We start from the raw sequence: 71,661 nt of genomic DNA on the forward strand, positions 1-71,661 counted from the left end.
CCATATAGGTGTCAGTAATAGAAGTAGTACAGATATATATTTAACAGTATTAGCTGTGATACTGCCATTCTGTTAATATCACAAGAATAAAGTGCATCTCAAATTGAATTGTGATTATTATATGGGTTCTGATAATGTTGCATTTATGTGAAAATGGGCTCAATATAATTTTATTCAAGTCATGATAGTTTTCATAGATAGCAGGATTAAAATATGATCATTAAACATGTATTTTCATGCAAAGGTGCACAATGAAGTTTAATTCTGTGTCTGAATAGCAAGTCTCATTATGACAAATGATGATGTTAACATTACTGTAAATCAACAACCTTTCCTGTACATTGAATAGAAAGTTTTAGCCCCCTAGAAGTGATGCATGGCCTTTACCTTGCCTGTGATATATAATGTAAATCATCTTTGAGTGAGATAGGTTGTGCTTCCAACAGTTGATTATTATCTTTACATGAAATGTTTTGTGCCAATATCATTGATATAAACAATTTCCTGTTTCATCATTTAAACCTCAATGCATACAATAAATGTTTCTTAAAATTTTCCAAATAGCAGAATGACGTAAACTATGTCCAGTATCCCAGATACTCCCATTGACATCTGAGATATGTTCCAGCCATGATGCTTCACCAGTTTTGACAATTTACATGCTTGCAAGCCACAGCTATGTAAATCAATTCCTAATATCAGAAGAAAATTAATGTTTTATGGCAGGGATGGCTAACCTTTTTTGCGATTTGTTTTTCCAGTTACCTTCCTCCCATACAGACTTGAGAGAGACAAGATATTTCCTTGTTTATGATATTACAGTTGGATCCTGCCAAAAATATATGAGTAGTGCATGAAAAAAGCTAATATCTACAAAAACATTATTTAACCCATAAAGGGCAGATGGCAGGTTTTTCTGGTCTGCCTTTTCCTCCCTAATTTTGAAGTTTGCATAAGGATTTATGGGTCAGCATGACTCCTAGGCTGCCACACAACTCCTCCATGCCATTCTCAGTGTTTCTGTGACTGTGACAATGGCAGGAAGAATTATTTTGGATCTACGTCTGATTCCACGCCCGAGTATCCACAGCCAGTGACCTCAATTCCTCATAAGCCTCCTCTTGCTCCCAAAAGAGCTCTCAGTGTGAGTGTGATTAGGAGAGAGCTGAAAGTGACTTTTCAAGTCTTGAAAGTGCTGTTGGTGGTGATGACAGCGACGGCAGAAGTGCTGAACTCCAGCCCCTTGTTTTATGAGGAAGGCTGAGCCCCATAATTGTGCAACCTCACTTTGGTTGCCATCCTATAGATCAGTCTCATTACAGTGATGATGGAAGTGATATATTGAAGAATCTGAGGATGCATCCCACCACCCATCAGGGTTATCAGATTCAGAATATGAGAGTAATGTAGGGGGTTTGTCGTGGGGTCGAGTGGGGTGAGTGTGAGGGCCCCTCACTACACCACACCATGCACAACTTGCACAGTGTTCCAAACACAGGCCTACTGCAAGGTAAAAGTTACTGCACTTCATCACATCACCACGAAAACACCACATGATGTAGAGACTTTGGGTTTAGGCAGATTGAAGAGGAAGGATGGATAAAGGAAATTTCCATAAATTTAAAGCTATTGGCTTAGGCAGAGCTGCGAAATTGATAATGGAAAGTGAGCAACTTTCGGGGAAATGTTTGAACATCCCCGCCCTTTAGGGGTTAAAGAGTTATTTGGATCTACCAACCCAGGACTTTCACATATATTTTTGTATTTGAAGCCTTCTTATCACTACTTTTTTCAGCTGAATAAAGGGAGTCATTATTAGATCAACATGAATATTTCAACCCCCCACCCCCCCCACCCACCCACTAAAGGAGTTCATGAAGTATCTAGTGTGATGATCAATAAGAGGTTGTGAGGGAGTGGGAAACCAGGGTGAGCCAACCCTTACAATCACTGGTTATAGAGGTGAGAATATCACACCATAGCAATGCAGCCAGATGTCAACCCTTCCAAACAAAGATTATGAACTAATCAATCAATCAAGACATACACCTCACTGCCCTTAGAGTAGTTCAGCATGCTCTCTAAAGACAGTTCCTCTCTCTATCCACACCACACTACATTCACACAACATATACACCTTTTCATAAAATTCAAATTTCAAAATGGCACACCTACATCATGCCTCGGAGTCCCCGCCTGGGGGGGGGGGGGACCACAAATTCCCCCAGGGAGGACTCCCCTTCTGGCTGCCGACCCGAGAGGTGTCTTGATAACTCCTCGAACCTCTTTCTTCTCAATTTCTGCAACATTTGCGGTCTTCGTTCTAATTTTCATTCTGTGGAACACCATCTCTCTTCCTCTAAACCTCACCTTCTCTTCCTCACCGAAACACAGGTTTCTGAGGCTACTGACAGCAATCTCTACTCTGTTCCCTCCTACTATCTCTATCCTAAATGTCAATCCAAAGCTGGATGTTGCGCGCGCAATGACATCACTTGCTCTCGTGCCCACAACCTTGATTCTTCAGAATTTTCCACCTTCTGGCTAAGACTTCATTGTCATTCTATTACTAAATACATCTGTGCTGTGTACCTCTCACCTAACTGTACTAACTATGTAAAATTCTTTGACTATTTGAACTCTAAAGTGGAGCACATCTTGACCCACTCTCCCTTTGCTAAAATCTCCATCCTAGGAGATTTCAATGTTCACCACCAGCTTTGGCTTTCATCCTCTTTCACTGACCAGCCTGGTGAACAACCCTACAACTTTGCTATTCTCAACAACCCACAGCAGTTGGTCCAGCACCCTACACGTATTCCCGACCGTCTTGGAGACAGGCCCAACATTCTAGACCTCTTCCTTACCTCAAACCCTTCTGCTTATTCTGTCAAACTGTCCTCTTCGTTGGGCTCCTCTGATCACAATCTTATTTCTGTATCCTGTCCTATCGCTCCTGTACACCCTCTGGACCCACCGAAGAGGTGATGCTTCTGGCATTTTGCTTCAGCTCGGTGGAACGACCTGAGGATGTACTTTTCCGATTTCCCGTGGAATGATTATTGCTTCCAGGATAGAGACCCCTCTGTGTGTGCTCAGCATATCAGAGGTGATTGTTTCTGGAATGGAGGCATACATTCCATGTACTTTCTCTACTCCTCACGCTAAAAAGCCTTGGTTTAATCATGCTTGTTCTCGTGCTGTCAATGATAGAGAGGCAGCTCACAAAAGGTACCAGAGCCTTCAAACTAATGCTAACTATGAACTATACATTTCAGCCCGGAATCATGCCAAATCTATTCTCCAACTAACCCAAAACTCTTTCATTAATAGAAAATGCCAAAACCTTGCTTTCTCTAACTCTTCCCGTGACTTCTTCATCTTTCCCTCCACTCCTCAGTCCTGACGGCAACACTGCCGTCTCATATATCTCAAAGGCTGAACTCTTCTCTCAAACTTTTTCTAAAAACTCCACTCTGGACGATTCTGGGCATATTCCTCCTACTTGTCCCCCCTCTGACTCTTTTATGCATGTTATAAAGATTCTTCAAAATGATGTTTTCTATGCCCTCTCTGGCCTCAATCCTCAGAAGGCTTATGGACCTGATGGAGTGCCTCCTGTTGTCCTTAAAAACTGTGCCTCCGTGCTGTCACCCTGCCTGGTCAAACTCTTTCGCCTCTGCCTGTCAACATCTACCTTTCCTTCCTGCTGGAAGTATGCCTTCATACAGCCTGTGCCTAAGAAGGGTGACCGCTCCAATCCCTCAAACTACCGTCATATAACTTTACTTTCTTGTCTATCTAAAGCTTTTGAATCAATCCTTAACCAAAAGATTCAAAAGCACCTTTCCACTTCTGACCTATTTGATCGCCAGTATGGGTTCCGCAAGGGGCGTTCTACTGGTGATCTCCTTGCCTTCCTAACTGACTCTTGGTCATCCTCTCTTAGCCGTTTCGGTGAAACCTTTGCTATTGCGCTGGACATATCAAAAGCTTTTGATAGGGTCTGGCACAAATCTTTGCTTTCCAAACTACCCTCCTACAGTTTCTATCCTTCTCTGTACCTTTATCTCCAGTTCCCTTTCTGACCGTTCTATTTCTGCCGTGGTAGACGGTCACTGTTCTTCCCCTAAATCTATTAACAGTGGTGTCCCACAGGGTTCTGTCCTATCTCCCACTCTCCTTCTGTTGTTCATTGATGATCTTTCCAAAACGAGGAGAGTGGTAAATATATAATATATATATATATATATATATATATATATATATATATATATATATATATATATATATATATATATATATATATATATATATATATATATATATATATATACTACAGAGTCCAAATTTCCCTCGCTCTTCTGGATTAAGCTGAAATCTATAAAATGACACATCTCTCTCTATTTTGGTTAGAACATCCAACATAACATTCCATCATTAACCGTGCTTGTGCTGCAAGTTGTGCACCAAAGTTTGCTTTGATAACTGACCACCACCACTGACCACCAAGATGGCCGTGCAGGCCTGCAAGAAACCTATATATATATATATATATATATATATATATATATATATATATATATATATATATATATATATATATATATATATATATATATATATATATATATATATATATATATATATATATATATATATATATATATATATATATATATATATATATATATATATATATATATATATATATATATATATATATATATATATATATATATATATATATATATATATATATATATATATATATATATATATATATATATATATATATATATATATATATATATATGTTTTGCAGCTGCACGGCCATCTTGGTGGTCAGTGGTGGTGGTCAGTTATCAAAGCAAACCTTGGTGGCGGCTGCACAACTTGCAGCACAAGTACTCTGTGTTCGTCATGGAATACGTATGTTGTGCGGTTGGATGTTCTAACCAACGGGAGAGATGCTGTGTCATTTTATAGATTTCCAGCGAATCCAGAAGAGCGAGGGAAGTGGATAACAGCTATGAGGAAGGAAAACTGGCGGCCGTCTGCTTCATTTGGACTCTGCAGTGCTCATTTTGTCAGAGGTAAATATAACAGGCAAGACTGATCAGATTAATACATGAGGTAACACTCATTAAGGTATTGTCCCGGGTCCCCTAGCTTATTGTGTGGCAGGGGATTACTCTGGAACGGGATTTACATGAGCTGGCGGAGGTAAACACGCATGTCGGCACTCAAGCTGGGGAAGAAAATAGGAAAGGAAATTTAGTGGAGGCAAAGTGCACAGAGGGACAGAGCTCAGTGCTGGGTGGAATATATAAGTGTACGCGGGGAAGTGACCAAGAGTGCGTAGTGTAAGGTGACTTGCCGTCACCTGCCCTCACCTGTTGTCACTTGCCCTCTCCTGTTTGCCTGCCTGTGCTGCCTACCTCGGCATCACTGGTCAGCAACAGGAGATCGGCGAGGCAGAGGGACAGCCAGTCAACCGACCAGCCAGACAGTCAGCCAACCAACCAATCAGCCAGTCAACCAGCCAGCCAGCCAACCAATCAGCCAGTCAGTCAACCACCTAGTCAGTCATCCAATCAACCAGTCAGCCATCCAGTCAGTCAGTTAGACAGACAGTCAGTTTACCAATCACCCAGCCAATCAACCCACCAGTCAAGCAGACAGCCAGCCAAAAAGCACTGATTTGTTCAATGTATCTTAGCTTCGCAGCATTCTCAAGCGATCTCGCGTAATCACTTAACACAAATGATGTTGAAGGTCCTGCCATTTGCCCGCGGGTAGTGACTTGGGGATGGGGCACATGTGGTCCGTCTGCTCACTCTACTGGGGAGGTGACCATCAGCGGGTTTGCAGACGACACACAAGGTGCAGATGATGCTATTTCATGACGTCACTGCAAAATCTCTCTCTCTCTCTCTCTCTCTCTCTCTCTCTCTCTCTCTCTCTCTCTCTCTCTCTCTCTCTCTCTCTATATATATACATTGCCTGAGGTGGACTTGCGCCGCTAGCTGCCTCGCTGGCTCCATGCTCCTGTGAGCCTCTGTGAGCCTAGTGCCGTGTCCGCTCGAGCACCTACCCCAGGCCCAAGGACGTGGTGCAGGCAGGAAACGCGGACAGGCTGGAGAAGGGGGCCGAATTCCAGCCGTCAACAGCTGTCCCTGGGCCCCGCCTGGTGTAAGCTGCCGCCGCCCGACCAGAGCGACGCAAGTGGCAGGCCTAGTGGATGGGAAGCCATGTCGCCTGACAGTGGACACTGGGGCAGAGGAAGTCTTGGGTCAGCCCGACACGGGGCACTGTGTGCAGCTCAAGGGGCCAGTGGAGGCTTGTGCCGGTGTGGACAGCACAGTGGAGCAGCTACCGGTGGACGTCGCCAGTCTGGAGGAGCCTTGCTTGCTGGGCCTCGACTACCTGACTCAGACCAAGGCTTGCGTTGGCCTTGGACGGAAGCTGGAGAGGGTGCGCGGACAGGTGCCCTTGCTTCCAGAGGTTTTTCGAGCTTGGCTGCGTGGGGGTAGTTACGGCCGAGCGAGGGCTCCTTGCCCCGAGGGTGGGGGCCAGGAGCCAGTGTCGACTGTCCAGAGCGTTGCCTAGAGCGGAAGGCATGGAAGAGCCCACTGAGGACTTGCGGCTGGTTGACGGCGTGGCTGATGGGCAGAGCCCCTTTGGGGCACAGGAGGAGCTGGTTGCAGTGTTGGTGGCTGACCTCTTTGACGAGGCCCGCGAGGTACCTGCTGGTGCCAAGCTGGGCACCTGTGAGGAGAAGACGTAAGCCCCAGCAGCAGCGAGGAGGATGCGTCAGAAGTCAACCGTGAAGCGGACGAGCACTTGGGCGGTGCGGGCGAAGCGACAGACGTCAGTGACTACCCTGAGGAGGGACTTGGGGCTGCTGACGCCCCTCTGGGTGCCACCACCTGCCTGCCACCACCTGCATCTCCCCAGCGGCGCCCTTGGCGAGAGAGGCGAAGGCCGGGAGGGGGGGGGAATAGTGTTACTCCAGGGGGGTATTTTTGTACATTAGGGGGGTATTTTTGTACATTACTGTTGTACTTTAAGGGCGCTAGTTTGGGGTGCGGAGGTATATGTGAGGTGGCTGGCGGGGGGGATGCACCGCAGCGGGGCGGGAGAGAGTGGATACAGCCGTTGCCTGAGGTGGACTTGCGCCACTAGCTGCCTCGCTGTCTCCGTGCCCCTGCTCGCCTCCGTGAGCCTAGTGCCGTGTCTCGTGCCCCTCTGAGTAAAACTCGTTTCTCTAAATGCTTTTTTATCTTTACATGAATTCCCAAGTGGTATACTGAGATTTGTGGGCATAAAAAACACATGTAAATGGAACCTGTTATAATTATGATTGGGGAAGAGAGGGATGGGGGGGGGTAGAACACCTAAGAGAAGTAGGGGAAGAAGAAGACAGGAGTGTATGGAGAGAATTGATAAATCGCCTTTGCATTACCAAACTTCTCCCTTATTCCTTTCTCCCGTTACTTCTCTCATGCCTCTAAGGAAGTGGTGGCACTGCTGTTAGCCCCCCCTCCCCCCCCACCCAAGGCTGCTGTGGTATTTGACTTGCTTGTTGAGATGAGACATCACATGGGTGGAAACAGGAAAGTGACAACACCATAAGCCATCAATTACCACGGCCTTCCCTTCTCATCTGCCAGTTTGGTGTGGTTTGCCTACAGAACTGTCATCCTGCCCACCCTGCTGCCAGGAAAGGCCTGCTCTGCTTTGGTGACTGCTGTGTTGGAGCCTTGTCACTCAAGTGGAGCACAATGTACGCCACCCCCGCCAAGGCTGTGCCCACGTCCCCCCAACCACCCCACATTCTCTAGAAAGGCGAAGGGTGCGTGGAGACATGATCGAGGTTTATAAATGGATGAAGGACTTTAATAAGGGAGACATTCATAAGGTTCTGTTGGTAAGAGAACCGGGTAGGACACGAAATAATGGGTTTAAACTGGATAAATTCAGATTCAACAGGGACATAGGCAAAAATTGGTTTACAAACAGGGTGGTGGATGAGTGGAATATTCTTAGCAGTCATGTGGTGAGTGCCAATACAATTGTCACATTCCAAAATAGATTAGATAAATTCATGGACAGCGATATTAGGTGGGGTTAGATACACGGGAGCTTAGATTCAGAGGAGCTGCCTCGTACAGGCCTACCTGCAGACTTGCAGACTCCTATGTTCTTATGTTCTCTCGTCCCGCCAGCCCAGGGTATGGCACAACAGTGTTCAGTCTGTGGCTTGAGTTACCTCCCACTGCTCTGCCTGAATCCCGCCATCAGTGCCTGACCTAAGGATGACCAGGGACTAACACCTTGCCACCATCTTGAAGAGGATGTCCTCCCCCTCCCTGGCACCACCATACTGCATCCACCCTCCCACTGATATGTTAGATCCCTGAACTCTTAACCTGTCATTTTGTACTTGTTCTTTACAATGTGTTTATAATGTGTACATTTTAAGCTTTTGTAAGATTTTATATGCCCATATAGAGTGGGAACTGAATGTGAAAAAGAATGCAAAATAATTTTGAATGGTGAAGAAATGGAGGAGGTCAATGAGTTTAAGTACCTTGGATCAGTTATGTGTAAGCATGGTGGTATGGAGGGAGAGATAAGAGAAAGGGCATTGCAAGGAAGAAGGGTAGTAGGGTCTTTGGGACGAATCATGAATGGCAGAAGTGTGAGCATGGAAGTAAAGGGGGATTTGAGAAATACAATAATAGTACCAACCCTCACATATGCAAGTGAAACGGGGGCCTGGAATGAAAGTCAGAGGTCTAGAGTGCAGGCAGTGGAGATGAGTTATTTGAGGAGTGCTTGTGGTGTGAGTAGAATGGATGGAATGAGTAATGAAAGTGTGTACGAGCATTTTGGAATGTGTCACAGGGGTGAAGGGAAGAAGTGTGGAGTGGTGGAAGAAGTGAAGCAATAGACCTTAAAGTGGTTTGGCCACATGGAGCGAATGGAGGAGAGTAAGATGACCAGAAGGGTGTATGTGAGTGAGATAGAGGGAGGGAATGCTAGAGGACGACCTCCAGTGAAATGGAGGGATAGGGTGCAAGAGTACGTTAGGGAGAGGGGGAAAGATCTTTGAGAAACTTTGAGCAGGCAAGGAGGGAGCGTCTGGAAAGAGAAAGTTGGAAGCTCTTCTGCCATGGCTATCCCCTGGTGGGAGCTCCTAGGAGCAGGCATTGATGAAATGATGATGATGATGATGATGATGATGATTTAAGCTTAGCGGCTGGAAAGACCAAATACACTATATTATTACTAGTAACACACACACTTAACCAATAAGCCCTGGCCACAACAGCCAGCCCAGCACAGTCACCAAAAAGATCAAACCTTTCACAGTACACACCAACCACATGCAGCCTAGGATGGAAAGTGAATAATAGATCATGCTGTTACAGTCACCATTTGTTCCAATACATGATGATTTTCTGTTCTCTGTGCTACACACAGCCTTATAACTCCACCACAACAAACACTTGCACTCACACACACAGCAGAAGTGAATCAGCACAGCACCTCAGGAGAAGTGGACCTTCATGTGCCTGACAATCTCACCCTTAGTCGTGAAACGTTTCCCACAAACATCGCACTTGAACCCTTTATGACCAGAGTGTCTGAAGAGGTGCCTGTCCAATGTACTCTTCAGTTTGAATCTTTTCCCACAAACTTCACACTCATGATTTCTTGCATCAGTGTGTGTAAGGGCATGTTTCTTGAGGGTACCCTTCTCACTGAAACATTTACCACAAACTTCACACTCATGATTTCTTTCACCAGTGTGTGTAAGGGCATGTTTCTTGAGGGTACCCTTCTGACTGAAACATTTTCCACAAACTTCACACTCATGATTTCTTTCACCAGTGTGTGTAAGAGTGTGTACTTTCAGGCTATTCTTCTGACTGAAACATTTCCCACAAACTTCACACTCATGATTTTTTCACCAGTGTGTGTAAGAGTGTGTAATTTGAGGGTACCCTTCTGACTGAAACATTTCCCACAAACTTCACACTCATGATTTCTTTCACCAGTGTGTGTAAGAGTGTGTAATTTGAGGTTACCCTTCTGACTGAAACATTTCCCACAAACTTCACACTCATGATTTCTTTCACCAGTGTGTGTAAGAGTGTGTAATTTGAGGTTACCCTTCTGACTGAAACATTTCCCACAAACTTCACACTCATGATTTCTTTCACCAGTGTGTGTAAGAGTGTGTAATTTGAGGTGACCCTTCCGACTGAAACATTTCCCACAAACTTCACACTCTTGATTTCTTTCACCAGTGTGTGTAAGGGCATGTTTCTTGAGGGTACCCTTCTCACTGAAACATTTCCCACAAACTTCACACTCATGATTTCTTTCACCAGTGTGTGTAAGGGCATGTTTCTTGAGGGTACCCTTCTGACTGAAACATTTCCCACAAACTTCACACTCATGATTTTTTTCACCAGTGTGTGTAAGTGTGTGTAATTTGAGGTTACCCTTCTCAGTGAAACATTTCCCACAAACTTCACACTCATGATTTCTTTCACCAGTGTGTGTAAGAGTGTGTTTCTTGAGGTTACTCTTCTGACTGAAACATTTTCCACAAACTTCACACTCATGATTTCTTTCACCAGTGTGTGTAAGAGTGTGTAATTTGAGGTTACCCTTCTCACTGAAACATTTCCCACAAACTTCACACTCATGATTTCTTTCACCAGTGTGTGTAAGGGTGTGTCTGTTGAGGGTACTCTTCTGACTGAAACATTTCCCACAAACTTCACACTCATGATTTCTTGCACCAGTGTGTGTAAGAGTGTGCAATTTGAGGTTACCCTTCTGACTGAAACATTTCCCACAAACTTCACACTCATGATTTCTTGCACCAGTGTGTGTAAGAGTGTGCAATTTGAGGTTACCCTTCTGACTGAAACATTTCCCACAAACTTCACACTCATGATTTCTTTCACCAGTGTGTGTAAGGGCATGTTTCTTGAGGGTACTCTTCTGACTGAAACATTTCCCACAAACTTCACACTCATGGTTTCTTGCACCAGTGTGTGTAAGGGTGTGATGTTTGGGGTTACTCTTATTACTAAACCTTTTGCCACACTCCTGGCTTTCATGAGGTCTTACACCAGAGTGTGTGGGTGTATTTGTTGAGGTCATCCTTGCACCTTGCAGCCTCCACTGCAGCACTACTCTGGATGTGAGGAGTTCGCTGGCCTTGAGGAACCTCGGAGTTGCCGGAGAAGGCGGCGAGGTTGCTTCAAAGCCACACTCAGTGAGCAATTGAGCAGGCAAGACGTGGGATGCACCAAGGAGTCCTGAAGTCAGCGGCACCAAGGACAGAAGAAGTACTGAGCACAGCAACTGTCTCGATGCCTCACTTCAACACTAACACCAGTGGTGGCCATTGGGACACAGACATGTGCTGAAAAAAAAAAAAGAAAGACTGGTACGGAAACTGAACTTGGAGGGAGTGATCAGGGCGGTGGTGGGTGCACATAAAGTAAGCCACAGGCCACCGGGTCAGGCAAATAGTGCGTGTTGATGATATCATCAGTCTTACATTATTTACGAGGACCACACTGTTTTTCTGATAGGTTTGTATATGTTTCAAATTATTCTGGTTATTGATTATTCTTGGGAGTGTGGGGGAAGGGGGGCAAAAAAATAACTGCAAGTGTCACATGAGCTGGCAGGGATAATCCTACAGGGAGGGACACACGGACTTGGTATCATTGCTGGGGTGATGGTACTACGCACTCATTGGCCAAGTCTTAACTTGTTCTAACATGCATGAAATTAAGTTCGTATTCCTACCTAAACCCTTTTGAGTTTCAAAGTAACAAACAGACTGTACCAATAATAAACTAATGCAATAATATATTCACTGATACATGTCTTTTGAACTAACCTAAATAAATCTGAAGCGACATTCATAACAATACCAAGACAGAAGTACACATAAACGGATAATATCCAGTGACCACAGCTGCAAGCTTGATAGTTTTAAGGCCTGTTAAGGCTAGATTTTTTTCCCCCTACTGCAAAGTGCTAGGCTACAGTCTACACGCACACACACACTCACACACACAAACACACAAAATGTGTCATTTGTTAACTCATTTATTGTAAGATTTCTTGGTATATTTTTAGTCGTGATATTAATCAGAATGTGTAATGACACTGCATAGTCACAACATAAACACTTTAAATAGCCATAGGAAGAGTGGTAGTTGGCCCAAGCCCGTCGTGGTGCAGGAAAGTGTTTATCGTGACGCCATCTATTCTTGGCTCATGCTGTGCCCGGAAGCTCATTCTTGATTTCCCTTTGACAGTTCCTCTAGAGCAGTGGTTCCCAAACTTTTTCAACTTGTTACCCAATTTAACATACCACATTAAGTGTGTTACCCCTTTCACAAAATGTTGTCAATATTGATATACAGTACCCTCTCGAGTTTCGCGCTATCCAAGTTTCACGATCCTCGAGTTTAGCGCTTAGTCCTAAATTCTTACCATCACGACTTTAGCGCATTACCGCCACGAGTTTCACGGTCCTTTGACATGTACGGGTCATGTCTACCTACCGTCAGCGTCATGCGTGCTGCCTTAAAAGGCGGTGTCCAACCATTGGGGCTATGGGTAACCGCAGTTGCCCGTATGCCCAACCGGGAGCGAGCTGTTGGTTGTCCGTATGATTGGAAAACAGTTGTGAGTAAGAGCGTGGGTTCGTGGGTACCTCACGGCTGTATGTAAACAAACAGACGACGGCAGTGGCTGAGGAGTGAGGAGCAGTGGAAGATGGCCCACCAAGAGACTCCTAAAATGGACTGGCAGAGCTGCTTTGCTTACTACTTGATTAACAAGATAAGAGAACACCCCGTGCTGGGGAACCACAGTCCAAAAAACTTTTTTCTCGAGTCTATGAAAATTGTAGCTCTCCCAGTGATATTTTCCTCTTTTTCTTTTTCTTTTGACCTGTAATGCATGGCAGCGACGGTGAAAAGTAACAGCGGAAAGTAGCAAAAGGGCATAGAAAACCAAAATCAGGGAAAGAAAAGAACAGAAAAACACCAAAGTTTAGGGTGAAGTGTATAAGTGCGCACTGTGAAGTAAATAAGGGCCACTTTCACAGTCACTGTTTGTTTTGATCATTACCAATGGCGACGATCGACGCTATAATTTTCCACGTGAAATTGGCCAATGGGGTAGTTGTGGCTGCAGAGAAAGCGACAGGTGTTGAGAGTGTGTGGTAAGGTGCGGGGCAAGGCTAACCCCGCAGCCGCTATGAGGTAAACATTGAAACATTTGAAACATTTTATTATCCCTTTATACAATTATGTATTTACAATAATTTTGTAGTGCAGGGAGCCCATTTAAAGCTGGGAGCTTTTGGGGCAGTATTGGAAACTTAGGTGCTGGATTTAATCAATAGTGCAAATATATATATATATATATATATATATATATATATATATATATATATATATATATATATATATATATATATATATATATATATATATATATATATATATATATATATATATATATATATATATATATATATATATATATATATATATATATATATATATATATATATATATATATATATATATATATATATATATATACAAACATATAATATATGACAAAAGTAAAATGATGATAATAATAATAATAATAATAATAATAATAATAATAATAATAATAATAATAATAATAATAATAATAATAACAATAATAATAATAGTTATAGTAATAATAATAATAATTAACATTGTGATAATTATAAAGTAATAGTAGTGTAAATAATAATTAAAGTGATAATATTAACACAATATCATTAGTACAAAAATTGTAATTGATTTATAAAAATAATATGGTAGTACTGTAAATGATAATGTAAGTAATAGTATTAATACAATAATAATAGTATAAGATAATAATTGATTAAGCTGAGGACACACTCTGACAGATGATACATGGACTTAATAATTATAATTGAGAAGAATATGTTATTTAAATTGTTTTTTAAAGGAGTGTATTGAATTTAGAGCTTTAATATTATTAGAAATAGAATTCCAGGTTTTAGGTCCTGAATAAGAAAGTGAGTGTTGAAAAGTGTTAAATTATGGGCAGGTGTACGTAAATTTTCATGAGTACGGGTGAAATAAGTATGTTGTGGCTGTAAGGACACGGAGGTTTCACTTTTGATCTTTTTATACATGTAAATACCAATTTGTAGCTTATTTATGTCAAAAAGTTTTAAGGAATTTGTTTCTTTAAAGAGAGGTTGTGTGTGGGCAATGTAGTCACTGTTTGTAATAATTCTTATTATTTTCTTTTGAAGTCTAAACAGAGGTAACAGGTGTGTGGGGTAGGTGTTGCACCAGATAGGTGTACAGTAATACAGGTGTGGTAATACATGTGCGATATATAACATTTTCAAAACATCAATGGGCATTAATTCTTTAATTTGATATAACAGAGATACTAGCCTGGATAATTTAAGGATTTGGTTTGTTACGTGATGCTTAAAGGTGATGGTATCATCATACGTTATTCCTAATAATGTATGATTAATAGTTCTGCTTATAATGTCATGGGAAAAAAATAGGGACGGAAGCACTGATGGTGACTTATTAGTAAATAGCATATAAAATGTTTTGTTTAAGAACATAAGAACGCAGGAGTCTGCAAGAGGCCGGTAGGCCTGTACGAGGCAGCTCCTTTTACCGTTAATCTATTACTCAGACACCATTTATGGTGTAATGTGTATATTATAATGTACATGTGTATGTATGACTGTTCGTGTGGCGACACCCGGTCGGTGTCGCACAACAGGATGTCTAACAACACGTCGTGCTTTTGGCCGTGGGAAGCTGTGATGAACTGACACTAGGATCAGCAAATGATGACTTTCATCAACAGTCATCAACCGGAAGCCCCACCCTTCCGGACGAACTACAAGCAAATAAAACAGGCGAACAACGCAGAGAAGAGGAGAGAAGACGGGTGACGGGCAGGCGAGCGGTGCTTCGCCCAGCGCCTGCAGCGGTGTGGCTGTCTCTGATTTCGTGCGTCTCGCTCACGTAAACTGTAAACCTTATGTAGTACAACTGTTAATATAGTTAAAATACATTTGGTATTTGTATCAATCTGAGAGAGAGAGCTAAAGTGAACTAAAGTGAACTTATAACGGCTACCGCTCGGCCACACATCACTTAACTAAAAGGCTATTGTGTTGTCTCAACCACTTCAATCAACTGGAGAACGCAGGCAACGGTACACCAGACCTGATGTGAGATAACAGTTCGCGCCTTAATCAAAAACACAAAAAAACAGCTAACAAAAAGGCTAACAATGGAAGGTTTGTAAGTCAATGTTTGCTGTATGTATCATGTAAGTAGGATTTTCACCAGTAATATTTAAGGTTGAGTCATCTGCGAAAAGGATTGTTTTAAGGTTTGTAAATATGTAAGTAATATCATTTATATATAAGAGAAACAGGATTGGACCTAAGACACTGCCCTGTGGAACACCGTATTGAATAGGTAGAGATGCAGATAGACAAGTGTGGAATTTGGTTGATTGAGTTCTGTGGGATAAGTAATCCTGAAACCAGTCATGAATACCTCTAATTCCATAGTAATACAACTTACGTAATAATATATCGTATCTGACTGTATCAAAAGCTTTGGTGAAGTCAACAAAGATGCTTAATAATGACTGTTTATTATCTAAAGTGTTATAGATTTCTTCTGAATAAGTTCTCAAGGCATCGAAAGTGTTTAGACCACGACGAAAACCAAACTGACTTGGATTAAGTATGTTTTTAGTTTCAAGAAAATTTATGAGGAATTTTTTCATTACTTTTTCAAAGATCTTAGAAAAAACATTTAGTAAGGATATTGATCTATAATTACTTAGTTCATCTTTGGGGCCTTTCTTATAGATGGGGACAACAGTTGCATGTTTTAGGAGTTGAGGAAATTTACCATTATTGATAGAATTATTAAAGAGTATGGACAAGGATATTGCAAGTTGGTTTTTGCTGGTTTTTAATACAGATACTGGAATTTCATGCACATTGCACTTTTTGTTTTTAAGGGAATTAATTACAGTAATTACATCTTGGGGGATAATTATAGGAATTGTCATTGAATGAGGAAAGTCACCTTGAAGAAAGCTGAGAGGGTCTGTGGTGCAAGGTGGTAGAGTGTGATCTAGTTTAGGTGCAACATTTGTGTAAAATTCATTAAAAGCTTGTGCAATTTGTAAAGGTTCAGAGAGTTTTTTACCATTACAGATTATGTTATTTGTGGAACTCTTCTTATGGTCATGATTAGAAAGTTGGTGGATTGTTCGCCATATTTTACAGGTGTTATTTTTAAAATTAGTGAATTGAGCCATATAGTAAGATTTTTTAGCTTGTCTTATAGTATTATTTAGGATGTTACGGTATTGTTTGTATTGAGCTTCAGTGACAGCAACAATTTTATAGTCCTTAACCCTTTCAATACGATGACGCCTACGTAGGCATCATGAAGCCCCAGTAGCATATACGATGACGCCTACGTAGGCGTCATATTTCTATTCTGTTTCTTCTTCTATTGAGTTGTCCCGTACTTTGTGTTGGTTACTAAGTAAAGACGCCGTATGCTGTCCTTGAAATCCTATTGCTCCTCCCACCATCCTTGTTCCCACCAATCACAAAAAATGAGCTACAGTATGCACCGCCTTCTTCCTGCCTTGCGTCTAAAATTAGGAAGTCTCATTGGCTCTCTCTCTCTCTCTCTCTCTCTCAGACACCGAGGCGCCGACACCATCACGTCTCGCCCACCTCTCTCTCTCTCTCTCTCTCTCTCTCTCTCTCTCTCTCTCCCAGACACCAAGGTGCCAACACCACCACTCCTTGCCTTTCGACGTGACCGTGACATGTTGACTGAAAATTAGCAGCATAATATACGGAGGCGACAAGCAGATACATGCCGGCTCAGGTTTCCCGCGTGTGGTAGCGCGCGGCCGAGCACGCCGTATATCAGCCAGGCGGGCTTTTTGAACATCCGGCGTGAAGGGGTTAAATAGATAACTTTTTGTCCTTATAGAGTTTAGTACTGCCTCTGATATCCAGGGATTGTTTAATCTTTTTTTCAGTTATTAATTTAGATTTAAGTGGAAAACAATCACTAAAAGCTTGTTTAATATTGTCTAAGAAAATATTACAGTTGTTATTGATGTCGTGTTCATTAAGGAGAGCATTCCAATTGATCATATTGATTTTTTTAGCAAATTCTTGTTTATTTGTTTGATTTATTACCCTAAACTCAATTTTATGTAGATTTTTAGATTTAGAGGGAACTTTAACATTAAGGAAAATTGGTAGATGGTCCGATATTGGGTAATGGATTATACCAGATGAGAAAGTGTTGAAAAAATTTGTAAAGATATGATCAAGTAGAGACGGTTCACCTAGATTGAAGCTGTCTGGAAAACGTGTTGGTCTTGAAATGTGTGGGAAGAAATTCATTGTTTGGAGGGTTGCAAGAAAATTGTTAGTTGGGGTATGGGTAGTATGTTCCAGCAAATTTATATTTAAATCACCTATAAGAATTATTTTTTTGTTCGTTACAGTGTTATTTTGTAGTAATGTACATAAGGTGTTTGTAAATTCTTCCACAAATTCATGTTTACTGTGAGGTCTGTATATTGCACAAAGTATGAATGAAAGTGAGTCTGAGGTAATCTTAACAGTATTGATTTCAATATTATCATTAGTTAGAGATAGATCTTGTAATTGTTCTGACTGTATATTATTTGAAATAAAAATGGTGACTCCACCTTGTGCTCGGTTGGTCCTGACGAGGTGATAAGAGTGATACCCAGGAAGTTGATAAATGTGTTTGTTATTAGTATTTAGCCAGGTCTCAGTGATTGCCAGGATACCTGGGGTAGTGGAAAGGGTATTAAGGAAGGCTATAATGTTGTCAATGTTCTTTGGGAAGGATCTGGAATTTATATGTACAATATTTATTTTATTTGAGTTATGGTTAGATAATTTGTTGTATGCATCAAGATCAAAATAGTTTGAAACAGCGTTAAGATCAGTGTGTCCATGGAAATGATTAATGATTTCAAGAGCTATGTCATTAGTGTCCTCAGTGTGTGGGTGAGTATTGTCATCAAACAATGTGTCATATAGGTGGGTCATGGAAAGTAATTTACTTTGGGAAGAAAAAAGAAAAAAAAATATATATATATATATATATATATATATATATATATATATCTATATATATATATATATATATCTATATATATATATATATATATATATATCTATATATATATAGCATTCTATAGCACAGTGGTGTGTGTGAGTTGAAATAATACGGTAGTGGCATGGAGACTAAATTAAGTAAAAGTAGTAATAGTAGTAAAAGTAGTGGTAGTAGTAGTGAGGTAATAGTAGTAGAAGTGGTAATAGTAGTGATGTAATAGTAGTAGTGAGGTAATAGTAGTGGTAGTAGTAGTAGTAGTAAGGGAGTAGTGGTAGTAGTAAGGGAGTAGTAGTAGCAGTAAGGGAGTAGTAGTAGTAGTAGTAGTAAGGGAGTAGTAGTAGTAGTAAGGGAGTAGTAGTAGTAGTAAGGGAGTCGTAGTGGTAGTAGTAAGGGAGTAGTAGTAGTAGTAAGGGAGTAGTAGTAGTAGTAAGGGAGTAGTAGTAGTAGTAGTAAGGGAGTAGTAGTAGTAGTAGTAAGGGAGTAGTAGTAGTAGTAAGGGAGTAGTAGTAGTAGTAAGGGAGTAGTAGTAGTAGTAAGGGAGTAGTAGTAGTAGTAAGGGAGTAGTAGTAGTAGTAGTAGTAGTAGTAAGGGAGTAGTAGTAGTAGTAAGGGAGTAGTAGTAGTAGTAGTAAGGGAGTAGTAGTAGTAAGGGAGTAGTAGTAGTAGTAAGGGAGTAGTAGTAGTAGTAAGGGAGTAGTAGTAGTAGTAAGGGAGTAGTAGTAGTAGTAGTAGTAGTAGTAGTAGTAGTAAGGGAGTAATAGTAGCAGTATAGTAGTAGTGGTAGCAGTATAGTAGTAGTAGTAGTAGCAGTATAGTAGTAGTAGTAACGTAGGGAGAGGACGTGCTGTGATTAGCTCCTTTGTTTTGTGTCATAAGTTAGGTCCTATAGCCGATACCGCCTTGGAATGTATACCTTCAGATGCGTGAACGTGCAGTGAACGTAACTAAATATAGTTCAATCTTGTGCAATTTATGATGCATGTTTTAATTACGAATTACTGCTTTTGAGAGAGGCCGTGTGCTGGCGGCAGTGTGAAAACACTGGTGTAACGATAAATATTGGGTCAGTGGTTACGGAAGAAGGCCCACGTCCCTCGGTGCTTGTGAGCGATGCTCGACTCTGTGGACGGCCGGAAGGTGGAAAATTGGAAGGCAGAGCCGAGGGAAAGAGGGAGGGAAAGAGGAGAGAGGGAAAGGAGGGAAAGAGAGTGGAAGAGGGGAGAGAGTAGAGGAGGAGGGGGGGAGTGAGAGTAGAGGGGAGAGAGAAGGGAGAGAAAAAAGAGAGCAAGTTATAGTCTTTTCCATATACATCATTCAATATATTTTCTCAGTATGTCAAATAGATTAAATGTCAGTGATTTATAGGGGAGTGGTGAGTTCTGGCAGGCGTGTCGGGATGGGCGGAGGTGGGTCAGTTTTCAAGACCGAGGGCAAACAGTAAACAGCCCCGAAACCCCCCCCACCCCTAACGCTACCCACGCACATCCCCTCACTTCCTGGGTCCCTGCTAACCCCGCCCCGCTGCCCAGTAACTTCCCACCCCCGCCTGAGGGCCATAAAACACAGAGTATCTGACTCGGCGAACTGCTGATAATGATATCACTACTACTACTACTACTCAACTCAAATGTGTAGGGTCAGGTGCATTAGTAAGATTGTAAAGTGTTGGCGAGGAGCAATGGTAGTGGAAAAATAAACAATCATTCTAGTATTACCGTAAAGGCAGAGTAAGCATATGTAAGTGTATGTCTGTGTGTAAATATATGGGGGGAGACAAGAGTCAAAGTGGGGTCTACTACTATTGCTCTATTCATCACCACAAATAGCAACTAAGATACACTAGCATGCATAATGGCACCGAAATGGAGCCCCCTCAATGTTGCATTTGTTCGTCTCGAAATCAAAACTGTGTTCAATGCTCGTGCGTAAGACGAGGCCAGCCCTGTGTGAACTGTAAGAGAGGTGGAGATTGTCGAAACCCAAACCCTCAACGGCAGGATGTGGAAAATGGGGAGCAACCACAAGTGGTGCTGGGTGGACAGGCCAATGAAGGCGCTGGAGATGATCAGGTGGAGGGGGTTGCAGGTGGCGAGAGACAAGGGCAAGGTGACCAGGGTGAGGACGCCTCGCGCGAGCTCCGCTTCTGGCAGAGGTAGACACTCAAGGAGACAGAGGAGTGGATGCGAGACGCTTACAATCATGTGGTAACATTTTCTCCCAATAACGTATTTGAGGCCCCGAGATGTAACGCCACCAAAACCTTGATAGAGGAGAAAACCTACCTCATTAGAGCGTACAACAACTCCATAAATCGCCCCTACGCTTTAAAGATTCTGGCCATACTATCGCGCCTAATATGCCAACGAACTCACAGAAAGTCGGAACGATCTGAGGACGTGAAGGCGGTACAAAGAAGAATGGAACTGTGGGGGAAAGACGATGTCCTGATGCTACTTGACAAGGCTAAAACACCGCAGGAGAGACTACGAAGAAGGAACAATCACAAGAATGACAACAAAGACAGGGCTAGAGACTTTGCTGACAAGATGAGACAAGGCAAAGTGGCCAGTACAACTAGGTCACTGGCACTAGAAGATGATGCAGCGGGGGTCCTTCCCATGACGGAAGAGACACGCCAGATCCAGGACAAGCATCCAGATGCTAGACCTACACACCCAGAAATGAGGATTCCAGGGGACTACACCGCCCCGCATCAAGTTGTCTTTAACCATATCATGGGCGACATGATCTGGAAGCACGCCCTTCACACTCAGGGAGCTGCTGGGCCATCAGGCATAGATGCCAAGAGGTAGAAACACTTCCTCAGTAAGAACATCTTTTGTAATCCAGCTGTGGATCTTCGCGACGCAATAGCCGCCCTAGCAAGAAAATTGGCGTCAGAGAATTGCCAACACCTCGAGCCTTTGATGGCCTGCCGGCTCATCCCGCTGGATAAAAAACCAGGCTGTCGCCCCATCGGGATGGGGGAGGTGCTCAGGAGGATCATAGGGAAGGCTGTCATGGAGGTGGTGAAGGACGACGTGGGACACCTCCAAGTGTGTGCGGGTCAGCACTCAGCAGGCTGGGTGTGAAGCTGCCATTCACGCCGTCAGGAAAATGTTCGAAGACCCAGAATGCGAGGCGGTGCTGATGGTGGACGCTGCAAATGCGTTCAACAACATCAATAGGGAAACAGCACTGCACAACATCAAAATCAAGTGCCCTATATTCGCCCAATATATTGAAAATACATACAAGGAACCTGCCAGACTGTTCATCAGCAGTCATAATGACCAACGACTTGGAGACCCGGTGGCCATACAATCCTCAGAGGGCACCACCCAGGGGGACCCAGTGGCCATGGCAATGTTTGCCCTGGGAATGATGAAGCTGCAGGACATCATCCGCCATGAAAACACCAATGTCAAACAGGTGGCGTATGCGGATGACCTCACCGGGGTAGGAAAGTCTGCAGACCTCAGGAAATGGTGGGACCTCGTCAATGAACACGGCCCTAAAATAGGGTACCATCCCAACGCCACGAAGTCTGTGGTGATTGTAAAACCAGAGGCATACGATCGGGCCAAAACAGCATTCCAGGGCAGTAACGTAAAACTGTCAGTGACTAAAGAAAGACACCTCGGGGCACCCATTGGAACAGCTGAATACAGAACCGAATATGTGAAAACAGCTGTAAAGCGCTGGGAGTCCGAACTGCAGAGGCTGAGCGAGATCGCCAAAACAGAACTGCAGGCAGCCTACGCAGCATTTACGTACGGTGTCAAGCATAAATGGAACTACCTCATGAGGACAGTTCCTGATGTTGCTCCGTTACTAAAACCTCTGGAAGATGCTATCAGAAACACCTTCATACTGGCGATAGCAAATGGGAGATGTCCAAGTGACCAGGAGAGAAGATTGCTGGAGTTGCCGCCAAGAATGGGTGGGCTCGGCATCACCAACCCGCAAAATCTGGCTGAGTCTGAATTCAGGAACTCAATCCGAATCACAGCCTCCTTGACCGGATATATTACCAATCAAAATGAAAGAGGAGAAGACAACCCTCAAGATATTAGGTCACTAAGGAATGAAATCTCCATAAACAGAGAAGGAAAACAGAGAGACACTCTGAGTGACCTAATGAGAGAACTCCCAGAAGACACAAGGAGGAGGACAGATATTGCACAGGAAGTGGGCGCTTCAAACTGGCTAACCACACTACCTATCAGGGCAAAAGGCTTCAACTTAAACAAAAAAGAATTTACTGATGCCCTTGCCCTCAGGTATGGCTGGCCAGTGGATGGGCTCCCAAACATGTGTAACTGTGGCTCACCCTTCAACCAAAATCATGCCATGACATGCAAGAGAGGAGGTTTCATCTGCATGAGACATGATGAAGTAAGAGATGTAACAGCTCAGATGCTGAAAGAAGTCTGCCACGACGTGACTGTGGAACCCATGCTGCTCCTCTGCAAGGCGAACACCGCCAGACACCGCTAATGTTTTGAACAAAGCACGAGTGGATGTTAGCGCCAGAGGGTTTTGGACTCGTGGACAAAGGGCATATTTTGACATAAGGATCTTTGATCCCATGGCCCATTGCCACAGAGACCTGACCCTTGATGCAGCCCACAGAAGAAACGAACAAGAGAAGAATAGAGCATATGAAGAAAGAATACAGAATGTGGACCAGGGCTCCTTCACCCCGGTAGTATTCACGACGACAGGAGGGATGGGACCAAGGGCGCAGAGCTTCACGCAAGACTCATGAAACACTGGCGGATAAGAAACAACAGCCAAGAAGCAGTGTGGTCGCCTGGATGAGATGCAGGCTGTCCTTCTCCCTCCTGAGGTCAGCCTTGGTCTGCCTGAGAGGAACCAGGTCACCTGCACCCAAAACCACCCGCACTGCTGACCTGGACTTTGAGGCGACGGTGGTTGATAGTCGTATCAACCTCTGTTAGCTTAAAAATAAAATGTTTAGTAAAGTTTGTAATATTAAATAAAGATGGTTGTCGGCCACAGTCATTGGCGGGGTGGGGCCAATGAATTGCTTTGTGAAAGGATATGAGAGAATATACCGCTCACAACGCAACACTAATAGATGGAGGCCTGTTTAGTACTAAAGTAGTAGTAGTAGTAGTAGTAATAGTAGTAGTAAGGCAGTAGTAGTAGTAGAAGCAGTAGTATAGTAGAAGTAGTAGTAGTAGTAGTAGTAGTAGTAGTAGTAGTAGTAGTAGTAGTAGTACTACTAGTAGTAGTGGTAGCAGTAGCTGTGTCAGTAGTAGCTGTAGTAGTAGTAGTAAAAATAGTAGTAAATTAGTGATAGTAGTAATAATAATAATGAAAGTAGTAGTGTAGTAACAGCAAAATAGTAGTATAGTGAAAGTGGTAGTAATAATAGTAGTTTACAGTAATAATTGTTATCGGGTAATAATGTAATAATAGATAAAGGTTAATCAGTCATAGTAAAAGCTATAATAAGATAATTGATAAAAGTCATTACCATTACCATTTTATGACATTGCAATGTAATAAGTAAGTGATAGTAATAATTGTAATAATAGTAATGATAGGTAATACATGATATAATAAGTAATAATAATAGTAATAATAATAGTTGTTACCAGTAGTAAATAATTGGAGCATAATACGTATAAATACAATTAAGATTAGTGGTAAACTAGTAGGTTACATTTATGTATAGAAGTAATGGTAATGGGAGTAGTATATTAGGAGGTTAACAATATAAAAGTAGGATAACAGCAATGGTAACAACAGCAATGGTTTATAGAAATAAATTTTGGTGTTAATAATAAGGATAATAAGATTATCAATGATAATATTAATGATAATACCACTAATAATAATCTTAACACTAATAATATTATTAATAATACCAATAATGATATTAATAACATTAGTACCAATAATAATAGTAATAACAATAATAATGATAATAATAATAGTAATAACAATAATAACAACAACAACAACAACAACAACAACAACAACAACAACAACAACAACAATAATAATAATAATAATAATAATAATAATAATAATAATAATAATAATAATAATAGTAATCTTAGTACATAAGTAAAGTGGTAAATAAAACTAGTACCTCAAATATCAATAATAATAATAATAGCAACAATAATAATAATAATAATAATAATAATAATAATAATAATAATAGTAGTAATCATAATGATACTGATAATAATAGCAATAATAATATTAGTACAAATAAACTACTAATAATAAGAATGAATAATAATGCATATCTTGTTGATAACACTTACAATGAAAATACTTACAATAATGTTAATAACAGTTTTAATAATCATATTAGTGAAGATGATAATAGTAATAATAGTAATAATAATAGTAATAATAATAATAATAATGATAATAATAATAATAACAATGGTACTAAATAATTTAGGATGACTGTTTGGTAGTTCTTAGTTGCACCACTATTAGTTATTACTGCTTCAATATTAATGGCCTGTAGCTGTGTAGCGGTCGTGGATGTTTTATCAATGGTTATTGTTTTAAGTTGTACTAGCAATTATAGTTTTTAATTATAAATGTAGAAAGAAGTAGTAGTAGTAGTAGTAGTAGCAGTAGGAGTGGAGGTTATAGTAGACATAGTAATAGTAGTAGTGGTAGTAGAATAAGTTTTTTTTGTTGCTACTGGCAGTGTTGGTGTAAGTGGTGGTCAGAGAGTACTTATTGATATTGTAGTTGTGGCTGAAGCAGTAGCAGCAGTCGAAGTGGTAGCAGCCATAGGTTGATTGTAGTCTAGTCGGAGGAGGCGATTTCCAGGTACGTGTCCAGCATCACGGGGTACTTCTCCAGGAAAGCCACCACGGTTTGTTCGTCGACAATTGTGTGCCGTACTGTGGAATTTTTGAGTTTTATGGTGATCTTTCCATCCTTTGTATGGCACTGTTGGAATTTTTGTCTGTGGACTTTCCTCACTGCTAGCACCTTTTTCAGGATGTTGTATCTTTTTGGGGTCAAGCTCTCGTTGATGTAGAAATTCGGTTTTAGGTTTATGCAGGCCCCCACAAGGTCATATTTCAGGGACCTGTTCACCAATTTGACGATGATGGGCCTGTTTCTGTTTTGTTGAATGGGCCCGAGCCTGTGTGCCACACTTATGTCTTCTTCTTTGACATTTATTTTCAGCTGGTCTTTGAAGGTGGACACCACGAGACTTTTGGCGTTTTCAGGTGGCGTTTCTGGGGGAAGTGCGGGACCACTAACAACCACTGTGTCGTTTCGCTCATATTGTTTGATGCTGTCAATGTGTGTTTCAAAGCTGTGTAGTTTGTGTTTCAGGTCATTCACTTCAGTTTCCAGGTTGGAGATTACTGTGTCTTTCTTTACCATTTCTTCTTTTATTATTTCTAATTCTGTTTTGAATTGCTTTGTGATGATCACTTTTAGAATTTTGACCAGCGCCTTTGATTCTTCCGAGAGGCCAGCCATCATGTCACCTAGTTCACTGTCCACAAAGTTGGGTTGGGCACCAGCGGCAGATGCTGTAGCGGAACGGCTCGTTGGGGTTTGATTCGGTGTTGTTTGTGAGTTGACCCGTAGTTGTCTGGGACCTTGAGCCGCTCCTCGTCTGGTATTGGCCATGGTAGTGGAATACACACACACTGCTTATGATGGAGTTGCTGTAGTGTTTCACTGGTGTTGTTTGTGTGTTCACTCAACTGTTTTTTCTTGTTGCTGCTTAGTTTGTTGACTTCACTACAATCACATGCAGGCACTTGGTACTTTGTATCTGATGACCTCTGGCAACATTCAGTTAATCACTGCAATAGTCACTGTCTATATCATATTTCTGTGTTCACTATAAAATAGTCTTGTGCTAGATCACTGTTCTGTTCACCCGGTGCAGCTGTCCAGAGCAGCCGACACGGGAATGAAGGAAGCTAGGTAGGAGCGAGGGGTCTTGTCTCGATCAAGGCGGGGAATGAAGTGCCGTTGTAAAGACAATACCTCCGACACCATCACATCACATCACTACCCATCGGCCAGTTTCATGTGGAAATACTAGAGCGGTGATCGTCCCCACTGGTAACGATCAATACAAACAAAATGACTGTGAAAGCGGCCCTAAGTGCATATTGTGAAGTATAATTAAAAGTGTGGAAAAGGAGGACCTAAGAAGCATAACGAAGCATTACAGGTCAAAAGAAGAAGAAGAAGGTCCACTATACACTGGCCGGTGTTGCAAGAAATATCTTCCCGCTGAAATTAGTCATTCTGCTGTCCACCACGCATGCACACTGTGGGAATACACGGCATTAAAAGTGTTAATTTGCCTGGATTTGTTCTTTTTGTCCGCTTGTGGTCTTTGAGAGAGGTGAGGGAAATAAGAAAGCAGTAAGCAAGTTGAACCTTTCTGCAAGCTATTTTGCGATTGTGGCGGCAGTTTACATTCAATAGGCATTGAAAAGTCAATCATGATGTTAGTGATTTGATGATATATAACAGAAAGAGTTAGCAGATTATACCATAACACACAGAAAATTACCAGAAGCTATAGGTTTGTCCAACTGTACCACAGGTGACCGCGAGCAACCACCCTTACATTAGCAGACGACACCACGTGGATCACAAGCGTGTATTCAGAACTGCCAGCCAATTGTAAGGCAGCCGCCTTCAACTGCGGCTTCAGAACGACCTGTTCTCACTTCCCATTTTCTGCCTACTACCAAGGTACGTATTTTGAGATAACAAGAGAGTGAAGTCGAAAAAAATTGTGATAACAAGGGAGTCAAGTCGAAAAAAAAAAAATAATATTCCACGGGCCGGAACCAATAAGCCCTTTTTCATGTATTTCAATACCTCGAGTTTTGCGATTCCTCCTTTACTCCCTTATCTCAAAATACATACCTTGGAAAAAGGAAAAAAACAGGAAGAGAGAATAGGTCGTTTTAAAGCCACAGATGAAGCCTTACAATTGTCTGAGCTGTGAAAACATGCTTGTTTTGCTGGGAGTATGATGACGTCATCGCCGGCACTCACCCAGTCAGCGGCCTCACTGCCTTGGGGCAGTGTCACACTGGCCGTTTTCCTCTAACCGTTGTGGGTACTGGCAACTAGGGACGGGCAGGTACCGTTAATTTGAGTACCAGTAGTACCGGTACCGAAAACTCAGGTACCGTTAGTAACAGTACCAGTACCCAAAAGTTATATTTTTTATCTTAATGCCGTCTGATGAAGTTCCTAAATTAATTTTCTGTAAAGAAAACTCTCTCTCTCTCTCTCTCTCTCTCTCTCTCTCTCTCTCTCTCTCCTGAATGAAGTGAATATTTTTTTCGATACAAAGAATAGCATATGTAAACATAGTTATTATGGATGTACTCATAGTCTAATAACAATAACAATATATATTAGTATCCTAAAAAAAAGATTCGGACATGAAGAATCATCCAATAAATCCAATAATAAAATAATGGAGGCAGGGCTAGGAAATGAAAGCAGGACAAAATGGTGGGAACTTGGGAAGACGGTCAGCGAGGTAGTGTCTCAACAGCCAGCACAACATTCAAGGCTTATCATCTCCACAGGGCCCATACTGGTACCACACGGCGACTGGCGAGGCCGAGCGCCGCCGAGCGTCACCAAGATCCAAACTGACCATTGCCACTAGTGCCGGTACCATTTGGATCTTGCTGACGCTCAGCGGCGCGCGGCCTCACCAGTCGCCGTGCGGTACCGGTATGGGCCCTGTGGAGACGATAAGCCTTGAATGTTGTGCTGGCTGCTGAGTCATTACCTTGCTGACTGTCTTCTCAAGTTCCCATCATTTTGTCCTGCTTTTCGTTTCCATCATAGCTCCCGTCTCCATTATTTTATTATTGGATTTATTTATTGGATTTACTGGATAATTCTTCATGTCCGATTCATTTTTTAGGTTGCTAATATACAGGCGTCCCTCAAATAGTATGGTTTCCAATAGTACGGTTTCGGTTTTATACGGATTGTCGTGGAAGAATTTTTTTAGGATTTTTAAATTTCCCGCTCGTCGCACCAAGTAGCCATGACGTGAGTGGCAACACTGTTCTACCAAAACACCTGCTGGAAGCACCCCAAAGCATTCGAGAAAGGTGTTCATCTTGCAGAAGAATTCAGATTTCGGAGAAGTTATGTTTTGGGATGAGTTACATTGCAGTAGGGAGAGCATACAGGTAACTCTCAATTTAAGTGAGTTTGGTTTACGCGTTTTTGAAATAACACAGGGTCCAAAATCCAAATAAATGTTTAATATACACGTTTTATCACTTATACGTGATATTTTATGGAGTGGCCGCCAGATGTCTCACGCAACTGGACTCACACGGTGCCACGGCCACACAGCTGAGGTCATTTCTTCCCGTGCACCACTTGAACAACAATACAGTACCCACGCTGCCACGCTACTCAACAATAGGGTTGGGCAGGTACCGGTACTAATGGTACCAGCTTTACGGTACGGTACTGTTACCAGACTGCTCGGTACCGGTACCAATACTAGCCAGTCGCTCATGGTGTCCCTCATTTCTTCCTCACATGAGTGAGGCTGAGACTGAGTGCCTGAGTTGATATCTCGGTGATATGGATATTCTCTCTCTCTCTCTCTCTCTCTCTCTCTCTCTCTCTCTCTCTCTCTCTCTCTCTCAGATTTACACTCTCTTTGATTTACGACCTCTTCAAGGACACACTCGTACATTGGCAATCGAGAGTTACCTGTACCACGTGAATGAGAGCAGTGTTCACTGTATCTATCATAGTGTAAAAGAAATTCTTGCCGCAGTAACTGCCAGTGCTCCAAGAGTGCTGCAAGAGTGGAGATAAAGGCCGTCCTTTTACTAAGCCTCGTCATTGCTATGGTAACGGCATCTCACTCGCAGCAAAATGACGTACGCTGATTTTCCTGCCAGTGCATTTGAGAGAGCGAGTCGGGATGTCTCAGGCACCCAGACCACCTCTGGCGATGTTTAACATGCATTACTAGCAGTCCTAGCTGACGAACTCCTTACAACAGAAGATGAAAAGGAAGCTCCAGTGGTTATTGTGGTACAGAGAGGTGAAATGCAATGCAAACAATTATATGTGTTTATTTGGGCCGCCATGTTTGCTGATGACGTCAGCACAGCACAAAGGTGCTCCACCTCTCAAAGCCAGGAGCCAGTGGACGTGCCAAGTTGCCAACTCGTGCTGCCACGTCATGCATTTGAGAGCACTCAGGACGTTCCGAGAGTCCCGATTCCCTCTCTCAAACACAGCTCAGGGAGTATTTCTACAGGGAGCACTAACTTTATATGGATTTTTGAATAGTACGGGGGTCCTGGGTCCCTAACCCCCGTACTATTTGAGGGATATATATATATATATATATATATATATATATATATATATATATATATATATATATATATATATATATATATATATATATATATATATATATATATATATATATATATATATATATATATATATATATTCCATCATTATTACTCGTTTCTGAGATTTTAACATGTGTGTGTGTGTGTGTGTTAACACAAGATAGCATCACGATGGAATCAGTGTCCCCTTCCAACCCTTCGTCATTACTTTGCACTATTTTTTTTCTCCATCGGCTAAAGTTTACTGCGAGCAAGTAACAGAAACGAAACGAGGTGCCTTGGCGTTGATGGAACTTTGGTGGTGTGTTAGCAACGTAGCCTGTGACAAGTATCTTAGTAGGTCGAACAGTTTACGACGTTCAGGAGGCCGCGTCCCTCCCTGTAAGCGTCACGCGAGGAAGGGATTTGTAGGTAAGAGAAAGACTTCCTATACTACTGCCGGTATTGCTCTGCAACGAAAAGTATTGTTCAATCCATCCATCACAGCAGCAGCACTCAAAAGAAGCATTCAGACTTGTTTGAAGTCTCTCAGTATCCTCTGAGCACTGCCACCTCTTTAGATCGTCAGCAGCCCGCCGTAACGCGCACCTATATCACAGGCTACGTGGGTTACTGAGTGCCTATACTGAGACAGGCTGATCGTAAAGATAATAGTACTTTCCTGTCACTTTCTTACGGTACGTTCTGACGACTGGTGACCAAATTATGGTAAAGTATGTGGGCGTAATGGTGGGTGGCGACACCTGTTGCTGTAAACAGTACTATTGACAAACTGTCTTATATAATTTCCCAGAGCTCAGTGGCTGCTGGCTGCTAGGGGAAGGTGTGCAGGTCTGTTGGTGGTAGCGAGTGTTCTGTGTGCTAATCGGTTCACGGATAGACAAAGTCAAAATCTGTCAGGGTTACTTTATTCACAAAACATATACAGGTCATCGACATGGACAAGACACATAAAAGAGGTGGTTGTGTGTATGTGCGTGTGTGTGAATGTTGTTTAGTTTAAGTGAGATATAAATGTTAGTGTGTGTAGTAAACAATATGTACAAGTGGACAACAGGAGGACATGGACGGACAGTCAAAGATAATCGAATAACAAGAACAGTTAACAATGACGACGCGACACAACACAGGGAGACAAGGATAGCGACAATGGAAATACACTAATTGAGTCTGTGCTGCCACACCATTTTCTTTGTCTCACCGGAGGAGAGTACGCGACCGTTTCAGCGGTGGCTTGCTACAGGTCTGACACAAGTGTGCTCAATTTCAGTGGACGACCCGTATGGCTGTAGAACAGAAATACCAAGATCAAAAGAAAGGGCCATTTATTTAGACCTTGAGAAATACAAGAGAGAGCGTGAGCGAGTGTTTGAAAAGCGCGGCGAATAACAGTGCCAATAATGGCGTATAAATCTTAGGATGTCGGTACTTTATCAAGGGACTCTACCCCCACCGTAACCCCATTGCTACTTCACTGGTATTAGATATCTGAAGTGGACGTGATAGAGGACAGCCATGAGCCTTATCTACAATATCTCTATTAATCTTGACAGCAAAGCCCTCTAGGCCTCTGTGGCAATCAAGTGAACTGATAATTAAAGGTCAATGGGGTGTTGCATCACGACTCAGATACCTATATATATCTATCTCTATATATAAGGCAAAACAAATCATAATTTGCCACTCACCAGGGCAGGAGAAGTTTGGACATCATGAATTCATCTGAATATATAATCGCCTTGAAGTCTACCTTCTACGCCGTACCACCTCAAGAGACGTATATTGAAAAATTACAAGAAACAAAATCTAATCAACCATTGGTAAGTGTATTTAAATGAGTTATTGTGACTGATTCAAAAATGACCTTTGTATGTGTGTGTGTGTGTGTGTGTGTGTGTGTGTGTGTGTGTGTGTGTGTGTGTGTGTGTGTGTAATTCACCTCATCACATGTTGGACGACTATTGTCCTGAATGACGTCAGTAGCCTAACGTGGCGGTCATCTTACAGTGCCTTGTTCCAGGTCAAGAAACTTTGGCAAATGAGATCGAATACACATCAACAGCATATGAACGAGCAATCTGCCTGACACACTGAGCAGTGTAATACCACGGTAATTTTTGTAATCCATAGGATCTCCTTAGGGCGGTGTCACACTAGGCAGTTTTGCCGCGCGGTTTCGCCGAGCGGTTTCGCCGCTTTTGGGATAACACACACAAACCAATGGGAGGTGTCACACTAGCCGCGCGGCAGCCGCATACTGCGGTCTGCGGCAGAACCGCCCTGCCGCCCTGCCGCTTCCCGCCGCGATTGAGGACAAAGCACACACAGTTCAATGCACGTGGCCACACTGGGCGGTTTCGCCGCGCGGCTGACCACCATGTTCGACATTGATTTGTTTATTCAATGCGTTCAAGAGAGGCCAGCTCTCTGGGAGAAAAGTTCAAAAGGGTATTCCGATAAAAATGAGAAAGAATGAAATCTTGGTCATTCGGTAATAGTCAAAGAGCTTTTCATCATATTTCCTAATATTTTCATAAAACTTCTCAAACCTTTTACTAGTTTCCCTTTCCGAAAAATTTCTCCGACAGGTGGGCTCTTTGAGCAATCCTTCTGCCTCAAGGGTACAAACAACCTTCAGCTTAGACAGCATGGCTGCTGGGGATAACCTGAGCGGCACAACCGCGTGTGGCATGGTACTGGTTTAGCGCTGCCGCGCGGCGAAACCGTCCAGTGTGGCATGGTACTTGTTAGGCGGCGCCGCCGCCCCTCACCCCCCAGCGGTTTTGCCGCGCGGCGAAACCGCCCAGTGTGACACCGGCCTTATCCCATCCATATAGGGACAGCCGACCCCCTTTTCCAGTCAAAAGGAGTGGCACCAGACTGCCATATTGCAGACAACACTGTATGCAACCAACGGATCATAGCCTCACTCACGGTTTTCACCATCTCTGCGCTGGTATTACAAATTCCAGCTGCCTTTCCACCTTTTAGTTTTCTCACATCCTCTCTCACTTCCACAGGAGAGTGTGAGCTTCGTCTGTTGGTGGATCAGCAGCCAGAATCTGCAACCTAATCAGAGTATTCAGTTATAACTTGTTTGTTTCAATGAAAAGGTCCAAGTTGTTAAGAAAGTATATTATCAGCGAAGCACAAACAATAACGGTATTTAAAGCGGAGGCGCGCGGAAGACCTAGCGTGTGTGGGCACCCGTCTTGGAGGTCCGGCAGACAGCCGTGGTCTGATGTAGGGACGGGCGGATACCCGGGTAGGTACCCGGGTAGTAGAGTACCAAGTAGCCAGTCGGGTACCTGGGACCAACTTAGATTGTCGGGTATCATGACGGGTATTTTCTGTAATATTATTATAAGGTAAGCAGTCGGGTATAGAGTACGGATATGCGTACCAGTGCATCGTTGCCAGATAATCGTACTCAAGAGCCGCATATTTACCGGTTTCTGCCCCATAACTATTGCCAAGAAGCACCAATAATTAACCATTTTAAGGATAACCTTATATGAATGCAGTTATTTGGGTGATGAAAGCCGTTTTTGGATTAGAAATCATCAAACATAGAGGCAGAGTACGACAATCTGGCAACGTTGTACAGTAACCTTGTAACGGCTCCCACTTAAATTATGTTCCTTATTCTTGAAAAAAAAAACCGATGTAACTTAAGTGAAAGAAGATATAAATAACCCTAGGAAAATGAGCTTTATTCCTGCTGTTAATATGCTATACACTAGTAGGTACATACACACTCTACAGCCAGTTAAGTCACACACGATCGCTACCCGTCCCTACTTATTAGAGGCACACACTTTCGGCAGTGTCCCGGGTGTCTCGGCCTCCCGGGTAAGCATCGCGCTGATACTCACCCCGACACACCCTCTCAGTAATCGTCTTAACTTTGGTCCCGGGATCACCGTGTGCTGGCGGGTATTTGTTTCTAATGGATATCGGGTATATACCCGGGTACTGGTCCCCGGTATCTCGGGTAGGCCAGGTCGGGTACCCGTACCCGCGATTACCCAAAATCCCATACTTTGCCCATCCCTAGTCTGATGTGAAGTGCTACCCGGCTCGCATATTCGCCAAGTCAGTAACACCTCGTCTCCACGGGAAATTAGGACCAATCACAGCGCTCGCTCAGCCAGGCCACGTATTGCCAGCTCGTGACGTCATTATATACCCTTTATTTACACAGTTTTATCAAATATATGTTAATTATTTCGTGAGAACACACATATTTTCAACAGTTGAGATATTTATACTGATGTTATTGATGCCTGACACATTATAACACAGAGCTGAAACATAACTGATAACTGAGACGAGCTAAGCTATCTGGGAACACTGACGGAACATCGTCCCTTTCTCATTGGGCTGTGTTACTTTATTTTCAACAGTTGAGATGTTTCTACTGATGTTATTGATGTCTGCCATGCTATAACACAGAGCTGGAACACATAACTGATAACTGAGACGAGCTAAGCTATCTGGGAACACTGACGGAACATCGTCCCTTTCTCATTGGGCTGTGTTAATTTATTTTCAACAGTTGAGATGTTTCTACTGATGTTATTGATGTCTGCCATGCTATAACACAGAGCTGGAACACATAACTGATAACTGTGACGAGCTAAGCTATCTGGGAACACTGACGGAACATCGTCCCTTGCTATGCTATGCATACAAGGGGAGCGTGATTCTGTCTGCCAAAAATTGCATTTTTGTAACCACCCACACACACACACACACACACACACACACACACACACACACACACACACACACACACACACACACACACACACACACACACACACACACACACACACACACACACACACACACACATGTGCACATTGCAAAAAATAAATACTAACACACATTGCAAGAAATACACACACACACACACACACACACACACACACACACACACACACACACACACACTGCAAGAAATAAATACACACACACACACACACACACACACACACACACACACACACACACACACACACACACACATGGAGTAACACTGTTTGAATGATCCTCACGTGAGTTTCAATATATATATATATATATATATATATATATATATATATATATATATATTATATATATATATATATATATATATATATATATATATATATATATAAACAAAGGATGGGGGGGGGGCGTGCGTATTTCTTAGAAATCAATAGGGGACATCATGTAAAAAAGTTTGAGAACCACTGCTGTACGCCTACAATATCGCAGGTATTGCATCGTGCATATTACATAAATATCAAATATAGGGATGAATGCATTCGATAGGGCGACACGCCGTACATCCTTTCATGCAGTTAATTGGCAGAGATGTCAACAACAGGCACAAAGAGAGAACAAAACTGCCTGCTTTCCAGATGCTGATACTTTACATTTAGAAGATGGTATGCACGGACATGCAGTCTGTGTCTAATGACTGTAATCTGCGGCGTTCCAGACTTGGCTAATATGTGTGTGTGTGTGTGTGTGTGTGTGTGTGTGTGTGTGTGTGTGTGTGTGTGTGTGTGTGTGTGTGTGTGTGTGTGTGTGTGTGTGTGTGTGTGTGTGTGTGTGTGTGTGTGTGTGTGTGTGTAGTTATTTCTTGCAATGTGTGTGTGTGTGTGTGTGTGTGTGTGTGTGTGTGTGTGTGTGTGTGTGTGTGTGTGTGTGTGTGTATATATATGTGTGTGTGTGTGTGTGTGTGTATATGTGTGTGTGTGTGTGTGTGTGTGTGTGTGTGTGTGTGTGTGTGTGTGTGTGTGTGTGTGTGTGTGTGTGTATTTATTTCTTGCAATGTGTGTGTGTGTGTGTGTGTGTGTGTGTGTGTGTGTGTGTGTGTGTGTGTGTGCGTGAATTGAACTGAATTGATTTGAATTGAATTTATTGATTAAGTTCAGACTTTATATAAAAGTATGGAGCTCCTTCAAAAGAAAAAAAAATAACACAATATGTTGTCCATGCAACAAGTAAATATCTGGTTATATAATTAACCAAAACAAACACAACAATAATTAAATACATTAACAAAAGTAACAAAAACAGGTACTAAGAAATAAAAATAATTGAAGGAGAATAATGACTGCCAACACCTGACACTCATCTGAACATGCTTAGCACTGGCCTCAACAATAGAGCTAAATTTTTCATGATGGTAACATTGGTGTTTTGCATCAGTGATATATATTTGAAATGTGATGGCCTGTGTGTATAATAGCTTGGTAAGTACATATCACGCAACCTTACAATTTCACTATCAGTGCACTCAAAAAGAACATGGAATTCATCTCCCAGAACACCAGCATCACACTTATTACAAAGCCGATCTTCTCTATTTACGCCTTGATGCCTGCCAACATTAACAGTTGCATTAACTGTTGTTACAAGTTCTTAATATCGTCACCATTTTTCGGTTGCTCTTTTGTAACCTTGAAATATACCACTCCATGCCATAATCCACCTCAAACATTTTGTAGTTATTGCACAGAGATTTTGTTACTATGTTGTTGTGCCAAGTTGCAATCCACTGGTCTATCAATCTCAATTCCACAGCTTTTTTAACCTATGTTGTATTGGGAACATCTTGAGACAACCATAACCATGGCATACCACACTCATTACAAATGTTTTTAATACAGGCTAAGCATGGAGAAGTATATATTCCTAACATATCCAAATGTAACAAGCAGTGATACATTACTGAATAATATTTTGTATCTTTACCTAAAATAAATTTAGACCAATATCCCATCGTTCTGCTCTTTATATGTATGTCAAATGGAAATACTCTCAGTCCACCATATAGCATGTCATTGCTAGTATTCTTATGAACTCCCAATGCCTGTTTAAAAAAAAATCATATGCAAAGACTCTAACTCTGTAATATCCCCAAATCTCTGAAGCATAAGTCAGTACGGGCAACACCGTGGTATTAAATAGTTCAGTTTGCATGTCGGCTGGCAAGTCAAATTTCCTACACTTTCCTATCAGTGAATACATTGCCCGTGTGGCCTGTTCTTTAAGCTCCAGCTCTCCTTAACGGAACCTTCCATTGTAATTAAATAACACACCAAGATACTTATAGTCTTCCACTACTTCAATGCTTTCACCTCCAAATTCAAATTTTTAGTTATCAATGCTGGCTCTTCCCCTACTAAACATGACTATTTTTGTTTTGTCGCTGTTAAGTTGTAGTTTCCATTGATTACAGCACAAATTCAAAGCAGTCAAGGCTTGTTGCATTCCCTCCTCACTATCACACAAAATAATTGTATCATCTCAATAAATTAATACCAGAAGTTTTAGTTACGAACTTAAGAAATCACCACCAAAATCTACATAATTACAATTAAATTCGAGCAATTTACTTTTAATATCATTAATATAAAAAGCGAACAGCAATGGTGACTAATTTTCTCCCTGCCTTACCCTGCATTACATACAAAGGTGTCTGGCGTCTGTTGGTTCAGCATGACACAAGACCTGATGTTGTCATACATGTTTCTGATTACATTAAATATTTTCCCATTCACCTTTTCCTTCACCAACTTGTACCACAAACCTTCACGCCACACCATATCAAAAGCTTCCTTGTAGTCCACAAACAAACAAAAAAAGCTTAATTATCCTCCAGTTGAACAAATCAATTATACATTTAAGCAAAAATATATGATCCAGTGTAGAGTACTCATGCCTAAAACCTGCTAGTGTTTCATTAATAATAAACTTAGTATTTGATTATTCATTAAGTCTCGCGTAAAGTATTGAGGTAAGCAGCTTTCCCATACAACTAAGCAAAGTGATCCCCCGGTAGTTGTTAACACCCTGAGCGTCACCCTTATTCTTATAAAGTGGCACTATTGTCCCAACCAGCCACTCAGATGGCATGACGCCAGTATCAAATATCTTATTAAACAGCTCAACATATAGGGGGGGACAAAATATGCGAAGTAGCTACTTTTAATGTATTCATTTAATATTATGTCAGATGCTGGGGATTTATTGTTTTTTTTAATTTCTAAATATTTCTAGCAACCTCTTCGTTGGTTATAGGGTCATTAAGTAATGGTGAGAGTTCATTATCCATATTATCATGATCATTGAGAATATTTACTTCATTATTATCAATGTTGTCATCACTCGCTAACTGTCTGAAATGCTCGTAAATTCATTTAATGTAATGGGGATCTGATGGCTCTTTTTCTGACCATTAAGGATTTTCCAGTATTCTTTAGGGTCATCACTTTTGCATTTCCTAAGTTCTTTAATTATGTTTATCTATTTTTTTTTTAAGATTTGTTTTGTATTTTCTGCTTTCCTCAATCATGCTGTTAAGGTTTACACTATTCGTGTGCAAATAATATATATGCCTAGCTTTATGGTACTCCTTTCTTACTTTCCAGCATTGTTTGTCAAAACCATTTACAGTGGCATTATTGTTCTTTTTGATATATGTTTTTTTTTCTTATGTTGTGGAAAATTTGCAAGTGCAGGGTCAATCAATATTTGCTTTAATTCCTGGTTCTATGGATAAATTATTCAACTTAACCATCAACTCATTTACCTTACACTCACTAATATTCCTCACATATACATCCCTTCTCTCAGCATTCCACTTTCCTGGCCTTTTACTTGCTCTTCTTTGTTCTGCCTCCTGGGCACTCATGCTTACAGCGGGCACATTACTTGGTCCAATAAATTTCATCCTTACGTGTAATCCACAGTGTACATCAGACAATAGCGGATCATAATCCAATACTCTAAAAACCACCACATACTGCATAACTTCAGGTGAACCTAAGAAGTAATCTACAGTTGTATTGTATGCAGTTATAGGCTTGCCAATACCACAGTCTTCCCCCATCCTTCCACTACATATAAATACTTGATGATTTTTACAAAGTTCAACCAGTTTCCTGCCATAAAAGTTCCTGTCTAGGGTCAGATCTTGGTTTGCCCTGGTCTTAGTTATACCATAATCAGTTACACTTATGTGGGGTACCTCGGCAGGCACCCGATCATCATCACCAGCACCAGAGGGAACATCAGACAGTGAGAGGCATTAAAATCACACACAAAGTACATGCACACAGTCATTACTGGCATAAGTTATAAAAATGTCCACATACCTACAATTTGCACTCCCTCTGTCTACTGTAATTGAAAGTTAGTTCTTATGTGCCTCCACTGAAAGCTAACATTTTTCCTAATGGCAATAAGTAGACACCCAAATTGTATGTATGTGTGTGTGTGTGTGTGTGTGTGTGTGTGTGTGTGTGTGTGTGTGTGTGTGTGTGTGTGTGTGTGTTTACAACAAAGGAGACACCTGAAGGGCATACAAAAAAGGAAACAATAATTTAAAAAAAACCGCTACTCGCTGCTCCCAAAAAAGAATCAAAAGAGGTGGCCGAAAGAAAGGTCAATTTCGGGAGGAGAGGTGTCCTGATACCCTCCTCTTGAAAGAGTTCAAGTCGTAGGCAGGAGGAAATACAGATGAAGGAAGATTGTTGCAGAGTTTACCTGCGTGAGGGATGAAAGACTGAAGATGCTGGTTAACTCTTGCATAAGGGGTTTGGGCAGTATAGGGATAAGCATGAATAGAAAGGCGTGTGCAGCGGGGCCGCGGGAGGGGGGGAGGCATGCAGTTAGCAAGTTCAGAAGAGCAGTCAGCGTGGAAATATCGATAGAAGACAGAAAGAGAGGCAACATCGCGACGGAATTTAAGAGGTAGAAGGCTATCAGTAGGAGGAGGAGAGCTGATGAGACGAAGCCTCCACTCTGTCCAGAAGAGCTGTGTGAGTGGAGCCCCCCCACACGTGAGATGCATACTCCATACGAGGGCGGACAAGGCCCCTGTATATGGATAGTAACTGCGCGTGGGAGAATAACTGGCGGAGACGATACAGAACGCCCAACCTCGAGGAAGCTGATTGAGCGAGAGAGGAGATGTGAAGTTTCCAGTTGAGATTTTGAGTTAAAGATAGACCGAGGATGTTTAGTGTTGAAGAAGGTGACAGCTGAGTGTTGTCGAAGAATAGGGAATAGGTGTTTGGAAGATTGTGTCGAGTTGATAGGTGGATAAATTGAGTTTTTGAGGCACTGAAGGACACAAGGTTCATTCTGCCCCAGTCGGAAATGATAGCAAGGTCTGAGGTTAAGCGTTCTGCAGCCTCCAGTCTGGAGTCGTGTACTTCCTGTTGGGATGGCCTTCTATTGAAAGAAGTTGAATAATGCAGAGTGGAGTCGTCGGCGTATGAGTGGTCAGGACAGTTTGTTATGGAAAGAAGATCATTGATGAATAACAGGAAAAGAGTGGGTGATAGGAGAGAGCCCTGTGAAACACCACTATTGATAGGTTTAGGGGAAGAACAGTGACCGTCTACCACCGCAGAGATAGAACGGCCGGAAAGGAAACTGGAGATAAAGGAACAGAGAGAGGGATAGAATCCGAAATAGGGCAGTTTAGAGAGCAAAGACTGGTGCCAGACTCTATCGAAGGCTTTCGATATGTCTAGCGCGACAGAGAAAGTTTCACCGAAACGGCTAAGAGAGGACGACCAAGAGTCAGTTAAGAGAGCAAGAAGATCGCCAGTAGAACGCCCCTAGCGGAACCCATACTGGCGATCAGATAGAAGGTTAGAAGTGGAAAGGTGCTTTTGAATCTTCCGGTTAAGGATTGATTCAAAAGATTTAGATAGACAGGAAAGTAAGGGGCGGTAGTTTGAGGGATTGGAACGGTCACCCTTCTTAGGCACAGCCTGTACAAAGGTATACTTCCAGCAGGAAGGAAGGGTAGATGTTGATAGGCAGAGACGAAAGAGTTTGACCAGGCAGGGTGTCAGCACGGAAGCCCAGTTATTAAGAACATTAGGAGGCATTCCATCAGGTCCATAAGCCTTCTGAGAGTTGAGGCCAGAGAGGGCATAGAAAATATCTTAATAACAGGCATAAAGGAGTCAGAGGGGGGATGAGTAGGAGGAATATGCCCAGAATCGTCCAGGGTGTGTGTGTGTGTGTGTGTGTGTGTGTGTGTGTGTGTGTGTGTGTGTGTGTGTGTGTGTTTTTTTTTTTGTGTGTGTGTGTGTGTGTGTGTGTGTGTGTGTGTGTGTGTGTGTGTGTGTGTGTGTGTGTGTGTGTATTTCTTGCAATGTGTGTATTTATTTATTTCTTGCAATGTGCATGTATGTGTGTGTGTGTGTGTGTGTGTGTGTGTGTGTGTGTGTGTGTGTGTGTGTGTGTGTGTGTGTGTGTGTGTGTGTGTGTGTGTGTGTGTGTGTGTGTGTGTGTGTGTGTGTGTGTGTGTGTGTGTGTGTGTGTGTGTGTGTGTGTGTGTGTGTGTGTGTGTGTGTGAGTGGGTGGGTGTGAATGTGTGTGTGTGTGCGTGTGTGGGTGTGGGTGGGTGGGTGTATGTGTGTGGGTGGGTGTCTTTCTTGCAAAAATGCAATTTTTGGCAGACGGAATCACGCACCCCTTGTATCCTGCTCACGTCCCCACAGACAACTTACCTCGTCACAGTTATCAGTTATGTATTCCAGCTCTGTGTTATAATGTGTCAGACATCAATAACATCACTAGAAACATCTCAGTTGTTGAAAATAAAGTAACACAGCCCGAGGAGCAAGGGACGATGTTCCGTCAGTGTTCCCAGATAGCTTAGCTCGTCATAGTTATCAGTTATTTGTTTCAGCTCTATGTTATAGCATGTCAGACATCAATAACATCAGTAGAAACATCTCATCTGTTGAAAATAAAGTAACACAGCCCAGTCCAGTCCAGTAATAGGCGTGGGATTGCCTTTGTAACGGCACCCACTTATGTCTTATTCTTGATTCCTGATTGTTGATTGTCGTTGTTCTCTTTTAGTTTTGTTCAGTTTTCTTTTTTCTTCTGTTCCATATTGTTGTAATTTTTTTTTCTATCTTGAATTTCTTCCAGAGTTAATGGTTGAAACACTAGTATATCGGCTATTAAGTAGTCTGTGTTTTGGTTTTCTGTGTTCTGTATAAAGTTTTGGTTTTGTCTTATTTCTGTATATTCTTCACAGTCCAGCAGAAAATGTTCTAATGTTTCTACTTCTGCTCCACAGCACGGACACTCCTCACTCTTCCTCTGAAACCTGTTCCTCCAGTTTAGAGTTACGGTGTTAGTTCTTCCTCTTAATATTAATTTTGTACCCAGTGTGTTGTCTGCCCAAGTTTCTTCTTTTTGGTCCTTTTTGTACAATTCATATATTCTTAATGATGACTTTGTCTGTATTTCGTTTTTTCCATTTCTCTAAGTCCCATCTCCTTACTTTTTCTATTATATTATTCTTTGTTAAACTATCAAGTTGTGCCATATTTATATTTAGTTCATTCATATATTTCTTTAAAGTTTTAGTCCACTTTGTGTTAGTGTTTTCTGTTTCTTTAAGGAATATGTTTCTGGCCAAGTTATTTCTGTCTTCTTTCAGTAGATGTTTAGCAAATAGTAATTTAATTTTCATGTCTCTGGCCCGAGGAGCATGGGACGATGTTCGTCAGTGTTCCCAGATAGCTTAGCTCGTCACAGTTATCAGTTATGTGTTCCAGCACCGACCCTTGTGGGACGCCACTCGTAACACTTCCCCATTCAGATTTTTTACCATTGATTTGCACTCTCTGCTTCCTACCACTAAGCCACGCCCTGATCCAGTTCAAAACTTTCCCATCTATGCCGTGAGCCTGTAATTTTAGTAATAGCCGGTGATGGGGAACTTTGTCGAACGCTTTACTGAAATCTTGATAGGGTATGTCATAGTTTTCATCTCGGTCAACAGCCTCGATTACTTTAGTGTAGAAGGACAACAGGTTAGTAAGGCAAGACCTACCCTTTGTGAATCCATGCTGTGAATCATGAATTAAATTATGCTTTTCTAGATGGTCCCGAATGCTCCCGGCTATAATTGACTGCAACATCTTTCCTACAACTGATGTTAAGCTAATTGGGCGATAATTTGAGGTGACTGACTTGTCTCCCTTTTTGAAAATCGGCGTTACATTAGCTACTTTCCATTGATTGGACACATACCCAGAAAATACCGACATCTTAAAGATATCGGTAAGCGGGCCACTGAGGACCTCCTTGCACTCTTTCAGCACCCTTGGGAATACTTCGTCTGGGCCCGGCGATTTGTTTTTCTTCAACCTACCAATCTCATCCTGGACTACTTGCCTAGTGATGATCACATCCCTCAACTTGTCGTTCCCTTCGCCCTCATATACCTGAACTCTCTCCGGAATGGTTGTTAGATTTTTCTGCGTGAAAACTGAGAGGAAATAGTTATTCATCATTTGACTCATATCTTCTCCATTCTCAACGAGCTCACCTGTGTTTGTTTTCAACGGCCCAATTCTGTCCCTTGTTTTCGTTCTATACTATTTGAAGAAGCCTTTGGATCGCTCTTGGCCTCGTTGGCGACCCTAATCTCATAATTTCTTTTTGCTAGGCGGGTGTTCTTCTTCACCGACCTGGTTAGCTCAACATACCTACCCCTGAGGTGGGTTTCTCCGTTCTTTATTTTCCTTTAAATTCCTCTCTTCAAGCCTATCTCATGCTTGAGTCTGCAGGTCATTCATTTGGGGTCGTTATTTTCCTTCCTACGTGCTTGGTAAGGAATATGCTGTCGCTGACCCTCTGCAATTACTCTAACTAAATTATTATAGGTCATTTCTACATGATTCCCCTGTCTTTCCGGTTCCAGCCCTGAGATCTGGCCCTCGTCCAGCCCTAAGGTTCCCCAATTTACCTCCTCAAGGTGTCTTCTAAGCCCCTCATAATCAGCTCTTCTAAAGTCAGGCACCAACACAGGGTTGAGTTCTTGGGTCACCGCCCAGTCTAGTTTAAACCTAATTTCCTTGTGATCACTGCCATCTAATTTTCCCCCAACATCTAGCTCGCTGATCATATTCTCGTTGTTAGTTAAGACCAAGTCTAGAGTGTTGTTATCCCTGGTGGGCTCAGTCACTGCCTGGTTGAGAAAATTATCATGTATTACTTTCAGAAAATCCTCAGATTCTAGATCACCCACCACGCCTTCCCAATCTATATTCCTATAGTTAAAATCCCCCATTATCCCGGTAGCAGCGGGGATCATGTTTCTTAATAGTCCCTCTAAGCGAGAAAAATGAGAAAAAATCCCCCCTCACACAAACCATTTCATAATATATATCAAAGCATTTGTGATCAGATTATGTACCATCTTTTTTTGGGGATTTATATCGTGGCACAGATTTGGCCCATCGCTGATACACGGTAAAATCCACAAATTTGGTCCGTCGCTGCTACCGGGTTATGTAGACATTTTTGCTCCTGCTCGCCCTGCCTACCTCTTGCAGTAATATATCAGTGTCCTGCCTGCTAAGGCTGGGTGGCCTGTAAAGAACCCCTAGAATTAGTTTGTCTTTCCCTTTGTGGACGTCCACCCAAACTGATTCTGAGTCGCCATTTGCTTGAACAGAGTTGTTAGCGGAATATTTAAGTGTGCCTCTAACATAAAGTGCCACCCCCCTTCCCTTCTTCCCTTTCTATCTTTGTGAAACATTTGATAATCATCTATTTCATACTCCGACATGAAGTTTTTGTTTGCAGTATCCACCCATGTTTCCGTGATAGCTATAATGTCGAATTTCTCGACACATGCTTTCCCCCTCAGTAGATCTATCTTGTTCCTGAGACTCCTACTGTTGGTGTAATAAGCCGTTAGCCCATCCTTTCTTACATCCTTTCGATTACTCCTGCGCCGCCTAGTCCCTGTCTGCGATACATAGCCACTGATGACAGGCCCTCCTCCCTCGCTTACTCTAAAAAATCCTGTAGGGTGCTAAGTGATCGCTCGAGGGAGTCTGCGAGAACCTCCACCCCCTTGAATGACAGGTGCACCCCATCCTTGGCATACAAGGAGCCTTTATCGTAGGAGAGGTCCCAATTATCCAGGAAAAGCCAACCATTTCGCTTACAGTGGGCCGCCAGCCTGCTGTTTACTGCTAAGGCTCTGGAAAGCCATCTCTCACCTTGGCAAACCACCACAAACGGCCGGCATCCCCCCTTCCCCCCCCCCGAAGTCTCTCACTTTGGCGAACGATTCCCTGAAGCGCCGAAATATCTCTTCGCTACCCACTCTACCAATGTCATTACCCCCGAAACTGCAGAAGACGATAGGCTGTGTCCCCTCCCTTGCTAAAATTTCCTCCATTTTGTCAGAGACGTGCTGGATGCCCGCCCCGGGAAAGCACACTCGAAGCCTATTTTCCTTATCCCTTGAACAAAAGTACCTGTCAATGAACCTGACTTGAGAGTCCCCAACCACCAGGACTCTCCTCTTAGAAACTGCGTCAGTAGACTGAAGGGAAGCCGCTACAGGTGGAGATGGAGCGGCGGCAACAGGGGAGGAGGAGTAGGAGGAGGAGGAGGAGGAGGAGGAGGGGAAGAAGAAGGAGAAGGAATACATAGGAATACATAGGAAGAACAGACACCAGAAGACCTATCGGTCTATGGCGAAGGTGTATGTTTACTACCGCTACTACTAGTAATCTACGTGTGGTAGGATAGGACAGAAAAGATGAAGGCTCCTCCTCACCCACCACTCCCTCCGGCAACGTGCCGGCAGGAAATAGTTAGAAGAGAACACAATTGTACCTTTAAGGAAGAAAGGGCCATGGAAATTTTACAGTAAACAGAGAAATAAGAGGAAATTACTACCCTTAACTTACACTACTGGTAACCTAAGCTGTGGGGGAAAATAACTTCATTACTTTAGAATATAAGAACATAGAAATACAGGGAGACTGGGAGAGGACGAGTGGCCTACACAGGGCAGCCCCAGAAATCCCCCCAATACCCACGATGGGTGAGGTGTAGTTTCAGGGGCACAGGTGGAGGCTTGATTCTCGTTTTACCGGCGGTACTAGGCACGCACCAATAACCTGTCACCTTACTGCACCCACACCTCACTCCACCTGTCATGCGGACATTAACTGTTGCTTTACTCTATTGTTGACTTTCGTTACTTGCAATCTAGGTTGTGGGGGAGAATTATATGAATATAGGTTGAGGTCTTGTTGCAATCTGTCTGAAAACATGCGAAAAAGGAGGTGGAGGAGGAGGAGGTGGGGGGGTGACGTTGAAGGGGAAGATGGAGAGAAGGAGGTGGCGGAGGTGGTGGCGGAGGAGGTGGTGGGGAGTTGGGGAGGAGGAGGAGGAGGGAGGAGGAGGAGGAGGAGGAGGAAGGAGGAGGAGGAGGAGGAGGAGGAGGACGAGGACGTTGAAGGGAAGGTGTAGAGAAGGAGGTGGCTGAGGTGGTGCCGGATGTGGGGGAGGAGGAGGAAGAGGGGGGGGGGGAAGAGGGGACTGGGGGGGAGGCGGGGGTGGTAGCGGCTGTGGGTGGGTGGGGAGGGGAGGCGAGGGTGGAGGAGAGAGGAGAGGGAGAGCAGGGTGAGGCGGATGAGGGGGAAGAAGAGGAGGGAAGGGGGGAGGAACGGAAGGGAGAGGGCGAGGGCAGGAGCGAGGAGGAACTCCCGCGAGTGGAACACTTGCTACACTTTGTCGTCAGGAGACCTTCCCTCAAAATTTCAATGTCCCGTGTCAGCGCATGAATGGCATCCTCGAGTTGTCTGATGTTCCTTTCATCCTTCTTTGCCTTCATGCAAAACTGACATGAATCGATCGCCCTTTGCTTGTTTTAAAATACTGGGGTGCTTGCCGGCATCCGCATTCGACACAAAACAAAGGGTCTCTAGGGAATTTCGCCCACCGCGCGGCGGGGTAGACGCCGCGTCGTGAATTTCCGGACTGTTCAAACAAAGAAAGAAAATTAGCCTGAAACAAGGACCTTCTAGTACACTAACTGGAAAATAATTTGTAAATTATGTGTAGTAAAGTTAAGAAGGAGCTCAGTACAGTTAGGAAGGAGTTGTATGTGCACCACAGTGTTGTGAGGAAGTGTAGGGGAGGTGTAGGGGAAGAGCAAGTGTGCAAGGGAGAATGTTTTTAAGTAAAGTACACAGGAATAAAACACTTAGCAGTAGAGGTCAGCGAAGTAGCAAAGCAGCAGCAGCAATAGGAGAGCCTCAGGATATGCTGGAGAGCACAAAAAAAAAGCACAGCTGCCAGGAACTACTATTACTACTACTACTACTACTACTACTACTACTACTACTGGTAATAGTAATAATAATAATAATAATAATAATAATAATAATAATAATAATAATAATAATAATAATAATAATAATAATAATAATAATAATAATAATAATAATAATAATAATAATAATAATAATAATAATAATAATAATAATAATAATAATAATAATAATAATAATAATAATAATAATAATAATAATAATAATAATAATAATAATATTAATAATAATAATAATAATAATAATAATAATAATAATAATAATAATAATAATAATAATAATAATAATAGTAATAATAATAATAATAATAATAATAATAATAATAATAATAATAATAATAATAATAATAATAATAATAATAATAATAATAATAATAATAATAATAATAATAATAATAATAATAATAATAATAATAATAATAATAATAATAATAATAATAATAATAATAATAATAATAATAATAATAATAATAATAATAATAATAATAATAATAATAATAATAATAATAATAATAATAATAATAATAATAATAATAATAATAATAATAATAATAATAATAATAATAATAATAATAATAATAATTATAATAATAATGATAATAATAATAATAATAATAATAATAATAATAATAATAATAATAATAATAATAATAATAATAATATAGTAATAAAAATAATAATAATAATAATAATAATAATAATAATAATAATAATAATAATAATAATAATAATAATAATAATAATGATAATAATAATAATAATGATAATAATAATAATAATAATAATAATAATAATAATAATAATAATAATAATAATAATAATAATAATAATAATAATAATAATAATAATAATAATAATAATAATAATAATAATAATGATAATAATAATAATAATAATAATAATAATAATAATAATAATAATAATAATAATAATAATAATAATAATAATAATAATAATAATAATAATAATAATAATAATAATAATAATAATAATAATAATAATAATAATAATAATAATAATAATAATAATAATAATAATAATAATAATAATAATAATAATAATAATAATAATAATAATAATAATAATAATAATAATAATAATAATAATAATAATAATAATAATAATAATAATAATAATAATAATAATAATAATAATAATAATAATAATAATAATAATAATAATAATAATAATAATAATAATAATAATAATAATAATATGAAGAAGAAGAAGAAGAAGAAATACCTGTATTGCTGCTCAAATCAAAATAACAACAAATACGGATTATTTTATCTTCTTTTAATTTTTAATCAAGGGCACGTACGTATGAAACATTAGTAGGGTATAGTGTTTCAGGAGCTAGAAATGACCAGTTGGTCGAGGGCACCTATTTTGTTGCTTACTCTAAGGTATATACAATGCATACAGTAACACTTTAGTTGGTATTAGTATTTGTGGTCCCCTTAATGTTAGTATTGTTGTGTTCGCTGACAGTTAAGGCTGGCGCGCGACACAACAGTTGGGCAGAGGTCTTCCTCCACACACTGTGAGTTCATGGCCAAGACGTTCACCTCGACCGTGAAAGTTTTCCACTCTCTCTCTCTCTCTCTCTCTCTCTCTCTCTCTCTCTCTCTGGATGTAAACGGTTTCTTCATAACATGTTGGACAATTGTCTGATCCACTGGTCACTCATCTATAACAATGTCCAGTAAGAGGAGGGAAACAGGTGGTGCCAGCAGGCGGGCTCCTAGCCCCACCACAACACAAGCCTGTCGGAGTGAGTCCCCCGCGGCAACAGCTGCCACTGGGAGGCCGACGACCCTGAGCTCATTGAACTACTTGTCTCCCTCTCTTTTTTTTTTCTCTTTTTTTTTTTTTTTTTTTACACTTAGAGAAGCAACTCAAGGGCAACAAAAGAAATCTCTCCTCCTATGAAAGAGAAAAGTGAAGGGTGGTCAAAAGAGGGGCCAGTTTCGGGTGGAGAAGTGTCTTGATACACTCCTTTTAAAAGAGGTCAAGTTAGAGGCAGAAAGAAATACAGACGAAGGAAGGCTGTTCCAGAGTTTACCAGTGTGAGGGTTGAAAGAATGAAGATGCTGGCTAACTGTTGCATAAAGGGTTTTGGATAGTAGAGGGATGAGCTGGAGTAGAATGAAGCGGGGCCACGGGTAGGGGAGAGGCATACAGGTAGCAAATTCAGAAGAGCAGTCAGCGTGAAAATATCGATAGAAGATAGATAGAGAGACAACATGGCTGCGGAATTTCAGAGATAGAAGACTGTCAGTAAGAGGAGGGAAGCTGATGAGACGAAAAGCCTAAGACTCTACTCTGTCCAAGAGAGATATATGTATGGAGCCCCCCCACACGTGAGATGCATACTCCATACGAGGTCGGACAAGGCCTTTCTTTATGGGAAAGATCTGTGCGGGAGAGAATAACTGGTGGAGAAAATACAGAATGCCCAACCTCGAGGAAGAGGAGATGTGAAGCTTCCAGTTGAGATTTTGAATTTAGGATAGACCGAGGATGTTTGTTATAGAAGGTTACAACTGAGTGTTACCGAAGAATAGGGGCTAGGTATTTGGAAGATTTTGTCGAGTTTGTAGGTATAGAAATTGAGTTTTTGAGGCGATGAATGACACCAGGTTCCTCCTTCCCCAACCAATAATGATGGCAAGGTCTGTGGTTTTGCGTTGTGCAGCCTTCTGTCTGGAGTCTTGTAATTCCTGTTGGGAGGATCTTCTGTTGAAACAAGTTGAATAATGCAGAGTGGAGTCATCAGCGTACGGGTGGATAGGACAGTTTGTTGTGAAAAGATCATTGATGAATAACAGGAAGGAAGTGGGGATATTACGGAACCCTGTGAGACACCACTGTTGATCAATTTAGAGGAAGAACAGTGACCGTCTACCACAACAGAGACAGAACGGCCGGAAAGGAAACTAGAGATAAAGGTACAGAGAGAGGATATAATCCACAAGAGGGTAGTTTAGATAGCAAAGAGTTGTGCCAGACTTTGTCGAAAGCTTTGAATGTGTCTAGCGCAACGGAAAAAGTTTACCGAAACGGATGACCAGGAGTCAGTTAGGAAGGCAAGAAGATCACCACTAGAACGCCCCTTGCGGAACCCATACTGGCAGTCAGATAGAATATCAGAAATGGATAGGTGCTTATGAATCTTCCGGTTAAGGATTGATTCAAAAGTTTTAGAAAGAGAGGAAAGTAAAGCTATAGGACGGTAATTTGAGGGACTGGAGCGGTCACCCTTCTTAGCCACAGGCTGTATGTAGGCGTACTTCCAGCAGGAAGGAAAGGTAGATGTTAAAAGGCAGTGACGAAGAGTATGACCAGGCAGGGTGTCAGCACGGAAGCACATTTTTTTTTAAGGACAATAGGAGGCACTCCATCAGACCCATGAGCCTTATGAGGACTGAAGCCAGAGAGGGCATATAAAACATCTTAATAACAGGCATAGTGAAGTCAGAGGGGAAATATGCCAAGAATCGTCCAGAGTGGAGGTTTTACAGAAAGTTTGGGCGAATAGTTCAGCCTCAGAAACAGATGTAACGGCGGTGCTGCCGTCAGGGTTAAGGAGAGGAGGTAAAGATGAAGTGAAATTGGAAGAGATATATTTTTGGCCAGGTGCCAGAAGTCGCTGGAAGAATTAGAGAAAGCAAGGTTGCGGCACTTTCTGTTCTGTTTTTACAGCTAAGGATGCAGCTCAAAGGCAACAAAAAGGTGTAGATGAAAAAAAGCAAATCGTTGGTCCTACAATAGATAAAAGTGAAGAGTGGCCAAAAGAGAGGTCAATTTCGGGTGAAGAGGTGTTTTGATACACTCTTCTTTAAAGAGGTCAAGTTGTAGGCAGGACGAAATACAGAGGAAGGGTGTTCAAGAGTTTACCAGTGTAAGGGATGAAAGAGTGAAGATACTGGTTAAATCATGCATAAGGGGTTCGGACAATATAGGGATGAGCTAGAGTTGAAAGTCGAGTGCAGTTGGACCGCGAGAGGTGGGGAGGCATGCAGTTAGAAAGTTCAGATCAGTCAACATCAAAATATTGACAGAAGATAGAAAGAGATGCAACATGGCGGCGGAATTTAAGACTGTCAGTATGAGGAGGGGAGTTGATGAGACGAAGAGCCTTTAACTCTACTCTGTCCAAGAGAGCTGTGTGAGTGTAGCCCCCCCAAGCACGAGATACATACTCCATACAAGGGAGGACAAGGCCACTGCATATGCATAGCATCAGAAAGGGGGAAAAGAAGTGTCGGAGACAAAAGAGATGGATGAAAGAGTTTTTGGTTAGTAGGAGAATATATTTGGCACGATTCTAGCCAGAAATGTAAAGATCATGATTAACAGGAGTTCGAAGGCTCTGATACCTTTATTAAGTCACCTCTCTATATTTGGAAGCACGAGAACAATCGTGATCAAACAAAGGCTTTATAGGATGAGGAGTAGATAAAGAACGTGGAATGTTTACCTCCATTCCAGAGACAATCACCTCTGTGGTGCGCTGGGCACAGACTTGAGGGTGTCTCTCCTGGAAGCAGTATTCATTCCACGGGAAATCGGAAAAGTACATCCTCAGGTTGTCTCACCGAGCTAAACCGAAATGCCAAAAGCATGACCTTTTTGGTGGGTCCTGAGGATGTACAGGAGCGATAGAACAGAATACTGAAATAATGTTGTGATCGGATGAGCCCAACGGAGAGAACAGTTGAACAAAGTAAGCAGAAGGGTTAGAGGTTAGGAAAAGGTCAAGCATGTTGGGCGTATCTTTAAGGCGGTCGGGAATACGTGTAGGGTGTTGAACCAACTGCTCTAGATAAATGAGGAGAACAAAATTAAAGGTTTGTTCACAAGGACTGTCAGTGAAAGAGGATGAAAGCCAAAGCTGGTTGTGAACATTGGAATGATGTAGATTTCAGTGAAAGGAAAGTGAGTCAAGATGTGTTCCACTTTGAAGTTCAAGTAGTCAAAGAAGTTTACATAGTTGGTAGAGTTAGGTGAGAGATGAACAGCACAGATGTATTTAGTATTAGAGTGAAAATTAAGTATCAGCCAGATGGGGGAAAATTAAGAAGAGGCAAGGTCGTTGGCATGAGAGCAAGTGATGTCGTTGCGAACCTATAGGCAACAACCAGCTTTGGAGTGAAATTTAGAATAGAGATAGAGGGAACAGAGTAGAAATTACTGTCAGAAGCCTCAGAAACCTCTAAGAGTGAAAATTGGAACGTAGACCGCGAATGTTGCAGAAGTTAATAAAGAGAGAGTTTAAGGAGTTATCGCGATACTTCTTAGGTTGAGAGCCAAAAAGGGAGTCCGCTCTGGGGGCATTTGTGCCCCCCCACCCCCCACCCCACCCCCCCCGACGGTGACTCTGAGGCTGTTATATTATGCCATTTTGAATTTTAATAAATTTTCAAGAAAAGGTGTATGTGTTGCGTGTGTTCAGCGTTGTGTGGAGAGTAAGATGATATGTCTTTAGAGGGCATGCTAAACTGCTCTCCGGTGTTAATGAGACAGTAGGGAAACGGAAAGTGAGGACACGGGAAGGGTCTTTGGTGAGCTTGCAGCACCCACCTCGCTTCCCGCATGTACCTCACCGGAGGCGTAATTCTTATCCTGTCCACTTCCTTCCCCTCCCCTTTCCCCTCTTCTGTAGTACAGTCGTAGGGAAATCAATTACCGCCTCACCACACACCACACCACACCACACCAAGCTACACATCACACGTATCTTAAAGGAGTCGGAATCGGAGATATTTTTACCAACTCCGACTCCGACTCTGGCCAAAAGTAGGCGACTTCTGCAACTCCAACTCCACACCCATGGATATTGACCCCCATGAATGTATCTCTTGTCAATAGGAGTCTGATAAAAATGAATAATTGCTTGATTTCTCACCAGATGTCTCATGGTAGTTTTATCACAGGTTTTGTTTCTGATCCTCGTCACTGTGCCTCTGGAGGGATTACTCGTCCATCTACGTGGAAACGGGAAACAATGGAGACTCAGTGTTGCTATGAACAACGTGCTCGTTGGGGCCTTTTCAGTAGCATGGAACCTGTAAGTCATCAGCTCTAGTTTAGCTTTGCAACGGAAAGAATGACATAGGAAAATGAGATGTTATTCAAAGCTAATGGAAAATTTTACCATTACAGCTTCTTCCTTCGTGGCCTGGAGCTCCTGGTTTACATCTGGTGCTACAATAACATTCGTATCGCCCACTTACCCTGGAATAGCTTCTACACCTATGTCATCGCTGTGATAGGCGTGGACTTCTGCACGTATTGGTGGCATAGGCTAAGCCATGGTAAAATTAAATTTGTTGATTTTAGGATACCTACATCATTTGACATTACTTGTTGACTGCAGGACAAAGGCCTTTCCTAACAGTCCACCTCGATGCCACACTCTTTTGTTCAAAGCTAGTCCACACAGTGGCAGGGTTGTGTGCTGGTGTCGTCTCCAGCCGGTGTAAAGGTGACCTCTCTGTGCACAGGGTTGGGCACGGGAAGCAAGGTTTAGGCAGGGGAAGGGACAGAGGTGTTAACCACTATCGTTCCCAGCCAATTCAACGTTACCGTGTAGGTGTTAAGCGGAGGTTCCAAAATAAACTCACAGTACACCTCAACTTGCAGACCACGTGGTTGCCTACTTGCCTGTTCAAGAACCAATATTCTGTTCGGAAACCGATGCGTTTATTGTTCGCATAATATATTCGGGAACCGATTTGTTCGGGCTTAGAGGTGTTCAACAGCATATTTTTATATTTTCCTCTTTGAGTGCTTCTTAGCATGCTCCCAGGACTCTCATTACAATTTTTCTCTGGAGGTTGCAAACCCGTGGGCACTTTGTTGGGCCCCAGCCTAAAACTTGAGGTTCTCAAGTTGCCACTTGGGGTAAAATTTTGAGTCAAATCCATTGATTTCTGGTGTTCTAGTCTATTTGGTTATTGCAAACCCTCACTTGGTGGTATGCTGGCTAATCTCAGGCAACACGTGGTCTGGAATTACTTCAAGTCGGGAAAAGGCACCATTGTGTAAAAAAAAAAAAAAAAAAAAAAAAAAAAATATATATATATATATATATATATATATATATATATATATATATATATATATATATATATATATATATATATATATATACACACACACATTCGAGAAACTGTGTTAACACTGAAAAAAATCTCGTAAAGAACGCCTCTAAGTGCCGGGATCGGACCCGAGGCTTTTGATCAAGTTCGATCCCAGACACTTAGTGTCGTTCATTACGGGATTTTTTCACTGTTATTACAGTTTCTCGAGTGCACATGACTCAACTTTTCCGTGGTGATAAAGTGTCTTGTCATCTTTGACTGTGCTGAACACGACTCTTCTAGCTAATATATACTGTGATCATATCGATGCAAGGTCATGTGCTGGATGAATAATCTTACACATGTTCGTGTTGAATCAGCTTTCTACTGAGCAGTAGAAATAATATTAGTGCAGTAGAAGTAGTAGTAGTAGTAGTAGTAGTAGTAGTAGTCGTAGTAGTAGTCGTAGTAGTAGTAGTAGTAGTAGTCGTAGTAGTAGTCGTAGTAGTAGTCGTAGTAGTAGTAGTAGTAGTAGTAGTAGTAGTAGTAGTAGTAGTAGTAGTAGTAGTAGTAGTAGTAGTAGTAGTAGTAGTAGTAGAAGAAGAACAAGAAGTAGTAGTTGTAGTTTTCGTTAAATATATATTTAGTTTTACAACTCTCCTTCGAAGGATTTGATGATGTCTTTCTAGTTTCTATAAATGTAGTACGAATGTTAATGATGTTAGTTACTTTATTCTGCAGAAGTTGCTTTTCTCTGGGCGGCACACTCTGCGCATCACAGCGGGGAGGATTACAACCTCTCCTGCAGCACTCGTATTTCAGCCCTTGCAAGACTTACAAAGTAAGAGAATCAGCAGCTGCTTAATATGACATTTTATATTAATATTTGACATTTTCCAGACACCCAAAATGTTGTTGCCTCAATAGGTGGATGTACTTTGTCCCCTTGGGAATGCTGGGGGTCCCTCCCTCCATCTTCGCGATGCATGTGCAGCTGAACTTTGCGTACGGATTGTGGAGTCACAGTTTGATGACTCCCAATATATCCAAGATCATCCCAGGACTGGGGCAACTCATTGAGTTCATCATGGTGACTCCGAGCAATCACAGAGTCCACCACGGTAAAGTCTCCTTTAATATGGGATTTTGATTGATTTCTTGATCATATGTTTAAAATGAACTTACTGCACCCATCATTATGAGACAGATGTAAATAAACGTCTTTTTCTTTTTTTGAGTTTATGAATATTCAGATATTTCATTTTTTTTCAAGTGAGGGGTTAAACAAATATTGTGTGAATATTGACTATACTCCCACTTTGTAGGTGTGAACAAATACGCTTTGGACAAAAACTATGGCATGCTTTTCATCGTCTGGGATCGGATGTTTGGTACATTTGCCGAGGAACGCGAGGACGAGCCCATCGTCTACGGCACTGTGTCTCAGATGGACACCTTTCATACACTCGGCCTTCAGGTTATAAAATGTTTTTACCATCTCACTGTTTTCTTTCAAGATACATGTTTATGATGTTGACAGATGTATGAACTTGTTCTTAGATTTCTATATTTCCATCAGCTAAAGCCTTATCAGCAACTGTATCAAAAGATGAAAGCAATGAAAACTGGCGGTGACAGATTGCGGACTCTGTTCTACGGACCTGGCTGGTCTCCAGGCAAGCCTCGCCTTGGGGCGGAAGAAGACATCCCTGACGTAAGACTTTGTGATATTATTCATGAATACTGCGCACTTTTTCACAAGCTATCAGCCAGCAGCGTCTCAAAAATGCAACTTTTTTTTATCAAAATATCAGACTTCTGAATCTGATACTCTGCATTATTGACATTCCAGGTCCATAGTACATTGAACTGTCGATATGAAATTGGTTATAGGTACTTACAGTACATAAAGCTGAATTGAAAGTTATACTACCTCAATCACAGCATCGGACCCCTAAAACTTGCTGGTTATGTTCCTATGTTTTCAATTGCATAGTTTATTTTAGGCTTTTACCTAATGATACTTTCACATCTGCCAGCAGGGCATCCACGCCTCCACTGGGATTTCCTTTGGTCCAGTCTCCATGTTGTTTTTCATTCTTTTAAGTGCCCTCTCCAATTCTGCTTTCTCTTCAATTCTCGTGAGACCTGGGTATGGTATAGAAAGATAGATAGATATGTAGATAGATAAATAGACATAGATATATCTTTTTCCTCTTCGTCAGCTCTATTAAACCCGTCTTTATACGAGGTCGCTGTTCTTGATGAGCCGCCTCCACCTGACTATCGCCTTTCATGTTGGTATCCAGGTCCTGCTCACCCGTACTTCCATAGCCAGTACTTTCTTCTCGTCACTTTCTCCATGTCGCCCCATGACGTGCCCGTACCATCTATGTCTTGCCTCTTGTGTCTTCTTTCAAACCTCCTCCACCTTCACTGTTCCTCTGATCCTTGCGTTGCTGACTCTGTCCTCCCTTGTCACGTCCAGCGCAATATCCTCATAACTGCTACCTCCATCCTCCTCTCGTTTACTTTCCTCACAGGTGCTGCTTCAGCCCCGCACGTTATCGTTGGTCTTACCACCGTTTTGTACACCTTCCCTTTTAATTTCACTGGCATTTTCCTGTAGCACATTATTCGTGATGCGTCTCTCCAACTTCTCCATCCCGTTTAGATTCTTCCAGTTATTCCCTATCTTCACTACCGTCTGCTGATATGGTTGATCCCAGGTATTGAAATGCATTCACCTTCCTCAGCTCTTCACCATCCAACTTGATACTTTCATGTCTATCCTGCTCTTGTTCTGCACACATCATTTATTGTATCTTTGTTCTGAATCTTTGTTCTACTTATTTTCATTCCTCTACCCTCTAATGCTGATCTCCACCCGTCATGTCTGCGCTCTATCCTTTCTTTTGATTCACTCATCAAAACATTATCAGTGGCATACATTAAGGGCGGCGGTGGCTGAGTGGTTAGCGTGCTGTCCCCGCGTTCGCCGCGTCCTAGACGAAGCGGGTTCGAATCCACTGCTATCACCTGGGATTTTTCAGTAACCGCCGAGTGCCCTAAGACTACCCACATGCTGTCCTGAAGACCACCCATCAACCCGGACTCTAGAAGAATTGCCAAAGTGAATCAAGAATGAGATCCAGGGGGCAGCATGGGCCAAGAATAGATGGTGCCACTATAAACACTTGCCTGAGCCATGACGGGCTGGGGCCGACCACCAGCTATAGGCCAGACCGTACAGAAAAATCATGTCCCACAGTGCCCCCTGTCTTAAAGCCTCTGTTGAAAAGGAAGGGGTTCAGCGCAGTGCCCTGATGTAGCCTAGCATTCACTCCAAAAATGTCCTCCATACCTATTCCATCTCTCACTCGCGTCTTGACACTTCTGTACATTTCTTTGACCAATCTTACTTACATTTCATGTACCCTCCTCTCTCTCAAACACCTCCACAATTCCTGCCTCGCGGTATTCTGTCATAGTCCTTCTCTAGATCTACAAATACCATTTGTAGTTATTACTGTTTTTCTCTGTACCCTTCTATCATTGGCTCAATATGAATATTGGGTTCATTGTTCCTTGACCAGGCATGAAGCTAAACTGACCTCTGGACACCTCCACCTCCATCCTCAATCTCTCTTCCAGTATCCTTTCCCAGGCTTTCATTATGTGAAATAATAGTTTAATTCCACGATAACTCCTGCAATCTTGTACATCTCCTTTCTTTCTCCTTAAAGATGGGTACCAGGACACTCTCCCTCCATTCATCTGGCATCTGTCCCTGCTCCTCTATCTTACACATAAGGTTCCACAACAAATCCACTCCCACATGACCCGGGGCCCTCTACGCCTCCACTGGGATTTCATTAATTTTGGTCCAGTCTCCTTATTATATTTCATTTTTAAGTGCCCACTCCACTTCTACTCACTCTACACTGCTCGTGAGACCTGGGTATAGTATTCCATCGTCCTGATGCTTCCGTCGGTTTTCCTCATTCAAAAGGCTATTGAGGTACTCCTTCCATCTCTCTTTTGTCTTCCTCTCGTAAGTTAGTGCCACACCATTTGTATCCTTCGTCTGCTTCATATGATTCCTGTATTTTTTTGTCTCTCCTTCAGGTGTTTTCAGCTTTCCTTGCCAACTTCTTTGCACTCCTGTACTCTATCTTATCCTCCTTTGCTCACTTTTTTTCTTTGTCTCCTTTTTCATTTTCAGTGCATTCTTAGCGTTTACTCTTCACCACCATTCTGTTCTACTCGTGCGTGGCTTTCCAGATGTTTCTCAGAATACTTATCCGACCATTCCTCTCTCTGACTGCATTCTCCTTCCACCCAGCTTGTATTCTCACTATGTCTATATTTACTCTATCAAGCACGTTGGTCTCTTCCCTTCCTGCATTAGTGTCGTCCATCTGATCCTCTTTTCATACCCCGTCTTTCTTTTTCTAGGTCTTTTTAACCACACATCCATCACTAGCAACCGGTGTTGTGGTGCTACGTGGTCACCTGGTGTAACCTTGCAGTCTTTCATCTCTACCAACTTTGATCTTCTATGTATAAGATTACCTATTTGGGTGGACTTACCTCCATTTTTATATGTGATCATATGCTCTTCTCTCTTATAAAAAGAAAGTATTAACTATTGCTAGGTGAGCCCAATGCTGATTACTCATGCCTGTTACTTTCTTTTAAGATTGTGAGAAGGGAACAACTGGAGCAGTCCTTGCCGTTTTGGCTTAACTTGTACCTGGCATTTCAAACAGCTGTCGTTGTTTTTCTTGTGAAGGATATGGGAGTAAGAGTTGAGGTAAGTCATAATATCAGTAATAGTTGTATAAATAATGAGTTCCCAATTTAAATAGCCTGTTATGAATAGAGCAGCTGTTTGCTTACAAAACAGGAAAGTTCCAATAAAAAAAAGCTAGACGGTGGTACCATATCCTCCAAACTGTTTATGGTGTAGCTAGAAGAATTAAAAAAAGAAAAAAAATCTTTACTAGAGGAGTAAAGGATTTGAAATAGGAGACGAATACTTCAGTATATTTTTATTTGCAGATGAAAATGTTCTTATCAGCAAATTGTGTGGCAAATTGCTGCATATGATGAATGAACTACACATGAAAAATCTATTAAATATGGTTTAAGATGAATATAAAGAGAAGAAAACAATGTTCAACAATAATGCTATAGTCAAATAAATGGTCGTCCAAGAGGAAGCTAGAAACCATAAATGTATATGCGTACTTTGAAATATAGATAGAAACATATCCCTCACCAGGATAAGAAATATAAAGACATATGAGATGATCAGGAGTGCATTTGGGAAGCTGGGTAATATACTGAGAGAGTCTCCACCTTTGTGCTAAAACGAAGGGTTTACAGTCAGTGCTTTCTTCCTGTCATGGCATACCGGTCAGGTTTGGACATTGACCAAGTCTCTGGGAAGGATATGAAGAAGTGCTGGAAAAGAGATGGAGAGATTGATGGTGAGGATCACTGTATTGGATGCGAAAAAAATGCGAATGGGGAGGAATGAAGAAATAAGTAGAAAAGAAAATAAAATCAAGAAAAAGCAATGGATATAATACATATGTAGGAGTGAGGAGAGCAGATAGACAAATGTGATGGACTGGGAAAAAAAAAAGACTCAAAGGGACCATTTAGCAGATGATGTATTGAAATTAAGAAGTTTACGGTATATAACATTAGAATTGGGAACTAGAAGAGCAGAACAAACTAATGAAAATAATTGGGAAAGGCAATATCCTAGAGAGGAATGATACATACATACATAATTACATACACGTATATTTTCTCTTTCAGACATTTGGTCTCTGGCTGTCATTTGTAAACTTCGGCATTATTTTATCTGCATGTATATCTCTGGGGGCTCTGCACGATTCCAATTATTACGCTGTTTGGCTGGAGCCTCTCCGTCTGATAATCTTCATGGTGGCCTCTCATCTCTATCCTATGTTGAGCAGTCATCTTATCACCACTTGGGTATCAGCAGTTTGTTTAGGCAGCCTCCTGTTTTGGCCATTGCTCAGGGATCACCTCCACTCCTTGCATGCCAGTTCTACCTCAGCTCAAAATGGGGATGTGAGGAACAAAACAAAATGATCCAACTGTAGAATTTTGTACTCAAAAGAGGTGCAGAGGTGGAGGTAGAAGCGAGGATACCAGCTGGGATAATATAAAAGAAGGCCTGGGGATGGTGTGTGGAGGAAGACAAGAGAAGGATGAACATCAGGGGGGAGACAACCTCCACTACTCACACAGCAACGGTTCTGCAAATCTGAGCAAGTTCAAGAGGCACAAATGTCATCTTTCTGCAGCATCTGAAATTATGACATCCAAAACATTTTTGAAAAGGAACTGTTCCCCTAATTAAATTATATGTATGTACCCTTGGGCATGTATGCTTCACCATATAAAGTGTCCATTATTTTGAGAACAAGTTTTTAATTGATTTTTCCATTGAACATTCTTCTTCTTCTACACCCACACCCACCCACACACACACACACACACACACACACACACAGCAGCAGCAGCGGCCGTAAACAGACGCACCAAAACAGCTCCTAATTACATTCATCGTTATGTCAAAGTTTACGGCTTTCCAGTCATCTAGCAACTAATATCTGTTGCCTGAAAGCCTTGACCACACTACAAGGGATTGCAGTGGCAAGAGAGAACTGCTACTTTGCACAGTAAGGTAAACAACACGATTGGTGTGTGCAGAGGCTAGCAGACGACAGGACATAAACAAACATACCACTGCCACCATGGCTTTCTCTCACTCTCTGAACATTGAAGGAATTGTCAAGGAGAATGTGGAGCAGGGGTTAAGTGACATTTCCATATATATAAAAGGGAGATAAACTAGAGAAGTAAGTGAAATGCCGAAGGAAATAGCAGCTGTGCTTGTGCCAGAGCTAACTAAGGTCATTACAGTGGCCTTGTGCTTTTAAGAGCTCTCTGGTGAGTTAACAAAAATACTTGGCATGTCACAAAAACAAACCTTACTAAACATATATGAATGTGGCACGTTAGAGCAATAGCATCGTTAAGATAACTTGTGTATTTATGACCTGGAATGACGGAGGCTTCATGAAGGGAAGGGGATGTGTGGATCATATATTTTCCCTCAGGATGGTAGTCGAAAAAATATCAGCAAAAGTAAAAAAAACTATACGCTGCCTTCCTGGATCTAGAGAAAGCTTATGGCAGAGTCGATCGGTTGGCATTGTGGGACGTCTTAAAGATATGTGGTGTGGGAGGAAAACTGTTTAATGCAATGAAGTCTTTCTATGAGGATGCGTCTGCATGTGTCAAAATTAGTAGAGAAACAAGTGAACATTTTAAGATAAAAGTGGGCTTGAGGCAGGGGTGTGTCATATCACCGTGGTTGTTCAATATTTATATGGATGGTGTTATGAGAAAAATGAAGGGAAACATTGGGGAAGCTGGAGTAAAAATGTACGCTGAGGGAAGGAAGTGGGTGCTGAATTCAATCCTGTTTGCTGATGACAGTGCTCATTGCAGAAAATGAAAGTGACTTACAAAATTTGGTCAGTGTTTTTGATAGTGTATGTAAAAGGAGAAAGCTGAAAGTAAATGTCAACAAAAGTAAAGTGATGGTTTGTGAGCGGAGTAGAAGCGAGGTTGTGGTTTTTGTATGCCCATATAGAGTAGGAATTGAATGTGAAAAAGAATGCAAAATAATTTTGAATGGTGAAGAAATGGAGGAGGTTAATGAGTTTAAGTACCTTGGATCAGTTATGTGTGAGCATGGTGGTGCATAAGGAGAGACAAGAGAACGGGCATTGCAAGGAAGAAAGGTTGTAGGGTCTTTGGGACGTATCATGAATGGCAGAAGTGTGAGCATGGAGGTAAAGAGGGATTTGAGAAATACAATAATAGTACTAACCCTCACATATGCAAGTGAAACGTGGGCCTGGAATGAAAGTCAGAGGTCTAGAGTGCAGGCAGTGGAAATTAGTTGTTTGAGGAGTGGATGTGGTGTGAGTAGAATGGATGGAGTGAGTAATGAAAGTGTGTATGAGCGTTTTGGAATGAGTCACAGGGGTGAAGGGAAGGAAGTGGAGTGGTGGAAGAAGTGAGGCGACAGACTTTAAAGTGGTTTGGTCACATGGAGCGAATGGAGGAGAGTAAGATGACCAGGAGGGTGTATGTGAGTGAGATAGAGGGAGGGGATGTTAGAGGACGACCTCCAGTGAAATGGAGAGATAAGTGCAAGATTATGTTAGGGAGAGGGGTGAAAGATCCTTGAAAAACTTTGAGCAGGCAAGGAGGGAGTGTCTGGATAGAGAAAGATAGAGCTCCTAGGAGCAGGCGTCAAAGATGAATGAATGAATGAATGACGTGTCTGAGGGGGTGGTAGGGGCTAAAGTCATCAAGCTGGCGGTAGACATCGTGGTGACTCTGGTGCCTGACAATATCACTGTTGCTCATAGACTGGGTAAGCTTCAAGGAAAGAGCAGTCCTGATATTGTGAGGAAGAAAATAAATAAAAGAGCGGAACTGAAAGACAAACAGAGGAAAATATGTACAAATGATGACCTAACACCTATGCGGTTGCCATGCTGAAGGTTGGTAAGGATCAGACCAGTATAAAAAGTGCTTCCTCTGGAGATGGAAAAATCCGGGTGTGGCTTACAGGTAAAGAGAGGACAATAGACATTCATAGACCAGATGATGTATACAAAATAAGCATAACAAACCCAGACTGCAAAAGGCTGAAACTAGACCATCTAAGAAACGATAGTTCATTGGAAAAAAATGGAGCACAGTTAGATGCCCCTTTTGGTGATTTCTTCTGGTCATGACACTAATGATATTATTACAAAGTTGTCTTTACTAGATATAAATGATATTAAAGGTAAACTAACATCTAAATTTTGTGACTTAGTAGGATGTATGATGTTATTTGTATGAGCGAAACAAAATGTGATAATGCTGATATGGTTAATGTAATTACATGGATGGAAGGTATAAGTTTTGATATTGTACATTAAAATAGGCATGCGATCAGTAGATGCAATTCAGGTGGCTATGTAATTGCTGTTCATAGGATGGTGAGCAGGACGCACTAACTCTGACCCGGAAGTTCCGTTCTCCAAGAAATTCTTTAATTAACTTTGGCATCCGTCCACGGAGACCAAAGTCATGAAGCTGCTTTAGTATCCCATATCTCCATGTCGTGTCGTCAGCCTTCCCGAGGTAAAAAAAAAATGCACACCATGTGTTGTCTGTCTGTAAACGAGCGGCAGATAGCTGACTTGAGATGTACGAGGGCGTCTACTGTTGATCTCATCCTCCGAAAGCCTGACTAGTAAGGAGACAGGTGGCCATTGCTCTCTAAATGGTGTACGAGGTGAAAGTATACCATCTCCAGGAGTTTGCATAGGCAGGATGTTAGAGCAATGGGTCGGTAGTGTAAGGGCTGTGAACCATCCTTCCCAGGTTTACGGATGGGAAGTACACTGGCTTTGCGCCATTCACTTGGTATGATGCCTGTGTGCAAAACTGTTGTATATTTGGAGCAACAGGGTCATGGTGTATGAGGGCAACTACGACCAGGGAGGCGAACGACCTGCACACGCTCGATGCTCGTCCGCATGAAGCCGTTCGACGCCTAGGACGAACTACCACAAGGCGAACGACCTGCACACGCTCGCTCTTCGTCCACATCAAGCCGTTCGACGCCTTGGATGAACAAACCACCGAGGCCTCTTAACCCGCTTTCGGACGCGACTTGGTGGGTGGCCAGCGCATTCCTCGCCAGACAGAAACTAAGTCTCATCCTGACCACTTGCTTCAGCACCGGCTCCAGCTCTGCTCTTACTCGTTGTTGTTTTTTTAGAACCGTGGGCTTGTTCTGGGTGCTCTTACCTCTCCCCTCTCCACGCCCTGACTGCCGTTACTGCCGTGGCCTTGACACCCTTTCTCCTGTGCCTCCCTCGTTCACCACGTCTACTACACTTGAATGGCGAACCTGTGCTGCCTCGTCACTGCCAGACCGAGGACGGGAGGCAAGAAGGAAGAAGCTGTGCGAAGGTTCATCGGTGGGACCGGCGTGCTGAAGCCTTACCGTTGAAGACTTCCAGTTTTTTTAGGTTGTTTGGAGTTGTTTACTTGCTATAAAGTAAATTGGTGTCTAACCATTTCTCTTGGCTTATGTTCATACCTCTCGCTTGCAGTACCCAACTTGGAACCTTGACATGGTGGTAGGACTAATGTGTCGGAGCATGGCATTTGGAATATTATCGGGGCCCGGCGAGGTGTCGTTGCAGCGGGGAAGAGCTGACTGTAGTTCCCACATGGAGAAGGGAACGTTGTGTTTATCGAAATTTAGATGAAAAGTCTAGCTGGCCTTTCTCCTCGTCTTCCAAGTGCCGGGGTCTCTCCTCGTCTTTCAAGTGCCGGCGTACTTCGGGAGGTCTAGAGTGCCGCTGAGACACAACACCAAATGCCCTGGCTATGACGTCGGCAAATTCGGAGCTCGCTGATATGTTATTGTTGATTCTCAATGCAGGTGGTGGGCTTGAAAACTTTCCTGCTATTTTGTGTACCCTCTTCCACACATGTCATCTGCGTCTGTGAATTAAGTATGGATACATAACTGGAAAATGAGAATCGGTGTGCTTCTTTCAGTGTCCAGCGTGCCTGTGTTTACATGGATTTACACAGAAAATCAGACCACACAGACCCCATGGTCCAGACTAGGTGGTCTGTACTTAAACCTAGGTGATTCTACATTAATCAGAAGGCTCCAAAACGTTGCATTTCTACTCTAGTTAATATTAAGTTCAAGGAAGTGACGGTCGAGCTTGTTTTTAAAGGAGTCAATTGTGTTACACTGGACCACTGACGGTGGGAGCTTATTCCATTCTCGCACTACAACGTTGGTGAAGAAAAATTTGGTGCAGTCTTAATTTACTTGTCTACATTTGAGTTTTATGCCATTGTTCCTCGTTCGCAAAGTGTCATCGATCATAAACAATTTTGTTCTGGCTACATTCGTGAAACCATTAAGTATTTTAAAACATTCGATCAGTTTTCCTCGGAGACGACGTTTCTCAAGAGAGAACATGTTAGGGGTGGAAAGCCTTTCTTCGTAGGATTTGTTGCGCAAGGAAGGGATCATTTTTGTTGCCCGACACTGAACACCTTCTAATTCAGCAATGTCCTTTGCATGATGGGGAGACCAAAACTGTTACGCATATTCCAAGTGGGGTCTGACTAAACTATTGTAGAGCGGAAGTATTACATCTTTATTCTTGAATAAAAAGTTTCTTTTAATGAAGCCCAACATTCCGTTCGCTTTATTTGCTGCATCGATGCATTGATGTGAGAATTTGAGGTTTGACGCGATTTTGACCCCCAGGTCCTAAACGCATTGAACGCTTGTGAGTTTAACGCCGCCCATTTCGTAATCGAACTTCTTATTTCTTGTTCCAACTTGAAGGACCTGGCACTTGTCTACGTTAAAGGGCATCTCCCATTTATCCGACCAAGCTGAAATTTTGTGCAAATCCTCTTGGAGGCTTTGCCTGTCTTCGTCAGTGAGAACCGAGTTACCAATCTTTGTGTCGTCTGCAAATTTACTAATGCGATTATTGAGTCCAACATCAACATCGTTGATGTAAATAATGAAGAGCACTGGGCCAAGAGCCGAGCCCTGAGGACGCCACTAGTGACCGGTGTCCACTCTGAGTTAAATCCCTCAATCACCACTCTTTGTTGTCTGTTGCTCAACCAATTCGTGATCCATTGGTTTACTTGACCGTCAATACCTATTTGCCTTAATTCATAAAGTAATTTATGATGTGGGACTTTATCAAACGCTTTCTGAAAATCAAGATAGACTACGTCCAATGATTTTGTTACGTCATAAACTGAGAAGAGGTCGTCAATAGGTCTGATAGGCAGGATTTTTTGTTACGGAAGCCATGTTGTGAATCCCCAATTAATGAGTGGCTTTCGAGGTAACTTACAATTTTGTCTCTAATTATGCTCTCAAATAGCTTACCTACAATTGAGGTTAGACTAATGGGTCTGTAATTCCCTGGTATTTTTTTGTCTCCTTTCTTAAAAATCGGTGTCACGTTAGCCTTTTTCCAATCCGAAGGGACGATGCCTTGTCGCAAGGACATATTGAATACGGTTGTGAGGGAGGAGAGTATTTCGTTCTTTGTTTCTTTAAGCAGTATAGGATATACTTTGTCGGGTCCGGGACTTTTATTTGTTTTAAGTGAATGGAGAACTTTAAGGACTTCATCTGTTGTTATTTCAAAATTAAGCAATGCATGCTCGAGATTTACATTAGTGCTGGTGTTGGTGGTAGTGGGAGGAAGACTGTTAGTATTAAACACCTAGGAAATGTAATTGTTTAAGAGGTTTGCAATGTGTTGGCTGTCAGTAAAGTGAGTAAATTGAGTGAGTAAATGATTTTTAAAGCTTAGCCAGGCTTCCTCTACATTACCGCCATCTGATAGTTGTATTTCTGTTAATTTTTGTCGGATTTCTACGAAGTTAGCTCTTTTGAAATTGGGCACCTTTACTTTATTTTCAGTCACTGATGTTTGAGGTCTAATGTCGACGCGCACTAATTTATGATCGCAAGAACCGAGGTGTTCTCCTACCGTGACATTACTGACTGGGTTATCTTGGGTAGTTCTAACAAGGTCGAGTATGTTATTTTGTCGAGTTGGTTCAGAAACCATTTGGCTTAGATAATTTTCTTCTAGAAACTCAATCATTCTATGTGACTCGCCTTCTGTACCTGACAGTGTCGCCCAGTCGATATGGGGGAGGTTAAAGTCTCCTAATATCAGTGAGTCGTTGCTATTAAGTGACTGCCTTAAAACGCAGATCGTCATCGAGTGATTGCCCGGGAGGCCTGGTAGGTGACAGATATTTCTAATATCAGTGAGTCGTTGCTATTAAGTGACTGCCTTAAAACGCTGTACATTTCAAGATCGTCATCGAGTGATTGCCCGGGAGGCCTGTAGGTGACAGATATATTTAAATTGACCTTTGCAATGTTAATCGCAAGCACAAATGTTCAACGTTACTGTCTCTTGGTGTTTTGTCATTGAGTTGCAAATAACTTTTGACAAAAAGGGCGACGCCACCGCCTCTACGGTTTACACGATCTTTGTTGAAGAGTCTGTAGCCATCTATGTTGTATTCGAAACTTAAATCAGTATTTGTGGTGTCGATAAATGTTTCGGTTATAGTAATTACTTAAAAATTTTCTGTTAGAGCAAGACATCTCAGTTTATCAAACTTGTTTCTTAGGCTACACGCATTGAAACTAAGGATTTTTAAGTTATCTACAGGCTTGGTAATAGAGGTGGTGGTACTTGCGGGATCATGGTTAAGAGTTTGTTGCGATGTATGGCGTCTATTTACACGGGCGGGGTGGAGGGACGTGGCTGAGGGTCGTTTTTTGATCGGCTGTCACGTACTGCGTCGTTTAGGAGCCTTCCGAATCTGGCTGCCCCGATGGGAGACAGGTGTATTCCGTCCCTGTGGAAGAGCTCACTTTGTCCGTAGAAATTGTCCCAAGCGTTGAATAACTCAACGTCAAGCTCTCTGCAAAGAGTCTGTAAGCGGTTGTTGAGGCTGAAGGCCTTGTTGAGGAAGTCGCTCTCCGCCCACGTCCGTGGTAGAACTCCTGAAATCAAAATGTTAGGGGATTTAGACTTATACTGCTGGATGAGCCTACGGTACTTGTCCAGCAGTTTCTCAGACCGGGTCGTGGTGACGTCGTTCGTACCTGTGTGAATAACAAACAGTGAATCATTAGTAGCCTGGGGGGAGATCCCCTCAAGAACAGCAGTTACATTGTCGATCCCAGCACCAGGATAGCAATAGTTCCGTCTTCGACGAGGAACGACCTGCTGGCGAATCATGGAGTCACCTACCAGGAAGGTGCTCTCCTGCTCGTCATCCTCCTCCAGAATGGCAAACCTGTTGGAGCAATGAACAGGATAAATTGCTTGTCTGGCTGGTTTGGCTCCTCCATTCTCGACGGTGAAGCCATCATGGGCGGTGCCACTACCACCCTCCCGCTGCGTGGTGTTGTCCGCCGGTGTCGACGGTACCGCTGAGGGCAAGGGGGCGGTTGGAGATGGGTTTGGCACCACAGCAACGTTAACCTGGATGAATTCCTGTAAGGAGGCAACAGTGCGAGAAAGCTCTATTATTTTATTCCGACCTGCTTCCATCTTCTCTTCTTGCTCCTGCAGTCTTGTCTCGAGATGCTGCCTGGAGAGACACAGTCCACAGACAACAGAACGCCCTGTAAAAAAGTGAGCCGAGAAGCTACCGTTACAAGTACTGCACCTCTTAGGCACCATCTTAGCTGAAAGTGATTAATGATTGCCTGAAATGAAAAAGATAAAAACACAAAGTGAAGGGGATTAGGAAAGGAAGTGAGGTGAGTGAGAGGGGGTTTAGGAAAGGAGGGAAGGTGAGTGAGAGGAGGAGTAGGAAGGGAGGTGAGGTGAGTGAAGAGGGGGAAAGAGAGGAGGTGAGGTGAGGTGAGTGAGAGGAGGGTTAGGAAAGAGGTGAGGTGAGGTGGGTGAAGGGGTGGGTAAAAAGGATGTGAGGTGAGGTGAGCGATGGGGGGGGCTTAGGTCAATATGTGGAGGGGAGGTAAGGGAAAGGGGGGGTAGGAAGGGTTAATCCTCTAGGGGATTTAAAGAGAGTGCAGTGAGGAGGAGCAGAAAGGAGGTGAGGTGAGGTGATCGAGGGGGGGGGGGGGGGCTTAGGTCAATTTTTGGAGGTGAGGTGAGGGAAAGGGGGGGGGGTAGGAAGGGTTAATCCTCTAGGGGATTTAAAGAGAGTGTAGTGAGGAGGAGCAGATTGAATCGTCAGGGGAACTCAAAGGGTGAAGTGTCGGCAAGCACAACACAAAAACATTCGGAGACAACACACGAGAAACACACGAAAAACACACGAGAAACTCGCGCAAAAACACCCAACACACCCAAATCACACGCGAAAACACTCAGGAACACAACAGCACACTCGAAACATACGAGAAACACTCAGAAACTCAAGCATAAGCACAAGATTCAACACCCCCAAGTCACTCGCAAAAACACCGGAAACACAACAACACACTCGAAACACTCTGAAACCCACGCAGAAACACTCTAAAACACAGCCAAATCACACGCAAAAACACAGAACAACACACTCGAAACACACGTAGGGAAATCAGAGGCAACACGCAAGCAAGGCTGTGCACGATCGCAGCGTGGATCTCACTTTCGCTTCTCAGGAGAGGAGAGCGGCTTGACCTCTCTGAGTGAGGGCAGGGCACTGAGTGCTTTCGTGCTTTCGTGCTTTTGTGCTTTCTTGTAGGCGATATGGTTTTAATTTGTCCTATGCCTCTTGTAACTATTTTTTTTACATGTGGCCCATAGCGCCGGTAGGCTAATCCATAGGGGCCTGATGGTCGGCCCGAGCCCGTCATGGCGCGGGCAGTTGTTTATAGTGGCGCCATTATCATTAGCTCATGCTGCCCCCCGGAGCTCATTCTGCGCTGTACAGCTTCCTCTAGAGTGTGATTGATAGTTGGTCTTCAGGACAGCATGTGGATAGTCTTAGGCAACTCGGCGATGACTAAAAAATCCCAGGTGGTTAGCGGCGGGTTCTAACCCACATCATGGACAACGCGCCGAATGCGGGGCCGGCACGCTAACCACTCAGCCACGGCCCGGCGACGGCAAGCCACTGCCTGCTTGCACTCCTCAGAGCACCATGGCACAGGCCAACGTAATATATTTCCTGTTGTCTGTTGGATTGAAAATTCTCCCGCTCGGTGAATATGCGCAGTAAAAAAGGTAACTGCATCCTCAGTTGTCTCAAAGTCAACGATTGTTCTTCTTGTGAGTCTTGGTCCGAAGAAAGCTCCCAGTCCGCTCGATCTATTTTCCAACGCAGTAATCGAGGTGACGGTTGGAAAGTTGAATGGGAGATGGAGATGGGGTAGTGGTCGCTATCATGTAGATCCTCTGATATTTCCCACTTAAAGTCCAGATAACCACCAGAGGGACTGAATGAGAGGTCAATAATTGAATGAGTGTCAGTTTGCACATGATAGTGTGTTGGATGACCAGTGTTTAGTAATTTTACAGATTACAGATGCGACAGTGGCTCTTCTTGGGTTGTTGATGTTATCCTCCCATAGTGTATGCCGGCTGTTAAAATCCCCACCTATTAAGAAGGGTGAGGGCAACTGGCGTACCAGTGTCAGGAGGTCTTGCCGATTGATTGGTGTGCTGGGTGGGAGATACAAAGATCACAGTGTAGGTGCGTGTTATATTATTTTGAGCAGCAGCAGCCTGTAATGGAGTGTTAAGGGAGAGCGGAGCATGTGCCACGTTATTGGAAATGAAGAGATTCGTACCTCCCAAAAGAGCTTGTGTAGGATCTATTGGCGAGTATATGGCACTGTAATTGCGTGGGGGAGGATGAGCGTATGCTCCTAACGGTGTCTCTTGGAGACATAGACAATGTAGCTGGAAGTCATTAATTAGTAGCTGGAGTTCTTTCCAGCTTCCTCGCAACCCGCGGCAGTTCCACTGTATGATGTTGAATAATTTTGTTTATTGAAGGCGCCCACGGATATGGACATCCCTGTTTTAACAGTGGTCTTTCGCTGAAGGATTGACCCCAGCGCTGTTTTTTTTACAACAGAGACGGCTCAAGGCCAACAAAAAAAGTGTAAAAAAAAAGCCCGCTACTTGCCGCTCCCACAACAGAAGATAGTATAGAGTGGCCAAAAGAGAGGTCAATTTCGGGTGGAGAGGTGTCTTGACAGTAGTGGGCACCGGTAACCAAAAAGTTAGCTTCGCTAACCGGTAATCCACTAACTGAAAAGTTAGCTTCGCTTAAGCTAAATCGCTAAATTGATAAAGAAATTAGTGGAAGCTAATGCTAACCGCTAACCGCTAACTTTTTATATGGATTTAGCCTCGGTCTTGTACTTTGGCTCTAAAACCCTTACAAACAGACCTAGTGACCTGAAATTTCAATATGTTGTAGCTTAGACATAAAGCTTTCCAGAAAGGTATAGCATGCCAAAAGCAGATGATGATAAAGGTGAACACAAGTAAAGAAATAAAATTAAAAAGCGTCCTCACTCGGATCACCTTCCATGACGTCGATAACGATAAACAAGGCGACAATAATGAACGCGACCCCACGGTGACAACGTCACAGCTGAACTAAACAAAGAGCCCAACAAACAACAAGAAGAAGAGAAGAGAAAAAAGCCTCCAGTTTATCCTAAATCCGCATATTTTACCAAAGATTTCCCGGAAATTTACGCATTTTTAACTTTTTTCCATAACTGACACTTTTATTTTTATTATTTTAAGTTTATTTTTGTCAGTGGGAAAATATCGAATAATTGTTATTAAATCCCGAGTTCAAAGAGTTGGAAATGGAAGATGCATTCCCTAAAATACCAAAAAGTTTCCCTAATAATTGTCCATTTACCCAACTTTAAGGCGTGATTTACCGAAAAGTGGAAGCCCTGAAATAATCGCGCCATGTGGCTCAACTGGTGCTGTGTCTGCCGACAACGGACAA

The 71,661-nt window shown here is 42.3% G+C and overlaps 1 protein-coding gene and 1 long non-coding RNA gene across 5 annotated transcripts; both read left to right on the forward strand.

Moving 5' to 3' along the window:
* The first annotated feature begins 7,453 nt into the window (after positions 1-7,453).
* Positions 7,454-11,921, forward strand: LOC126990097 (uncharacterized). Of its 4 annotated transcripts, XR_007744005.1 has the most exons (3): positions 7,454-7,858; positions 8,232-10,263; positions 10,432-11,921. It is a non-coding gene; the product is annotated as an uncharacterized LOC126990097 (long non-coding RNA). The 4 variants fall into 4 exon arrangements; XR_007744006.1 differs by having other exon boundaries at positions 7,454-10,263; XR_007744007.1 differs by having other exon boundaries at positions 7,454-10,263; positions 10,600-11,921.
* A 19,463-nt stretch (positions 11,922-31,384) lies between these two features.
* On the forward strand, positions 31,385-60,478 carry LOC126990098 (alkylglycerol monooxygenase-like). Its single transcript, XM_050848652.1, has 9 exons — positions 31,385-31,553; positions 52,861-52,994; positions 53,090-53,241; positions 54,751-54,850; positions 54,937-55,130; positions 55,335-55,486; positions 55,589-55,723; positions 58,712-58,825; positions 59,842-60,478. The coding sequence occupies exons 1-9, from the start codon at positions 31,446-31,448 to the stop codon at positions 60,139-60,141; spliced, it is 1,389 nt and encodes a 462-aa protein (XP_050704609.1). The 5' UTR covers positions 31,385-31,445; the 3' UTR covers positions 60,142-60,478.
* Positions 60,479-71,661: the final 11,183 nt, after the last annotated feature.

Source organism: Eriocheir sinensis, unplaced genomic scaffold (genome assembly GCF_024679095.1).
Source record: "Eriocheir sinensis breed Jianghai 21 unplaced genomic scaffold, ASM2467909v1 Scaffold1449, whole genome shotgun sequence".
Taxonomy (NCBI): Eukaryota; Metazoa; Arthropoda; class Malacostraca; order Decapoda; family Varunidae; genus Eriocheir; species Eriocheir sinensis.

Bases quoted from the DNA above. Each gene is read 5' to 3' on its own strand.
- LOC126990098 (XM_050848652.1), top strand. From the start codon at position 31,446: ATGAATTCATCTGAATATATAATCGCCTTGAAGTCTACCTTCTACGCC. The intron at 53,242-54,750 runs GTAAAATTAAAT...TTTATTCTGCAG, and splicing joins GTGGCATAGGCTAAGCCATG to AAGTTGCTTTTCTCTGGGCG. The intron at 55,724-58,711 runs GTAAGACTTTGT...CTTTCTTTTAAG, and splicing joins CGGAAGAAGACATCCCTGAC to ATTGTGAGAAGGGAACAACT.